Here is a 70,934-nt window from a genome sequence, read left to right as displayed (position 1 = left end):
GCTGTGTGGCTATTTATCCACCTTTGCATGGATAGCCCGCTGGCTCTCCTATCCACTCACAGTCCAGCAGAGAGATAATAAAAACACACAGGAATGTATCTTACATGTGTTTCCATTATTTTTTCTTTCACAGTGTCATTGCCAGAGGAATGTATATTTGAAAGTCTGTATACTGTATGCATGTGGTTAATTTACAGTGGACAACAGTCAATAACTCTTACATAAGCAGCTGTCTCCCTCTCTCATTCTTGGTAGCTTTTCCAGGATTACTGTTCCATTGTTGGGACAGATCCACAGCTATGCTAATTTAGAGCACTGTGTATTGTGTCCTTTATCTGTCGTTCCTGATCCTCTCTTCTGACTGTTTATTTTTAACTCCTCCTCTTACCAGCTCTCATATATGATATGTAGGTTCTGTGTTTTGTCAGGGATGGCCCAGTGTGCGGGACACCGTTGTTGGCTGAAAAGTTATCAAAAAGGAGCAGAGATAATATAGTCTGGATTTCTAGATATTTCTAGATATCTTAACCCAATTCAAGATATATTTGGAGATTTGTAAAATATGGAAAATTGCAGAATATCCCAAAAACCATGCTGACGATACATCAAATTTGCTAATGTCATGTTTTCTCCTTAAACCTTTCCCTTTTACAGGTTGAGCAGCTGACAGATGAACAGAAAAATGGTGCGTAAAACTATTCTCACAGAAAGCCTTCATATACAGTGCAAGTTGTCACTTTGAGCATGTCATCAAGTCAGCTTAAAATATGCTTTTAGATAGAGCTTTTACAGTTACAAATGCTGCTAGAAAAACCTATACAGTACCTATGCATCAACAGGGGTGCAACCATTAGTTGCACCTAGAGTTAAGACAAGTAACCTTTTATACTGATGACCAGGAATTCTTAACCATGTCCCACACCAAATGTGCTTCACTAGTTATTTTTGTGCGTGTACTGCTTTGCTGCTGCAGAGTTCAAGGCCGCCTTTGACATCTTCGTACAGGATGCAGAGGATGGCTGCATCAGCACCAAAGAGTTGGGGAAGGTAATGAGGATGTTAGGTCAGAACCCCACACCAGAGGAGCTGCAGGAGATGATTGACGAGGTGGATGAAGATGGTAAATCAAAACACTGCTGTGCTACAGAAAAAAAAAAAGCCCAAATAATTAGCTGTGGTTGATTCTCATTCCCACAGGTCAGCTGGCAAGTGTATCACAGGCACGTTTTTCAGACAAGCGTTGTTCAAGCCCTCTGAACTGAAAATGCTAGTCAGGGATCTTAAATACAACTAGATGTGTCAGGATGAATTAAAGGGAAATGCGTATCAGATGATTCGCATGTCATCTTGGATTTTCCATGTGATTTAATGATGAAATCTGAAAAGAGCATCTTGGTTTTGTTTGACGATAAAGCTGATAATTAAATTCTGCATTGTTAGACCATATACTGCAACTTGCGGGTGTGCCTGTTATAAATATGATGAATAAGATGATTTGAAAGTTAAAAAAAAAAAGCTTCAGTAACATATAATACACATTTGTAACTTAAATTAAGGTAGTATAACATAGCAATAATCCATTTGTTTACAGATTGTACTTTTAAGCTGATCGTCTGGTGCTTAAATAATGTGAAATTCCAGTTTAAGGATGTAATGAAGTGCATCGTGTGCACAGGGAGTGGCACGGTGGACTTTGACGAATTCTTAGTCATGATGGTGAGGTGCATGAAGGACGACAGCAAAGGGAAGTCAGAGGAAGAACTGGCAGAGCTGTTTCGAATGTTTGACAAGTAAGTTTCAAATTTAAACCTGTAGCTACTTTATTCTGCACTGAGAGCGGTTTATTAGCAGAAGTGTCATCACAAAAGAAATACTGTGCTCCACACTCACTGACAGACTTGGAAAAAAAAAATATCTCCCGCAAAAGGATGCTATCATCTGAACATTTCCACAGTCTAGTGAACAAATTGCTCTTCATCGTGTGGTTCCAGCAAAGTATGCTTCCCATGTGCAATTATGTGTACTGACAAAATGCCAAGTAGCTCTGCAGAGTACAGCATGTAGTTTGCTCCATAATCCTTTTTGACAGCTCCGAATATTTTAAACACCCACTCGGTGTAAGCCAGACACCTCGTCTGAGCATCAAAGAACAAACTTGCCATACTTTTTTTTTTCTCACAGTGGTGGTTCCCAGACACTTAAATTCCAGATATGATCACTCACACGCCAAATACAAGCTTGCTACCTCCCCCACTGCCAGCTGTAAAGCTTAATTAAAGTTTGTTATGTAAAAACAACATTTTATTCCTTTGATTCTGCAGGAACGCAGATGGTTATATTGACCTGGATGAGCTGAAAATGATGCTGGAATCTACAGGAGAGGCAATTACAGAGGATGACATCGAGGAACTGATGAAGGACGGGGACAAAAATAATGATGGAAAAATTGACTACGATGGTGAGGAGTTTGGACCAGTACTTGGTCCGATACTTTCTATAATCTTTATTATTCAAGACACACGTTCTCAGTGAGACATGTGCTTGATAAAGACATGTTGTGGTTTTATAGTGGTTTGTCTGAGGCTTAGCAATTTGTAACAATGACCTCCTTAATTTTACAGAGTTCTTGGAGTTCATGAAAGGGGTGGAGTAATCTGGTCAAAGAGAGAGTGATATTTTTGTATTTCTTTGCAACTCCTCCGCCATCTTGGAAAGCTGGAAGCCAAATTGGATGTAGTTCATAAAAACAATGGGACGACTTTGCAAGATTAGATCAAATATCATATTTCAAAGTTTCTGTATTTTTCTATCATGTCTCTTGCATTGTTGTAAATGCAGTTTGTGACAACTTTTGGTGCCCATGTATACTGAATTTTTGTAAATGCATCCAAAATACTTAAGTCTTTTTTGTTTTTTTTTTGTTTTTTTTTTACAGGGGCCAAATACTGCTCCCCATTTGGCTGCTTGAAATATTAATTCTGTATTTGTCTTCAGCTAAATTTTATCTCTAAAGTGCCCCACTGAGTTTACAAATCATTTTACTGAGAGGCTGATATTGTTTACCTGGGCAGAAAATGTGCAAAAAGCAGACCATATCCCTGAGTAAACACAGTTGTATAGCAATCTCTGCTAGACCAGTCATATTATTAGAACAATATACTGGAGCCAGGCTGCACTCATGTTATGATGTGCACAATGAATATATTTCTGTGTGTATAAAATGCCTTTAGGACCTTTTATTCCCCTATATTGCCCCAGGAACATCTGCAAGGTTGGCTTGAAATTTGCATTCATATAATAAAAAAGATGCATTTGTCAGTGTTTTCAATTTGTCAGTTTCTGAATAATTAATTCAGGCTCATCTTAATACTCACTTTAAGGACATGGCCTATATACTTGGGTCAGTGCTTTTGTTGTTTGTTGAGTTTTTCTAGTGTGCAAGACAGAGTTCTCCCAGTTATACTGGCGAACAAAGAACTGTTATTTATACTATTTAGCCTGACTGGTCTCCAGATTTTACAGGCTGATCACATGCTCGCCTCTCTGGCCTGCCCTGCTTTTAACAGATTAAAACAAAAACAACAACCCCCCCCCCCCCCCCCCCCCAAAAAAAAACAAACAAACAAACAAGGAGGACTGAAATTTTACTGTTGTCCTACCAAAATAAGAATCAATTTTGTGAGAGCCCGAGCTGTCTACTGTAAATTTTGAGTCATCTGTGACATTTTTACTCTGTAGTAGCTCGTGCCTGTGGTATGCAAACTATTCACATGGTCGCTTTGGAGGTATCTAGTTACACAGTCTATTGAGACAGGAGCTATTTATGTCTAATCATGTTAGTGCCCATGTTAGGGGATGTGCATTGACAGACACCAGTTGACAATCAGATGCCTCTGACCATAAAAGACTACAAAGAGGTAACTGATCTTTTTTAAATCCAGCTTTGATTCTGACATATGTATTGGTTCACTGAAATATTTGGATTATGAACATGATTTATTTTACATCAAGAAGCATTTATTTTTTCAGAATAATATTTGTTTGTAATTTTAGATTTCAGCTTCCGCCAGATTCAGTAGATCTCACCAAACAATCCTTAAAAAATGTCATTTCGTTGCTTCGTAAACCATCAGTTCCACACGAGCAGGATGCAGTTTTAGTAGCGCAGAAGTGTGTAGTTATCACTGTGGCCACTTGATGTCAGCAGGAAAACACATTCTTTATCTGTTTGTTTGGCTCAACTACAGCAAGCTGAAGATGAGAGATTTCATGGCACAGTTGCAGCCTTTCCAAAGTAAGATAATACCTTACAGTTGATGAAACACACAGACAAATACTTTTAGTTTTAAAATAAGGTTAGCATCCAGAGTTTGTGTTTTTAGTGGCTGACATTGCAAAGCAAAAAAAAACACCCAAAACAAACAGTATTCAAATAGCAGTAGGTTATTACAAGATCTGAAAAAATGTTTTATTGTGATTTGATACCAGCTGATAAATAAAATGTTCATTTCATCTATTTCCAATATGTATATATGCCATTTTGATAATTTTTTAAACTGTGTGTAAAACAGACCTTTTCTATCATTTTGCTTTTGGAAATGGGATCAAGTGCGTTTTGTGTGAGCATGTGACGTCAGTGGCCTGACTGATGACAGCATTCAAAGGCCCTCCTACCTCCCTCTGTCTCTTTCTGCATCCCTGGGGGTCCTGTTAACTCCATTATGCCCCCCATGGTTGTGTGAATACTTATCGGATTATAAACCCTAACAAGCAGCAAACCTCAACTGCCCTTCTAGATCAGTGTCAGCAGCCTGACAAAGATAGCACACCACATCAACTGAATAATCTACATTTATATACATTCCAGCTGCACTGACCAAAAAATACTGCATTAAAACTAAAGTGATGATCTCATGCGAAAAGATGTCACGTTAAAATTTGAGGTGCTAGTTTTTTATTGCACTGATTAGGCTGCTCTGCTGCCTGGGCTTTTCATATGCTTTAAACTGACGTTTGCAGCGTGGAACGAGATGAGTAGTGCGCTCTTTGCCATCAATGGGAGGCTGGGCAGCAGCAGAGCAGTGTGTGAATGAATCTGGGGTGTGGTGCACTATAGCAGTAAGTTGGGTGGAGAAGAGAAGCACTTACGTAAGACAGGCCTGATGATGACTCATGCCTGCTGTTATTAACACACACTGCAGTTATGAACCACCTTTGGTATTTTGGCCACATAAGCCGTCTCAGGACCTGTTTCCTCATTGGGTGAAATGTTCACACACACCTGTAACGATGGTTATTGAAAGTCATATAACTGACTTCATTCATTCATTCATAGAGAAAAAATGGGTTATTCCATTGGCTGAGAGTGAGTCAGGCAGACACAAAGCTTTATACAGTGAATTCTCAGAGAAACACATTGGTTTGCTGTTTTATTAATTTATGAATAATTTCTTCAAACCAACAGATCGCATAACAGTAAGGATACACCAGGAAACTGCATTACTAAGCTACAACAACACTGATGTTTTTATAACCCTTTTCCAGCTCAGTATGATCAAAATATGCAGATAATCCAGGGAAGAGCGAGGAATACCCAGAGCATAATTGTTAACCACACTTGCCATCTTCCTGAGATCCACACACGCAGACCTCGCTTGAAGCCAGCAGCCAATGGGGTTTAGACGATTCCTGTTTTTCTTGCTTGTCTACATCACATGGCCTTGGAACTTGTCCAGTGCCAAATGTTACAGATTAATCAATAAAAAAAAAAAAATCTGTTATTCACCATTCACGATAGCAGGAAATAAATTATTGTAAGCACCAAAGCTCCCTGACCCATTTCCACCTGTCATTCTTTTTTTTTTTTTTTTTTTTTAGGTCATGTGACAGTGACTTTTTTTGTTTTGGTGCATTAATAATCTGGCTGTGTAAAATGATGTGTTTATTGTAAATTATCATATTCTAAATAAATAGTCTTAAATGATGATGTCTGTATGAGAGCAAATGGTAGGTTGTTTTTGTTGCCATAAATACACAATGAGGAAGTGGAACACTTTAGACAAAGAGAGAGTGGAGGATGGAAGGACTGCAAATCAAACTGGAACAGACGGAATATTGTATCATGACGCTCCATCCCACTTCTGGTGCTGAGAACACTAAAGTACTGTTTCTGGACTGGCCAGCCATAATGGCCCATAGAACAGCAAGACTACAAGCCACAGAATGCTCAAATTCCACAATAACTATTCATGGAATCAAATGAATAACAGCTATTGTTTTGTTTTAATGCACCACTGGAGGGTTTATCTATTTTTACTACTTGGAACCATGTAGTAAAGCATGTAAAATGTTTGAAGAATACACACTGTACACTTAAGATATATAGCTGAACTACAATACTGAAATTCTCACCTTCAAGTTCTGCAATAATATATTGATTATCAGGAGTTATTCAAATTGTTGTTAATTTATTAGCATGTACACACCCATTCTAACTACTTTTAAGCAATTAACAGTGTATTTGACAAAAATAAGTACATAAAATAAGTTTAATAGCTTAATATACACTCACCAGCCGCTCCATTAGTTATACGTTGCTTGCACTGGGTTGGACATTTTGCCTTCAGATACTCCCTTCATTTCTCATGGCATCAATTTAACAAGGTGCTGGAAACCAGACTAAGATGATTTGAGCTTTGTGACATGGTGAGTTATCTTGCTGGAAGCACTGTGGTCATAAAGGGGTGGTTAGCAATAATATTCAGGTAGGATCAGCTGGTATTAAGGTGGCAAGAAAATATCCCCCACACAATTGCACCACCAGCAGCAGCCTGAACTGTTCATACAAGGCAGGATGGATTCATATTTTTATGTTGTTTAGGCCAAATTCTGACCCCACCGTCCAAATGTTGCAGCTGAAATTGAGAGTCATCAGACCAGGCAACATTTTCCAGTCTCCTGTTGTCCAGTTTTGGTGAAGCCGTATGAACTGTAGCCTCAGTTCCCCGTTCTTAGCTGAGAGGAGTGGCACTCAGTGTGTTCTGCTGCTGTAGCCCAGCTGCTTCAAGGTTCAAAGTGTTATGCTTTCAGAAATGCGGTTGCCTTCCTATCAGCTTGAAGCAATTTTGCCATTCTCCTCTGACTTCTGGCATCAACGAGGCATTTTCTCTCAGAGAATTTCTGCTCCCTGGATATTTTCTCTTTTTCAGCCCATTCTCTGTAAACCTTGGAGATGATTGTGTGGGAAAATCCCAGTAGATCAACAATTTCTGAAATACTCGGATCAGCCCATGTGGCATCATCGACCATGCCACATTCAAAGTCACTTAAATGATCAATGATTCCCATTTTGCTGCTCAGTTTGAACTTAAGCAGGTTGCCTTGACCATGTCTACTTGCCCACTGCACTAAGTTGCTTGTATGGGATTGGCTAATTAGATATTTAACAAACAGTGGAACAGGTATACCTAATGAAGTGGCCGGTGAGCGAAATATCTAAGAAAAAAAATACATGCAGTTTTTTTCATTTGCTTACACTGTTTTTTTATTTCGTGTGAGCATGTTTGTGTTTCTGGCACATAGCAGATATAGGCTCCTCTAGGCTTGGTGCTGGGCGGTTAGCATGCAGCTTTTTTTTTTTTATTTTGGGAAAACAGCTGACTGTTGCAGCTAAAGACAATTTAAGGAGACATGTGAGATTAAACCAAACAGGAAAACTGTGGGCAGGAAAAACTAAATGATTATTCAAAAGCTGTATAGTGTCTTCTCTTTCACATAATTAATTCAAGTCATTGTTAATTTTAAGATATTGATTAAAACTGCTTTAAGGCTGGTGCTTGAGAAATGTGCTTTGTTCCGTTTCACTGCAGTGCAAACAGTTACGTTTAGTTGAAGATGTTTCGTCAGGCCTTCTTTGTTGGTTTGTTTGTGGACGTGTTTTTAGTGACACAAGGAGATTCCTGCTTTTGGCACTATGGCATCAATATTTCAGGCACTAATGATGTAGAAGCACATCCCGCAGCACAGACATGCTCTTCACCTCACTCAGCAGTCCAGTACTATGAGCAACATATGGCCTTGTATGAATGGCATACCAGACAGCAAGACATTTCCAGCATGGCCTCCTGTGTAGTTCCTCAGCGGGAACAAATGACAGACTGATGACCTTTACTTTGTGTTGGGTCTAGCAGTGCACAGGGAATGTTCCCTTTCATTGACTTTGCCACAGATTAAACTGCAAACAACTATCACTCTGTTCTTGTGCTTGGTGAGTGCAGGCTACTGTACATTACCGGATGGTGAAATTGGCTATGAAATGAGAGACTTCTGGTATTAACAGATGGCTGCTTCGGTCTGCCACTCGGATTCCATGGGGCTCTGCTTTACACATGACCCAGTATTCTCTTTGCCAAATCTTACACTTCTCCTCCTCCTCAGATAGCATACATGTCTCTCAGAACAGACTGACGTGACTTAGAAAAGTTTTGAGTGACAACAAAGTTTACCAAAGCATATTTGTTTTGATTTTGTGGTTATGTTGTTAATATTTGCATTATGGTAACAGATCAAGTCTAGCTTTCTAATTCTTATTCCCCTATAAAATGTGAAAGTATAGGAAGCGTCAAAAAGGGCTTTACTGTGGCAGCAAAATGGGAATCATCGGTCATTCCAAGCTTCTGGGAATCAAATGGCAATCTCCCAAACAGGAAATTGGCATGATAGCGCATACCATTCCACTGTAGTTATACATGGCACCAGGAAATCATAGCTAATGGGTATTTCCATGTTTCAGTGCACTTATGAACTGACTACAAAGAATTCAACACTTCCACGCTCACCATGATTGGTAAAAAGCATAGTTGGTATTCTTATCATAAAATTTCATGTAAATGCTGAAAATATCACACAGCCTTTTAAATATAATAAAGACAGCGAGGCTCAGGGGACAGAGCAGAACTGCATCCATGTTGTCATCCCCTGCTCAGTGTCATGATGTCAGGGACAGCATTTGGCCAAATACTAAGATTAGGATTATTCTCCTTTGCCCTGAACATCTGCTGTACACAAACAGAATGAGACCAGCGGGAGTAAAAAAATCCCTGCACTAAAGATGGCAGTTATTCAGATAAGAATGGCTTTTACAGCAGGAGGGCCAAACACCCATTGGATGATGGTCACCCCTTTAGAAACGTTGGAATTGTTAAAACTCTTATTTTATGGAAATAATGCAAATACTCCTCTGGATACAATGTGAATACAATGAGTCTATTTTCAGTGAGGGTGAACTGAATAAATGAGCTAACCCTGTTATTGTGCATCAGAAGCAGAAGCAGCTGTGAAATTACTGTCAGTCGTGCAGTATGCTAAGTATGTTCTTATAACCGCAGCAGGTGTGAACCAGCTCTGGCTGGCTTTTGCTTAGCCCCAGCAGCACACACACACACACACACACACACACACACACACACACACACACACACACACACACACCATAAGCATGATCACAAACAGGCACATGCCCCTTCCCACCCCCACCCTGAGCTAAAATCCAGTCAGTCTCATGCACATCTGCTTCCCCAGCAGTGACTGCTGAGTAAGCGCTACATTAGCCTCTGCTTCCCCTCATGAATGATCATAACAGGACAGAAATACTCCACTTATCTGTCACAAAAAAAAGCCAAACAAACAAGAAACACCACTTTGGCAGGAAAAAAAAAATCACATACACAGGCATCCCTTTTCTGTGTACGGAAAAATCATTTTCCTCATCAAAGGTATCACTTAAAAAGTTCTGCCACACTTCACAAAGAGCTCTGTAATCTCACGAGTTTCTTAAACAAGCTCATAATGGGGGGAATACACCAGCTGTTTAGACCTCACACCCAGCTTGGCAGCAGAACACAAAGTGATTCATAATTACAGAATGCATAAAGACTATTTTTAAATCTCAGGTGAGGCATTCCACAAATAACAGGTGTCAAAAGTGCTGAAAGGTAGGTGCATGGGACTCTCGCATATGAGCGCCAACTGTACGTTAAGTCTAAAGATAAGAGTTTGAAGACACTAGTGTGCAACAGCAGTAAAATTGGGCATTTAAATCATTCTTCATCACATTTGTGCAGCACTGATATGCTGTGGGTGTACAGTGCCATTTACAGGTAAGTTCACTATGATTGATTGTTCTCACTCGATCATCCCCAGGCACTGTACACCAGTATTTCAAGCACTGCAGCAACCTATTGCCTTAGAGTGGGTGTTTTTTCAGATCTAATCATAGGATTAGCCTGCAGGTATGTGACTTGCCAGGTTCAGTCATGCTGGAAAACTCATCATTCAACAACTTTTATCATCACAACTGTGAGGTGTTGCTAGGCACGTCTCTTCATGCGCTGTACTGCTGCTTGGAAAGTTGTGAGGTTTTATCTCTGACCTGCCTCGACATTCTTGCTCACCTTTGTCTCAAAGCTGGAACTAAAAGAATTTGAATGCAGTATTTAATTCATTAAATCCCATAAAGTGACAGTTATTGGACAAGGAACTGCCGTAAAGATCAACTACAAAGCATTGCATCCCCCACTTTTTTATCTAGCTTTGGCTCGTGATATAATTTCTTCAGGAATTTATTGCACGATCTTTCTGTCATCTGGCAAAGAACATTTGAATAAATCTCCCTGACAAGGTAGAAACAATACCAACCCAACTGAGCATTCAGGGAGCTGTAAAACAGGTAAAACAAAGAAGTGCTTATCAATTCACAAACAAAATTTGTAAACATTTGTACTTTGTGCAGTCTAATTATTGTTTTAAGGGATAAGGGATAAAGTATATCCCCAAAAATGTTGTTTTGCATGGCATTATGAAATGGACTCAGGGTACTTTCTTTTAAAGATGACAATGAATATGGCAACACTTTCTGATAAACTTTGCTGTAATTGAATCCTTTCTAATTGGTAGCATGAGAAAAGTAAGATGCCAATAAAAAAAAGTGCTAATTTCCCGTCTCTAAACGGTAGCAAGAATGTTAAAGAGTTCTCATTTCCTCTTTTGTTAAGTGAACAGATTACATTAATTGCTTTGTAGGATATTGCTTTTTTTTCCAGTAAATATGTAAATCTTAATAAACAACAAAAAAAGACATTTCACTGGGAATAATACCCTTCAAAAGCTACTGTGTAACACTGTTATTAAATTTTTATCACTCCTCAAGTTGCAGAGGAGAGCTGTCAGAAGTCTTGTATCTGTGGTGGCGCGCACGCTGTGTCATCTTCCTCTTCCTTTAAGCGCTATTTGAGTGACTGGTGGGTGTGTCTGCACTGCGGTATTGACAGATCTGGCCCTGTCACTTGTCTTGTGTCAAGAAAGCCTGTGGGAGACCGGAAGTCAAGCTTCAGAGTGGACAGAAAACAGACATCTGGCTGCACTGGCAGCCTTGAGCCCGGAAAACACTGAGCAAGTACTTGCAACTCTTTTTGGCTCTCTTCGAGCCCTGTTTGGTACTGACTCGACCACGTAACCACCTTTGTTTCGAAAGTGTGTTATCGACTTCAGTAAAACGAAACCCAGAGTCTAAGCAAAGACAAACAAATGGTATTCAAGTAAAAATATACAATATATTTGAAGTATAAACTTGTACAGAAAGTCTTGGACATTTAGCTTTACACATACGTACTATACACAAGGGTTCAAGAAGGGTCATTTTCATATCTTTCTTGATTTAAAAAAAAAATGTCCCCGTGGCAAAGTCATTTTATATACATCTTTATAAACATACCAAACAAAACAGCCCTTGGGAGCACTTTAAGAGGCCATGATGAGATGCAGATGCCTTGTATAAAAATCCCTGAAAATGTCTCTCTGTGAGGTAAGAACACATTGGTCAAACTCATTTCCTTTTATGCCCTCTCATTCATCAGACTCATTCATTTGCTCTGAGATAGGCAATAGAGAACATAAAATCTCTCTCGAAACATTACTGTTCCACAGAAGTAGCTGCAGACTGAAGAATCAGACTTAAAAATAAGGTGGACGCCATAAACATTGTTCATAAATGCCATACTTACATATTTGTTCCTTTCAGTTCTAGTACAGGACTGTCCTATACATTATACCTCAACAAGGTAACTGAAGTATAGTTCAATTTCATGTTCAGGTATGGTCAAAGCCTCATCAACAACAGGCCACATGACCCAAAGGTTACAAAACAAGGTCCTTGACAGAACACAGCCACATGCAAATAATGCAGTTTTGAGCAACAAAATGTACAGGAGCATTTCTGAAGAATAACATATTCAAACTTTGATATTTTGCAAAAAATATCACAGTTAAAATATATATACACAGCGTAGGCTGCCAGATCTTACATGTAAAGTCTAATAATGTTTTACCACATATTAGTGAAGGTACTCTGAGTGAAAGCGCAAGAAGAAAATATTTCTCTGATGACTGCTAACAGCCAGCAGAAGAACAACTGGACATTAATTCAAGATGGGATCATTGCAGTGGCTTTTTTCCCCCCTCGGCTAAAGTACCCAACAAGCATCTCAGATCAGTCCACGGAAAACATTCTGATTGGCCAAAGACTTGTTTTAGACCAGGGATCCTCAAATCCAGGCCTCGAGGTCCGGTGTCCTGCAGCTTTTAGATGTATCCCTGATCCAACACACCTGAATCAAATGGCTGAATTACCTCCTCAGTATGCAGTGAAGTTCTCCAGAGTCCTGCTAATGACTTCTATATTTGACTCAGGTGTGTTGAAGCACAGACATCTAAAAGCTGCAGGACACCGGACACCTCGAGGCCTGGATTTGAGGATCCCTGTTTTAGACCATCAAGGCAATGTTCATAACTGATACAAATACAGAAACTTCCATTGCACAGCTGGTGAATAGCAAAATAACAGTCAAACAACAATGCTAGAGTTTACAGAAAAGTTATGAAATGTCCTGTTATTCTGGCTGTACATGACCGTACATTAATGCCATGTATGTCAGATACCAAATTTTATCCTTGTGTTAGATATTAAGGCATTCAGACCGGATCTAACAGAGTATTGTTTCTGCATATGTGGGTAGTTCCTTTTGGTGCAGAAATACTGTAACTGACGTACTGCTTGTGTCAGCCAGTTAGGCATCTGACAGGCTCAGAAAACCTCAGAGACACCTCAGGAAACCACAAAAAAGAAAAAAAAAAACAAAAAGCTGTACTATCACTCCTCATGTCGACTCTAGCTGAAAGACATTGTGATTGGTTGGTGTGGTGAAAAAGAGCTGCTCCTCGTTAGTAGAACGGTTATCACAGGGACTGTGCAGCCCCAGAGTCCTCTCAAAATCCAAGAGCTGACCCATGAAGTTGAAGTTTGGTGAAATGTTGGACTTCTTCCTCTTGACAAAGTCGTAAGCGTCATTCAGCGAGAGGTTGAGTCTCTGCATCAGGTAGGCCACAGTGACGGTGACTGAGCGGCTGATGCCGGCCAGGCAGTGGACCAGGATACCGCATTGCTTTGATCTAGCCTCATCTGTGAGAGAAAAGGTAGACTAAAGTCAGCAGAACTCTTTGGTTACCCACATCTGATCAAATCTAACACACTCTTGCAGTTTTCACATTTTAGTTATCAGCGTGTTCTGGCTCATAGTGGAGAGGAGCGTCCCTGATGGCAAAAGTCTGCTTTTAACAAGAAAACAGTATACTTAACGCCCTGTTAGTTGCAGACATTAGTAAACAACTGCAATTTAAATAACTCAACAAAGCTTGCAACCCTGTGATCAAACACAGCCCAGAGAGTGGAAACAACTCTTCCTTCCTCATTCTAGTTCAGGATACATAAACAGCACCGCAACCACCAAACAAAACAAGTGACAAGCTGTGTGGTTTCAGGTGCTGTGACAGAAACGCCAAATCAAAAGCAAAATTAAAACAACACTGTGGTGCTGTCAAAAACAAAAAAAATGAGGTGTCCCCTTTTGGGGCTGCTGTTCTGCATACATGTGATCCTGTTGTCTAACATCTGATAGCAGCCTCTCATCTCCCACCAAACTCCCACCTGTCCACCAAGCACTTTCAAGGAGTTGTAATAATAGCCAGTGAACAGCACAGGCATGATTGTTATTAATCATGCAGTTTGTTATTAATAAAAAAAAAAAAATGACAAAATAATTTGCTCAGCCAGTTGGATTTAATTTCATGAACAAAAAGCTGCCAAACCTACTTGGACTTACGACCTACTCTTCACAACACTCCTTCTGGCAAAGCAAATTAAACTTTGTGAAAAGCGTGCCTGCAACTTTTATATCCAACAAATCCAGTTATTGAGTTACTCACCTATAAATGATATTGCCTCTGGAAAGAACTGGGACAGGTTCTGACTCCAGTGGTCCGAAATGGGAATCTGTTTGTACCGGAAGTGTCCATCGTGCTCAAACATGTTGGGGAGATTGGGTGTAACGTTCAAGATGTACTTGATGTTGTACTGGCCCAGCACATCTAGGTTAGTGGAGTCTTTGGCACAGCCCAGATAAAGGTAGGGTAGGATTTGGACAGGGAAGGCAGGCTGATTGCTGGAGATGGGGCTCTCTTCAGACTCTGTGGCACTGGTGGGCTCGCGATCAGACTCTCCGTCGGAACAATCTGAGCTGATTCGGAGATTTCCAAAGCCCAAGACAGACACTGGCGGAGAGGAGCTGGGACAGGAGCTGTCCAAGAGAGTCTCACAGTGCTCTGGGTACTCTGTGTGGAACTTTACAAACCCACCTGGACGAGAGCCAAAACACAACCAATTCACACATACACATTCAAAGCATTTAAATTTTTTTTTTTAACTGGAACTTTATATAAATAGTCTATTTAAATCATATATCAATGACAAATATCTGCTGGGTGTTGATACTGGCAATACTGTAAAGACCCCCCAAAGAGGCCATTCATGAAATGCATGCCTGTTCCTGCTAGAGCAAAACATGGCGCAGCCATTTTGGAATTTTAATTGAGAATCTCAGTTTGTGTGACACACAAACTTCTTATCAAGCTTCAAATCGCAAACACAACACAGGATGAGCATCTAACATTTACGTTTGTATAACGCAATAACCATTTACAGTTTCGTTTTAAACCCCAGAAGCTGCAAAGGGAAAGTTAAAAACCTCACACCGTCAAAACTTCTGCTCCACTGAAAAATGATTTCTTCGCCAGCTTATAATGAAGCTGTGCTGCTACTGGGCCAAAGCTTTCTTAAAATTGGTCTTAAATGACGTTTTAGCGATTAAAACCGTAAAGCGACGTGAGGCGTTTTCTGTCCTTAAGAAATCCATTACGAGCACAGCATCTTTGCATGTACAGTTCACTGTTTATTGTTCGTTTGTTTTTAAAGGATAAAACATTTACCTTCCAGGTAATACGCTTTACAGCCGTCTTCCCACAGTTTTTGAAGAAGTAAACCCAAAACCGACGTCGGAGCCCCGCTGTCCTGCCAGTCCACGGAGCACTCATCGTACAGGAGGACCGTGTCCGTCTTGCACCGTCTTATGAACTTCTCCTTATCCTCGTGGTTGGGAATGATAGCCCGGATTGGTATGTTGCCCTTTTTGAACCTCCGGAGCATCAGTCCCGGAATGGCCAGGTTTATGGCGGTCTCTATGTGGGATGATTCATAAAGCTCATGTGAACGGCAGTCCAGCAGGAGGAGAGAAGTGCCTCCGGACTCTAACTCGAGTTGCAGCCATTCCACGCTTTTGCTCGGCGTCACATTAGACATATCGGACTCAATAGCATACTACTTGCAAATGTAAACACTAACTACATAGTCCATCAATTGACGAAAAACAAACAAACAAACAAAAAAACTCTATATTTCACCCGGAAAAAAAAAAAGACGCTAAATGTTGCCCCGCCAGTGCGTGGTGCTTCTGCTTGAGCGAAGAGATTTCCCCTTTTTCCTCTTCTCTATTTCCATCAGTCAGTGAGTCTGATCGGCCCCCAACAGAGAAAAGACTTAATGGAGACCTATTTGCAGTTTAATTTAAGAGACGCGCTTAAATATGAATATTTGATGGCCAATAGTCTCTTCATCAACTTCTACTGCTCCACACCGTCGCACGGGCATCCATGCGCATTCTCGTTTTACCATTCCGATGCATGCATGGGAGTTTTTTTGTTTTTTGTTTTTTTTAGTTGACAGTAGAGCGACTCAAGAGGGAGGAGTTTTATCCTTACGATTTAAAGTCACAGCGGAAATATAACAAAGTTTGGTGTGAATAGGTCTCAATGAAACGTTTTTTTTTTGTCAATCGCTGTATCATGACCACAACATTTCTTTGCAATTTTGTAACATTAAGGCACGTTTTAACTTATATGGGGGCTGTTATCACACAAGGCTCTTAATTTTAGTGATACTGGGTGATTTTTATTATTTTCTAAAGTATCCCTTTTATCCCCTTGCGGGTAACATGTAGAATAGTCATATTTGCACATTTGCACCTTGCAGAATAACTTAAACCTTTGAGGACGGAGCTACTTAGAATTGAGGTGGAACTGCATTGTTCCACATAATGCATTATTATTGTAACATTATCTCTTGGTCACAGCCACATTCCTCTGACCTATGTGGAATTTTCTGAGGGACCTTCATGGTACCCTTTTGAAACGGAGCTGGCACTATGCAGTACAGTGTAGTTTATTACACAGACCTTAGTGTGCAGTGCAGTATTTAAGATTAAAATCACACCCTTCAGGAAGCCAAACACAAATGAGATTAATCCAGATACTTTGAGCAGGTGATTCACATTGTCACAGGATATTTGTGTTATCTTTCATGATGATAATATTTATTATCAGATGGGACACACCCCTTAAACTGTTGTCCTTTTTCTTTCATTTTCATTTTATTTCTGAGGTGGAATTATTAAAGAATCATCCCCCCCTTTCCTTTAAAACCGATTTCCTTAAACAAATAGCGTGGGGACGGCAAAGGGAAATTCACAAGTGTGATGCTGTACTCTAGTGTCTCACAGTTTATCCAAGGCATCCCCATGGTTCATTACTGATGTGTATAATAATGGAGGCGAACTGGGAGAAATAAGAGAGGGGGAAAAGGAAGGGGGGAGGGGGGGGGTGAGAGCGTGAGTGATGCATGCAGTGGGAACACAGCCATGCAGCTCATCCGTCTGCACACGTGAGTGGGGGACACACAGATGTGCAGGGCATCTGGATTATTCCTCACAGAATGAGGAATAGAGCTAAACACGCTCACACTCGCACAAAAACGCTCTCAGCTACGAACTGATCAGACACACCACGGCATGCACCATATAGTGCCACGCTATACACTTTACCACCATTTCAGCACGTGCAGCCCACAGGCAACTTCCTCATCATTTTAAGGGTGTGAAAACCAACCAGCACACACACACACACACACACACCCACACACACACACACACACCCACACACACACAGAGAGACAGAGCCCGTAGCCCTTTGTGCCAACTTGGTTTTTGCTCCAGTTCAGCTATCTTACAGGAAGTGTAGAGAAGTTGGACCTGCCCTGAAACTTTCCAGTAAGGAACTGAACAGCCTGTATCTACAGCAACGGGAAAGGAAATAATGTGTGATAATGGGGTCAAACAATGAACAAAACCCAGAATGGCATATTTCAGCCAATAATACTATAATATGTATGCATAATGCAACAAATCAAACTCCACTAAATCAATTCAATATATAACAAATTATATAAATAAAACCAAATAAAATATATGCTCTGAGCTGGCAAGACTTGCATCATAGTAGTGGTATATTCCACTTCCACCAACATGGTTACATAACGTGCTCTAAACGTGAGCTCATGGTAATTCTGCCGGAGCAAAGGGGGGGAACGTCTCTGCTACAGAATCCCACGTCTTTCATGTCAAGTGCTGCTTTAAGGGCTTCCACGCAAACATGGTGGATACACAAACACACTCCTGTCAGTGAAATGAATTAAGAAATGGGAGATGAGGCAAGCGCTTCCTCTTCATTGATTTCTGTCTTCGCGTGGGAGTATGTTAATTTAGTTTGATCTAAACATGGTGATCACAGGCCGCAGGACAGGCGATGTATGAAGTCAAGACAATGTTAACAACATCATGATAACAAAAAGCTAAAAAAAAAAACAAAAAACAAAAACTATTTCTTACATTTATAGCAGATAAAACTCAATAGTTTATTTCATTTAATATCTAAAATCTCTGATTTCACAGTTGTGCTGCACTGAAAAATGCTGTGAGGTGCACGGAAGTATTTTTGTCAGATTTTAATACAACCAAAGTGATCTCACATGTTATCTAGATGGGGAAACACAATATCCTGTTTTCTGATGATACCCTCTAGTGGTTCATTACAAAAGCTGCTGCACCAGTTATGAGTCATCTGCAAAGGGAGGTGGTGTCTGATGTCACTGCCACACAGCTGCAAACAGGAGGCCCAGTGTGCCTCCATGTGGTGAAACCATGAATGTCACAAAGTGCATTTCATGAATGGAAAACCAGATGACCACAAATCTGCCCTTAAGCTGATTATGCATGAAGACTACTATACTAATGTACATCTCTACCTTCTTTTTTTAATGTTTCCGTTTAAAAATGAAAACAGAATATATATTTTAACAATAAAAAACAATATTGATTGTGCTATTTATTGCCTAATCTGTAAGACTAAATAGTACTCATCCTACAGGATGCTGAACCTAAGCCACAAGGCTGTAAGTTTAGATTTAGCAACAGAGATAAGTAATGTCACATTGCATAAAATGTTGTAACAAATATAGTATATCTCTGTCAGGAGTAAAGCATGTAATAAAATGCTTCATATATACAGTACAGCATATATGAGCAGAAAGTATCCTGGCTGTCATATACAGTAAATGTATTTTATGTATTTGTGGATGAGGCCACAAATACATAAAGACAAGATCTGATCTGAGCTCATGTAAGGTTACTAAATATCAGAGCACAGGATATTTCATCCCATTGGGGTTGATATATGTAACAATCCCAGCACCGGCACACAGCAGCCTTACTGTCCGGAAAAAAAAAGAAATGAAATTGTGAGGCTTTGGAAATATGGAACAAAGTGAAAGAACATTAGTAAGATACTGAACTTAAGCTGAAACAGAAGGTCAGCAGCAGTATAGGAAGGTGTTTTAGGAAACATAGTGGCCATCTTCAAAACAAAGTCACACCATGCACAATTTGGTGTTTTGGTTTGGCACAGCGGTTTATCTGTCATCAGTGGTCACTCAGACAGCATGATAGATACAGTAGGAAGTTGCCCTTTAAATACAGTATCCAAAAAGAAAATTTCTCAAAAAAAAAAAAATTGGCTCAAATTTTTTGGATTAAACTTAGCCAGAGAAGTTTAATATTGCTTGATCAGCTGCAAATTATTTTTCCTGATGAAAACACATTTGTGAGGATGAAATGGGGTCCAGCATGTTTGCATTGGGTCTGGCCAGGACCATATTGCCTGCATAGTGCTGACTCTAAGGTCTGCAATTTATACATGACTGAAAATGGTAGATGGAACTATGAGTAAAAGTTTGTAAACTCCAAGAATGAGAGAAGTTTTTTTTTAAAGAAAATTGAAAACCACGAGCCATTCACAGGTAGATTCATATAAGAGGACATGAGGCAAATCCAAAGGAACACTTCTAAAGTGATAGAGCAGCAAAATGATCCAACAAACAGCAACTGAATAGAATCATCTGAGAAAAATGGAAGAACATCTGTTCACATATTTGTTCACTGCTGTCATCCATTTCCCAGAATAATCAAATCAATCATAAAAAATATTAGAAAATGAAAAAATGGAATCCCACTAATGTAGGATAGACTAACTTTAATCAGGGTTCATACACATTTTCCAGGATCAAATTCAAGCGCGTTTTAAGCACTTTCAAGGTCAGTTTTTAAGATTTTCCAGCACATTATCACTGTGATGCATTTTTATACAAGTATACATAGTCAAAATTAGTTCACATTTTTTATTTACAATAAAAAAATGGTATTATGCCATAAGTCACTTAACAGAAAACTACTGATAGTTCAGGAAATTTTGTTCTCCAGATTGTGAGCAAATCCACTTTAAAACAGCTCTTATGTTGCTGCCACGGTGTAACTTGGTCTAGCACGGGGGTCGGCAAACTTTGATACGGAAAGAGCCATTTGAACCCGGTTTCCACGGAAAAGAAAACACTGAGAGCCGCAAATACTTGCGGAAGCCGGTAGCGGCTACCGCGAGTGACGCATATATTGAGAAACGAAAATAAATAAATAAAATGATTTAAAAAAAAAAAAAATTTCAAGATCACAATAATGTTCCAATTAGGGGTGTGCGATAAATATCGTCTACGATAATATCGTAATTGCCGTGTTAACGATGTGCGAGCTGCCGTTATTGAGTATGCTAATTAGGAAAAAAACAAACAAAAACAATCAAACGCCTCGGCTCCACGCGTCCACTACTTTATGCTTTAGTATAGGCTGCTGCGCGTGCGCATTAAGAGCGCCCGTAGTGTACGCTAGCATAGTTGCCTGAACAACATACCTAAAGCTGGAAATGAGTGAACACACTGCGCCAGGGGAGGAAATTCAGACATCACCAGCCTCGCAGTCTACCGCCTTAATTCCTAGGCGAGGAGGTGGTTTGCAGTTCGCAGACTTTGTAAGAAAGCGAACAGCTCGACAACTAACCTGTTCCATCATCAGTATGAGTAATATGAAAAGTTTCGGGAAACCGCCGTCCAAGACAAACCACGACTAGCAGAATAAAGAGGAAAATAATGAAAGGATGGATGTTAATATCCTTTAAATTAGAGGAGGTATGTTACAGTCACTGCGTCATAACCCAGCGACGTTCTCGGAGCTCACCTGTTTAGAGCCTCGGATAATACGCTGAAGCGGTCTTGCGAAAAAAGCGGGTTTCTGATCAGATGAAGGTGTTTTAGTTTCTGTTATTTATTTTGCTATGTAGGGGATTCCCCTGGACAGCCTCTTCGTTGATTTTTTATCCCCCCCCCCCCCCCATTCTGTGAAGTCTTCCATATTGAGCGACTGCTTTTGAAAAACTCGCCCAAGTTTTTCTATTTACATTTGTCATGCCCTGGACACTCTTGAAAAACAGATTTTAATCTCAGTGTGTTTTTCCTGGTTAAATAAAGGTTAAATAAAATAAAAAATAAGTTACATCAGTGTTTTTGAGACATTAAGTCTTATATTTTAGCAGCTTGCACTTCTTGTATGAAAACACTTTTAAATAATGCAAAATATCGTTTATTATCGTTATCGAAAATATTACAGAAAATATCGAGATATTATTTTTTGTCAATATCGCACACTCCTAGTTCCAATTTAGAACTACAATAAAAATAGAACTGACAAAAATATAATGTACTTCAATTGGATACTTATAATTTACTTCGGCGAGCCGCGGGCTGCCGACCCCTGGTCTAGCACAGTTAACCTCAACTAGCTATCAAAATGACAATCACGTTAGGCTACATAGGCTCCGCCCAAACGGTGAAAAGTCCGTTTTCCAGCCAACACTTATTAAAACTGCGACTCTCTGGGGGAGGGATGGGGTCACACACAGACTGACAGGTCACATATAAGGGCACTATAAGGGCAGGACTTATCATTTAATATTTTAATTAAACAAACAAGAAGTATACCCAGCTTTGCTGTATCCAGTGTGACTTTTAGCATTTAAAAATTGTTTTTAGCTAACCTTGTGTCAGTATTTAAAGTTTTGGCTCAGTAGTTAATTGAAAAACCACATTACATGTAAACATTTAACAACAAATTCATGTAAAAGCTGCAAACTCTGAGTTAAAATAAATACAAAAGAGTACATTAATGTTTTAACCACATACAGACCATATTACATGTAGTGATATATTTACTTAAAATAAATAGCTTAAATATTATGAGAATTTAGAGTTTTACATGATGTCAGGCCATGGTTGACATCATGTGACTGAGGCCTTTGAAGTAGGACTTCTCTCTCTCACTCATCAGCTCAAAGTGAAGAGGTTGCTGGCAGAAGTTACACTCTGCCGAGGAGTGCGGCCTCAGCACCAGACCCACTTCCTTCCACGTCTTCACCAGCCGGTCTGTGAAGACAAAGCAATGCAACAGGTGCAGATGCAACATCTTTGCTGGGAATTACAGATGTTAGATATCCTCAACAGTTTAAAGAGTGCACAGAGAAGCCTATTACCAGTGAGGTTTTCAAATCATTAGTTGTCTGATTATCCAAAGAAACTAAGTAATACAGTTCATCATCTTTGTGACTTAATGGCCATGCTAATTATTGAGCATAAATATCTAGTTTTCTGCATTTTTCAGTTCAATATAATAAGGAGAACTCAACAAAACAAGACAGGCAACTGAATTCTAAGTGGACGTACCAACAAAATAGTACATCATCTGGGGAGTGTGGTGTGGTGTGGGGGCAATGCGCAGCAGCTCCTCTCCTTTAGCCACAGTGGGGTAGTTGATTGCCTGAACGTAGATGTTGTGACGAGACATCATAATGTCACAGAGCGCAGTGTTCTTCTCTGCATTTCCAACCTGCCAAACACATATGTCAGAGTTGCATTTTAGCAGGTCTTAATGTGAATTTAGACTGTAAAACAAAATTCATTCTATAAGACTGATATACACACTTGCCGGCCACTTTATTAGGTGCAACTATTGAACTGCTTGTTAACACAAATATTTAATCACCCAATCCCAAAGCAGCAAGTCAATGCATTTTGGCATGCAGACGTGGTTGAAACGACTTACTGAGGTTCAAACCGAGCATCAGAATAGGGAGGAAAGGTGATTTAAGTGACTTTGAACATGGCATGGTTGTTGGTACCAGATGGCTTGGTCTGAGTATTTCAGAATCTGCTTATCTACTGGGATTTTCCTAAGCAACTATCTCTAGGGTTAACAGAGAATGGTCCGAAAAAGAGAAAATGTCAAGTAAGCGGCAGTTCTCTGGGTGAAAATGCCTTGTTAATGTCAGATGTCAGAGGAGAAGACTCTGCTTTGAGCTGATAGGAAGGGAACAGTAACTTAAATAATTAAAAAAAAAAACCCAAAACACTCATTAAAAGGTATACAGAAGAGGATCTCTGAATACACACCTCAAAGCTTGAAGGAGATGGGCTACAGCAGCAGAAGACCACAGTGGGTGACACTCCTGTCAGCTAAGAGCAGGAAACTGAGGCTACAATTTGCACAGGCTCACCAAAACTGGACAACAGAAGATTGGAAAACGGGTTGCCTGGTCTGGTGAGTCTCGATTTTTGCTTGCTGCATTCTGATGGTACGGTCAGAATTTGATGTCACCAACAGGGAAGCATAGATCCACCCTGCTTTGTATCAGTGGTTGAGGCTGCTGGTGGTGAAGTAATGGTGTGGGGCATGTTTTCTTGGCACACTTTGAGTCATTTAGCACCAACTGAGCATTGTTTAAATGTCGCAGGCTGCCTGAGCATTGTTGCTGACCATGTCCATAACTTCATGACCACAATGTGCTCATCCTCTGATGGCTGCTTTCAGCAGGATAACACATCATGTCACAAAGCACAAATCCTCTCCAACTGGATTCTTGAATATGACAATGAACATAACAAAATCTTTCAAGCAATGCAACAAATGTCCAAGCATCAAATGCCTGTGCCAGGACCAACTGTCCTGTAAGATAAAGATCCCCAGGGCAATTCCTGCAACAGCATAATTTAAATAAATGAATAATTAATTTTCTTACTTGGACAGGAATAATGTGGCTTGGGCAATGAACCACAGGAAGGCCAGAATCCATCAGCATCTGTTGAAGCAGCTTGACACTCCTCTGATGTTTCCTTCTGAGCACCTGGCCTTCCTCACTTTTCAGGATCTTAATGGATTCCCTTGCCCCTGCCAGCAGCATGGGGGGCAGAGAAGTGGTGAAGATGAAACCCGCAGCGTAGGAGCGCACTGTGTCCACCAGGGCACCGGTGCTGGCGATATAGCCACCAACACAGCCAAACGCCTTCCCTGGAAATGACATCCTTCATAAATCATATGTAGCAGTTGTTAGGAAATGTTTCCTCTCATTGGTGAGGTGTTTACTTACCAAGGGTACCAGAGATGATATCCATTTTTTTCATGACTTTATCTCTATCTCCAATCCCTCCTCCTCTGGGGCCATATAAACCCACAGCATGCACTTCATCCACAAAGGTAATAGCACCAAACTTGTGGGCAATATCACACATGTCTTCAAGTGGGCACACAGCTCCTGCAGAGAGCACAACATTGAAAATGAAAATACATTTTTATCCATACAAATCAAGGAAGGGTATTTGCTTTTTAATAGTTTGTATTCATTGTTCACCCCTGACATATATTGCATGTGCGATTTCATGCATCAGTTTACAGAGACAGCAATACAAAATTTGAGAAATCTTATAGATTCAGATTTTCAATTAACAGCTCACAACACATTTAAAAACAATAGCTGAAACCTTTTAAAAGCCCTGTTAAAAAAGACTTACGCACTAGCATGAGGGCTTACCATCCATTGAATGCACAGTCTCAAAGGCAACGATCTTTGGAGTGGAAGGGTCAGACTTCTCAAGTAACTCTTGTAGGTGGTTGATGTCATTGTGATGGAAGATAAACTTCTTAGCTTTGCTGTTTCTTATACCTTGAATCATTGAGGCGTGGTTGCTGGCGTCAGAGTAAATTTCACAACCTCACAAAATAAACAAAAGAAAGAAAAAGCTCTGTAACACATTTCAGTCGAAATAAGAAAACAGCTAACAATTCGAAGGCATGCAACGTTAGGTCACGTTGTTTAGTTATAGGCCTAATTTAAAGTACAGTACCTGGCAGCATCTTTGACAGAGTAAACAATGTAGAGTCATTGGCTACAAAGCAGGAAGTGAACAGCAGTGCTGCATCCTTGCCATGCAGGTCAGCTAGTTCATATTCAAGATCCACATGGAACTTGCTTGTTCCTGAAATATTTCGTGTGCCTCCTGCACCAGCACCATGCTTTCGTACAGCATCTCTTCAGAACAGAAACAGAGTTTACGATCCTGAAGCCAGATTTTTTTTAATCATATTCGGTCTGAATGAAAGTAACATGAGTTACAGGTGATGAGTGTGAATACTCACACAATAGCCTCAGTGACTTTGGGGTGACGGCTCATGCCAAGGTAGTCATTGCTGCACCACACAGATACATTCCTCTTTGCGTGAAAACACTCTGAGAAGCCATCTGCCATAGGGAACGAGGAGGCTGATCGGTTCACTGTATTAAAAACTCTGTATGAATGGTCTGTTTTTTTAATTTCAATCTTCTTTTCAAAAAATTTGTCATACTGAAAGGTGACAGCTGAAAGAGAATCATGGGAGAAGGGTTTTAAGCTTCAAATCAGTTTTATTCCCTCTGAAAATAACTGTTCATTAGAAGAATGAGCTTACATCCAGGCAGATTATCCTTCAGCAGGTGTGTCGCTTTGGAAGATATGGGTTTTTCTGGCGCCCCTGCATTGACCTCATTTGTCCTGACAAGTTCCATGACTGAAAAATCCACGTTCGTTTTTCCTATTCAAGTATAGCCCATGCAGCAATCTTCAAATTAATGCATGCCATTCCTTGTATATGCACTTGAAATGTCACTACACTGTGCTTGCTCAAAACAGTGACCTTTCACAGGTTATATAAGTAATTTTTATGGTATGAGTATAGGTTATATTTGTGACTGTTTACCTGTGCGGTAAGACTGAATCTCCTGAACATCCTCCTGCAGCTCCATTCTGGCCTCTTTAACTAGCCCAGTGTTTTTCTGCACCATCTCAGCAGCCAAGAAAGGGCATTTAGAGCCTGCAGCCTGAACAGCTGGGGGTGCAGAGTGGCCCTTCACTTTATGCTTTGGAGCTGAAGTAAAATTGTAAATTATAAGCAGCCACGCAGCTCTAACACTGAATCACTCTGTAATATATATTATATACATTAAAATGCTGGCCTTACAGCTTACCGTCATTCATTAGAGTGTCTTTACATGCAAAGGTTGAAGAGGACAGGGCTCTGGACAGAGGTCTAGAGGCCAGGTCCATCATCACTGGGCACTTTTGTGCATACCTCGCCAGTGATGACCCTCGAGCCAAGTGGAGGAAAACACTGGGCACAAAATTCAAGAAAGGGCAGCGCCAAATCACGGCATCCATATGAGGTAGTCTGAACCTGAATGGGGAGGAGAAAAGGGCAATATTAAAAGTTCTACTATTGTAAGAAGCAAGAGAGTAACCATCTGTTTTATATATATTCAATAAAGGTTAGATATAGGAATAGTACCTGCTCCTGGCTACTTTGAGTATTGCCAGATAATAAGTAAACACACATAACTTAAGTGGCTTATCAAAAACAAGCAAGTAACCCAAGTAATGGCACCTCAAGGTGAAAAAACTAATATTTAAAATATAACATTTAATAACAATATAACATTTAAAAATATTTTGTGCCAAAAATTCATAAAATTATTTACTTTTGTCCTCTTTTTACCTGAACACCTCCCACTCCACTTTGATGGAACAGATGAAAAAGGCCTTTCGAAACATGACTCACTCCACACTATCCTACAGCACTTCTCTCTGAGACCAGAGAGGATGTTATGTGAAAAGCCCAAGAGGCTGATTTCATTCTGTTGTCAGCTGTCCTTGACAAATGGAAAAAGGAAGGCCTCTCAAGGACCAGTCATGCTAATACAACAGTTTTGTCTTATCTAAGACAGAGACGAAAGCAGCTGTTCAGATGAATACAGTTACATATCTCTAACAGTCTGAGCTTCCCACAATACAGGGTCAGGGTCTGTATTTAAGCGGAAGAGAATGGATGGATGGGTCTGTATTTCATATTGTTAGACCCACAAAATCAAATATTATTATGAGTTATTTCTTTTTGCACTGTGCCCCCAGTTGGTGAATCCCCCCCCCCCCCCCCCCCCCTTTCCTTTCTTTCTAGTGAAAAGCCCATTTGAGATAACAGACATTAGCCAAGAATTTTTTTTTTTGAGGTGATCACAAATTGTAGATTGTGCACAAGATAAATTTAAATTAGATTTAAGGTGAAAACAGCTAATACAAACTTCAGATATCTCAACACCAGTTACTTTTATCTTACAAAAATCTCTTTTTACAAGTTAGTACAATTAAGTCTTTATAAAGGAGTTTCAGATTTTAAAGAAAAAAATCAGGATAGCGTTAGAAAAATATCAAAAATAACGGACAAGAAAATTAACTACTAGGTACCTATAAAAGTATCCTAGCTATCCCTTAACTCACCTGGTTTATCCTGTTGAATTACAATGCTACTCTTCCACGGTGAGGAAAATCCAGCCGGTGAAATTACAGGTTATGTAGTATGTTGCAAAAGCAAAGCCACGCCCTCTAACAGTCACTCAGCGAGTCCCAGCAGGGGGCAATGTACGTTCACTGACGTTTTTTAAAAGGAAAAAAACTCGCGGGACACAAATCACCTAGGCCACAATTACCTAAAAACCACAAAACATGCCATCAAAACAGATTCATATATTTTGCTATTTACATTTCTTAACGACAGTTTAAAATAAGTGATAATTCGGCTTACATATATACACATGGACATGTGTGCATTGCAGCCATGTTGGTAAAGGGAAGTCTTGTTTCTAGAGGTCTGTGCCTGCCAGGACAGGTCGTTATTTGTTATTAAGGGAATCATAAATTTTCTGCTGTTTGATTTAATGAAAAGAACAGATTTGTATTCATGCTGCAGGACACTTTGATGAATCAAATATGCGGGCTTTCATGAGAAAATAGCTGTGTATATTTACCTTTTGCAGATAACTTTTTTCCCTCTGTTCGCCAAATCTAAAACTTTACTTGTATTTTATTTTACCGCATTGCAAAATGTCTTTCATTGCATAACTCTGCTTAGATTTATGGAAATGAAGAACTACACTGAAAGTGAAACATTTTAAAAATGATACATGAAAAAAACGGAAAATAAACAGAAAAATTTAAATATTGTAAGATGAGTCCTCACCTGAAATGTTACTTCCTGTAACAAGGTACCACCTATGCTCATTCGGCTTGAGCGGGTCAAAAACACCGCTGGCGGTGACAAAGACCCAAGTCATAAGCTTGTGATCGCTCATGTTCAGGACTTTGTACTACCAGCAGGTGGAGCTATTGCCCTAGGCCTCCGCTTACATCTGTTGAACCAAACGCAGATTGCTTCTATTTTTTTTACTAGATTTCAGGGATGGATGAATGGAAACTTTTTACTCCCTGAATTTGTGTCACTTTTTTTGTGGTGGTGGGGGGATGTCACACCCCCAAAAAGCATTATCAATTTATCAGGATCAAGCTATCTAAATGTACACAAAGCTTATAAAATCTGTTAGATCTCTAGAAACCCTGATATCAAAGCAGTGTTTATGTGATGTTGACTAGTGACACTCTGCATTAGCCTGCAGTCTCTTATTCTGTTACATGTCAAAGTTTGAATGCAATACCTTTACTTGTGATGAAACATTTTTCAGTGTATTGTTTTCATAATTTTGACTCTGTGCCACTTTCAAATCAAACTAGACTTTCAGCTTTATTTCAATCCATTTTTATACACAGTCCCACATTTTAATTGATTTGGGCATTTAAGATGATCCCACTTCTTTGCCAACTCTTGGGTGGCTTTTGCAGAATGCTTTGAGTCATTATCTGTTTGCACTGTGAAGCTCTGACTGAATCTGAGCAGAGTATAGCCCTGTGCAGGGTCCTTCTCTGGAAAAGCCTAATCTGGCCTTCTTGAGTGTAACCAGTAGTTTGCACCTTGTTGTAAACCCTCTGTTTTTACGTTGATGATTGTAGACCTTGACAATGACACGCCTACGTCCTCGTGAGTGTTCTTGACTTGGCTGGATGTTATGAAGCTGTTTTCTTAACCAAGAAAGGATTCTGTATCAACCACCTTAGCTGTCTTCAGAGGCATTTCAGGGGTTTTGGTGTTGCTGAGCTAGCGAGTCCATTAATTTTTTTTTTTTTTTTAAATGTGCCAGATTATTGGCCATTCCCACATATTTTATGTTACTTAGCTATAGGTTTATTGTTTTTTCAGCTTAATGATTGCCTCCTTCACTTGCATCCACATCTCTTTGGATCTCATAGCTTACTAAGTTCTAGAGAACAGCTACCAAATGGAAGTTCAACACTTTGAATCAAGTCCAGATGTTTTATCTCCTTAATTTGCCATGGAGTAATGAGGGAACAGGCCTCACCTGGCCATGAAACTACATGTTAGTCAATTGTCCAATTACTCTGAAAACAGGAAACTATGTATTTAAAAAAATGGCTGTAATTCCTGAACAGTTAAAACAATACTTTTGTTAAATTAAACTGAACTGAAGCTGAAGGTCTGCACTTTAATCACATCTTGATGGTTTGAGTTAAAATTCACTGTGGTACAGAGGCAAAATTACAAAAATAAATAGGTCTGTGTTTTAGACAACGACACAACTGTATAAGCAGATGTTACTGCCCCGTCAGCAAGATGAGAACTAAATAGTTAAAAGCTCCACCCAATATCTTTATAATACATACTTTGCAAAAAATGCACCTGTGCGCTTCTTTTTCCCATTAATGTCTGTGATAATGATTGCCCAATGTCAAGCAAAGAGCTGTAACTTTATTTACGTCTTCTTTTATTGGTAAAGCTCATGACATCACCAGTTTTCAGTTTTAATGCACACCATCTACAACAGCTGGAAAGCAGATTATAGGGCAGCAGCATGGGTTGACTTGATTTGCTGTGCCTTTGTGAATGAACGTCTTCAGATATTGTACTACAATTACAAACCACCAAATTGTTTTGAACACACTTGTGGTTTGTGCATCAGAACGCAAAGACGTCAGTGGCTGTGAAGCCTGCAAAACCCTGCTGAAAACAAAAAAAGAAATCTTTTGTAGAACAGTGTGGTTTCACTTTGTAACTACAGACAAACATCTTGGGAATATCGGCAATGCCAATGAGGACAGAAAGTGCACTCATCAGTGGGATCATGGGGGTTTTAATGGCACTTCTGAAACAACCGTTTTCAGTATACATAAAGGTGAATAAATATGCACACATCACAAACTAACAAACTTAAATTAATACTTTCATTTGTCTAATAACATCCAAATAATAAAGTCAGGTATAATTTTCACTGAAGACCTCGCTTCAACTATCAAAGCAACTTGAGCAGTTCACTTGTTCTTCCACTAAGTGGCAGCATCGAGCTCACACCCAGCCTCCATAGCGGAGCTTATTGGGCAGGTAGATGTTTGTGAGGAAGTCGGGAGCTATGGCTGTCAGAGACTGTATTTCAGCTTTGACCTTAGACTGCTGCATCAGTTTCATCTACAAAAACAGCAAACACACAATTTTGGCATCAGAGAAGAAGCTGTGCAAACATGGACAAATCATTAGAAGCCTAACAGCCACTCAGCAACAGAAAATATCTGTTATTTACAACTAGGAAGCCACTAAGAAGCTCTCACAGACATTTCCTCTACTGTGTGTCACAAAATCAAAGTGTTCAGTGTGACAGGTCAGCTGTGTGACTACGGACAAAATTCACAACTTGTCCTTTTCATTAAAGTGCCATATTTGTTATTCAAAATCATACTGTAAAAGTTAAAAATCACATTCAAGTGTTTTTTTTTTGTTTTTTTTTTAATTTTACTACTACAACAGACCTGACAAAAAACATCTTACGGGGACAGATGAATGTATTGAGGGAGACAAGAGGAAATGTTTTGAGTTTTGTGGTCAAAGTGGCAGAATTTTGTTTGACCAAAGCCAGATCCGCTCTCTCTCTTGCCAAGCTCCAGTTTGCCCTGTCAAAGTTAAACTTGGCAAACCACCACCTAGGGTGCAACTCTACAATCTCCCAAGACACACAACAACTCATACTGTGCTTAACTGCTTCTGTTATGTTTCTGTAATTTTTTTGTCCTCGTTTTGTTGTCAGATGAGATAAACTCAGCTATACTTGCATAATCAGGCTCCCCACGTGCTCAGTGACCCTGCGGTTTCCCTTAAACATTTGGGCTCAGCAACACGTGGAGCATCTTGTGGGAACTGTAAGGTGCCATTACGTAAATCCTCATTTGGACAAACAGCTTTTTCCAGTCAGCCAATTGACATGTGGAATTCCTTAGCTGCAAAACTCAAACAGGATCCTGAATGGGATCATTTAATGCTGAAGCAGTTTTATATAAAAGAATCAGTCCTGCAGTCGTGAAGAATCTTCTGCTTCATTTCTTATTGTGCTTTATTGTACCAACGTTTATGACTTGGACTACTCTGTCTAGAGTTTTGTGTTTCTTAAATTTATGTATACTGTATAGTTTATTTCCTGTTAACTCTCACATATGTGTTGCTCAGTTTTCCACATTTTAAAGACCATTTTAGGGACGAGGATGGCAAATTAGCTTAGGCTATAAATGCTGTGGTGTGTGGCATGGTTCTTGTTACATTCTTGTGCCCATTCAAATAAACAATAAGCAAACTAAACCCAGAGATGGCAACTAACTGCACAGTTATTCTAATTGGGAGTGGAATGTTTTCAGACTTTGGACTGCTTCAACTTGCTTTTCCCACAAGTTGGCCACCTCATAGCTCCAGATTGCTCCAGTAAAAATTTGGCCTTTGTGATATTCTTGTTTCACTGTCATCAATTCTTTGTTTAGTAGCATCATTTTTTGAAGGTTTCATGTATTTGGCTTTTTTTGACAGGCAAGAAAACAAACAACCCAGAAATTACAAGTGCTTTAAAAAGAATAAAAATGTACTGGACCGCACACAAATCTAATTTCTTAATCCCTGGAATAGGAGAATGCTCCAAGACTAACTCACTTAGTCTACCCAAATATCTGTAAACGGTATCGTCCATCCTCCTACACACATTACAGGACAGCACTTTCCTCTTCGGCTTCCTCTTTCCATTCCTTTCACTCACCTCTTTCTGCCAGTCCGGCTGGCTGGTTAAGTACGGCCTTTCAAGGAGGCTGCTGAGTTTGCTTTCGTCTCTCTTGGTGAGTGGGATCAGAGCGTCCTCGGGAACCCTTAACCTAAAGAATAAAATCTGGATTGAAAAATCATTAAAAAATATAGCAAATATAAGAGATTTCAGTTGATGGACGCTATCCTTGCAGAATGTTTCTTTCCCTTAACAGACTCTCAGGAGGAGGTTATGTGTAGCTTCAGTCGGGTAAAAAAAGGAAAAACTGCACAGACTCCCATTTAATGTATGGCAGAAATTCTCTTTTGGCCTGAATTTGTTCAAGGGGTTGTGCACTTCAAACTTAATATGTTTTCCTATGGAGCTCCATGAAGGGGGAAAAAGTGATGGCAACAGCAACAGAAACCAAAACAAACAATCTAAACTTCCCCAGAATATAATCCCAATTAGAGGCAGGAGGAGGAAGTAGGAAGTAGCAAATGCTCAGTCCAAACCTCTGTAGGTCAGAGGGGAGGAGGCCTAGCCACATAACGCTGGGGACGGTCAGACTGTGGGCCTCAAAAGACATCGCCTGCGAATAAACAGACACATACACACCCAGTCACACATACACACACATACAAATACTTAAACAGAACACAAACACGCAGATAATCAGTACTTTACCTTCAACAGCACAGTGATGCACCAACATGTGTTTACAATAGAGTCAATAAAAACAAGAATCACATCATCAGAGGTCAAGTAAGATGTTTGCCACACGTTCGCTTAACACTTTCACTTCATAGCATAGCTGCTTACATTTTCTAACATGCATGACTGCTCCTTTTTATGTAAAAAAGAGCATAATTATACACTGCAAACAGGAGACACTAAACAGACTACACTGGATAATGTAGAGTACAGGAATAACGGGCATAGCAGGACTCACCACTGATCCATACTTGTAGATACACATGATCTCAATGCCTGGGAAAATCAGAGGGAGGGATAGAGACATGCTGCAATCACTGGCATACCAGAGCAATTATCCTCTGAGATGTGAGCTTAGAACAAAGTAAAGCATTACATATGTGTCTCGCCATGCAACAGCAAAAAAGCTTAGTGGTATGGAGAGCGATGGAAACTGAGCCGCCACCCCCCCCCGGACGACACCGCACCAACGGGAATAACAGCCAGACTAGGCACCATGACGTAGTGGACAGGTGCTAACTTTTGTGGGCTTAGTGAGGCATGCAACCCAGGTGTGTGTGTGTGTGTGTGTATATATGTGAAATGTTGTTAAATGTGCTGAAAAATGCAAAGTATGTCTGACAGCTAAATTATTCAAGCAGATCATTTATACCATGCGGATCAGCGTCCACTAGGGCAAAGATGGGGATGTGTAGCTCATCCCAAAGCTTTTTCACCATCAGCCTGCTGTTCACATCTGGCACACCTTTACCCTGATTCACACAAACACAATGGTTAAGTAAACAGATTACTTATACAGCTCTTTCTGAAAGAAGACAGCATTCGGAGCAAAAGCAGCGCTAGGACAAAGAAACACACTGTGATAATGATGCAAGGGGAGAGCTTTGTGCAGAAGTCATCGTCCAGCAGTCTCTGAAATGTTGCGTCCTTCTCAATAATCAAGACAAATTTTGCAGCTGATATAATATCTGAAAAAGGTCAAGGAAAACAGCTGCAATTACAGACTTACAGACATGTAGTATAAGATATGAAATTAGCTAGAAGTGGCAAAAATAATGTGCAGCTTCTTTGTAACACATTACAAAGGATACTTTTAATCCCACTGATGTTTGAAGAAACTGAAACAGCCTGAAAGGAAAAAGGTAAAAAAAAAAAAAGAAAAGAAAAAGAAAAAAAAAAGCATCATATTAATCAATCCTAGATAGAATAATGTGCAACACTTTGCTTTGGTAACGTAGGTCAGCTGAAATGTGTTTATGTGGAGTTTATGTGTGGCAATGGTTGCCTGTGCCTCTGAGTTGCTCCTCAGATGGACTAACAACCTGTCCAGGTTGCAGCCCATCTCTCAGTCAGAGACATATGACCTTAGCAGCAGAAGCGGCAGATAAGTGTCGACTTTCACTCTGTAGTGCACGTGGCAGGCTTGAGTCATTCCTAAATTAGATAATTTCCTGTAATGACTGGCTTTAAATACCTGCGTTTACTGTAATAAAAAACTTGAACCCAGTGAGGATGAGGTCGTAGAGAAGGATTTGCTAAATGAGTGTTAATGAAATGCAGTACTTTCCTGAGCTGCCACCAAAGTTTCTGACATTTCCACAGCTGTAACATCTGACTAAGCAAAATCTATTTTACATCTGTCCTTCCGGCAAGAGGGACCTCCTCTTTGTCCTACTTTAATGGAGGTTTTGATCCGTATCAGAGGTCTGTGATAACACTGGGCAATGTTTTTTTCCTCAGAGGACCATAGTGTCTTAGAAAATCTTTTTTAAAAAAGGCCACAAAATGCATGAATTTTATTTTTAAATTGCACAAAAGGACAAGACATGTGCTGGTAAAGTGCAAACTGCACTGCTAACACAACATCGACTCTTTGCAAGCATCTGCTAATGCAAAGCTAGCAAAGAGCCCAGAGAGATGTTAAAGGTGAGTGTATGCTGACCCCAACCAAGCTGGGATGAGCAGCTAAGTACGGCTAGAAACACTTAAAACACTAAAAGAAAGAGATTGTGTGTGTCCTCATATGAATGAAAATGTCTCACATACTAAAGTTGTGCATCATTTAGCTGAGACAAAATCTCTCAGCAAGAAATTATGGCATCTGAGGTTAAAATACACAGCAGGAAAGGACAGAGGTTTAGCCATCAGCCAAGAGTTGTAACATGCTGTAGTTAATCTCATTAAAATTTATTTGTGCATACAGTATAAGCTGAACTCCCACTGTTGGAACTGAGTTAAAATGCAGCTCAGATTTATTACAGATTCCCTAACATAATTCTGCCTTTTACTGATGTTTGAGGGGTTATTTAGATTTCACTTTTAGGAGCTACTTCTGGACCCTGGACTGTATTTTTACCATGTTTGGTCTATGGTCAGACTTGCAGTTATTTTCTTGGAGATCCAGCTATAAATAATGTACTGTTTCTGACATGACTGCTTCTTCAGCTGATATAGTTTGTTTTGGTGATGCTTACAGCTGAGCTGGAGTGGCAGTCAATCCTGGTGCCGTCCTCCTCCATGTAACACAGATCACCTGAAATCAATCCTTTGGATGTGGCCAACTAGTAAGAAAGTTACACTTAAGTTACGCAATTTAACACAAGCTCATAATATCACACACATGCAGGGCACACATTTTTTCCAACACTGGCTTTTTGAATTAAACTGTAATTTTATTTGTCTCTGATGAAACGACATGCATGTTTTCCACAGGTGCCTCCTGGGACATGAAGGAGAACAGAAATAAAATACCATCCTAAACCAACAAATCTCATCTGTGGGGAGCTGAACTAATATCCAAAGGAATTTTCTACAAACTTTGAAAATTAGAGGTTTGCATCTTCTCCCATACAATCACGAAAGCATGTAAACTGCATCGCACACTCACGTGGACACGCACACTCACGTGGACACGCACACTCACCACATGTAGTGATCTGCGAGGAACCTTTAGCATGCAGGAGATGTCATCTACTATACTATCAACAGCTTTCTGTGAACCAAAGAGCTGTGTGTTGTTGTAATAGATGTCTCTGTGGGGAAAAAAAAAAAAATTAGAAATTCAAGCATATCTGTATAAAAGAAAGGTGAATTTATGTTGGCTTTAATAAACTGTTGAATAATGATAAATGACCTTTTTGTAGCATATGAGTTGCTCTGGACAAGCCTGTAGATGACTGAGAGAATCTTGAGAATCTGGGCTACAAATAGAAACACGGTTAAAAAGAAAAAAAACTCACTAAACCTCAAACACCATACCAATATATCAGACATTTAACAGACTTCAAGAGGAGAAAATAAGGCATATTTTACATGTGGTAAAATGATCCCCGAAAGGCAACATGTTCTGTCTCTGCCAATTTGTCACCTAAAACTAAATCTGACTTTTACTGCCATTTGTGAAGTTTATGCACATGTTCACAATGGATAAAAATTAAATCCATATGCACCACAGAACTGTGAAGTTTGCATTTTTTTTTTAACTGAAAAGAATGTCAAGAACAGAGAAGCTGCATAATAAGCAAAAATGAAAAAAATATAACATTTCATCTTCTCACCAAATTTAGCGGCAGATGAAGGACAGTCACTCCTAATGGTGACGACAGACTGTCTTGAACTCATCTGAAGCCCGATGGTACTGTCAAAGCTTCAGTGGGGAAGAAAGACTTATGATTTCATGGGGAAAACAAAGTAATAAAAGGCCATTAAAAACATCTACAGACTGTGTGTGCTACATTTACAGTAAGAGCTTTCAAAAAAATCAGATCCCACCTGCAAATTATCTAAAATTCCCCACACCCTGAAGGCTATCTGCGAAAGAGCTTCTCTGGATCTCACCTTCCTCATTCATCTGTGAAACCTTTGGCACTGAATGTGTAGGACTGTCCCGTTTAAAATGGCTGAGCCAGAATGGGATTTAAGCTGCAGCCGGGTTTGATGTATACAAGATCAGACAGTTCTCTTTGTTCTGAGCATAAGGTCTCCACATCCTAGTCACATTAAAGCCCCTTTACAAATGCACTGCTTTTCAATTCCTTATCAGTCTATCATCTTTTTAGCAGCAGGAAGTTATTTCAGTTTTTCTCTGAATCAAAGTTGAAAGTTCTTATTTATTTCTACCACCTGGTTGCCCCTGTGGTCAGCTTAAAATAAACCCTTACACAAATTCAGACAGAGCAGCAGTCTGCTTTTGTTTTTCTTTAGGGTAATTAAAAATCAAATGATCTTGTGTGGTCTGTCCTTCCCACAAAAACTCTGCAGGTAAATACTTATTTCTTTTTGGCTTGTGCTCTCTTTGAAAGGTCATGTGGCTTAATGAATGATTACATGTGAGGAGGGAAACTTGCCACACTACAGCATGTTAAAATCAAAATACCTGACGTTGGCCCAGCTGGATCTGTTGGGCAGTGCCAGGACAGGAGCTTCATCTTTGGACAGACTGGTCACTACTCCTAGGATTATGCCTTCAATTCGGTTTAAAATTTCCTGGCTGGAAATAAAGATACAGAGAGGTTGACACTATATTACAGGTAAACATTTTTTCAAAAAGAAAAATAATTTCTGTGATTAATGTCAATGACTTATTGTAAAAATAGCCTGCCATTATGATTCTTCTTTTACTGGTAGGTAGTGATGTAGAATGTAAAAAAAATTAAACTGTTTCTGATTAGCTCACTGAAACAAATACCTGACAAATTAGATGTTACATCACACTGTTGGATCTTTCATTATGGGCACCCACTGTACCCATATTTTTTTTGTGAATTCACCAAATGCGATAAGAATTACTGCAATTTCTTGCCAGATTATTATGTTACTTTGACCAACTGTGTTAGTAAGAAATCTTTAGATGCTAAAAGTTCAATTTTCTGAATTAATCACTTATGTAGAACAATACATTTCAGCTATAATGTGAGCTGGATCTAAGAAAAGTATGTACTTATAGCTTACAGCTGGCTGACAAATTAAAGGATAAACCAACACAACATGTCTTTTAGAGCTCAGCAGGGTCAATATATCAACTGATATTAGCTATTTGCTGATATATTGGTTTCTGCATTTATTAGAGCTGATAAATGAAAATTTAAAAAGGTGAGACAGGAGAAACACCCTTCAACCCTGTTATGAGTGTTGATGTTACATAGTTTGCCCAACAGAGGGCACTCAGAAATGCCCCTGTTGGCAACAGGTGTTTGGAACAACATAATCACAACAACCAGCCTAAACGAGTAATCCAGGACTTGTTGAGACAATAAAACGAGATTAATTTTGCACTGTCATTTCTTAGTAAGGACTAATAAATAACTACACATAAATGTTAGGCAAATTTGTTTATGCTTTGTGTATCTGAAAGAAAAAACTAACAGATGGTATATTGGCTTTTTAAAATCACCAAATATCTGTATTGCTATTAGTCTTAAAAATCCTATATCACCAGGCTCTAGTATCTTATAAGAACAGTTTCAAAATGCTTTGGCATTGACTCCACAAGCCACTGAAACTCCACTCTTCAGTTTTTCCTCACATAAAGAACTAAGACACACACACACACACACACACAAAAAAAAAAAAAAAAAAAAAAAATCACATTCACCAGTTGCTCACTTCCTACCACTTATGACCCAATTTACGGATGTCTTTCTTGTGGATTTAGATGGAAATGTCACTTTAGTCACTGTTTCTACTGAAACACCAGCCTGTTGAGCAGTCTTTGTGGCTCAAGCTCCTGCCGCCTGTTGCCCAACAATAAACCCTCATTCAGAGTCATTTAGATCTTTTCCTATTGCCATTTTGGTATAAAATCAAAGTGGACTGGGCCTGCTCAGTGTTTTAATACATGCCACAGAGACTGACTGGATTTTAATTGCTTAATTGTACCATGCAGTGCATATGCTAACCTTCCATAAGAAAATAAGTCAGCATCTTCATCACCTTCCTAAAATAATGGCCTAAGTCATTTTTTGACAAAAATATATATTTTTTTGTGTGTAAATAACATTTTAAGTATTTGTTCAGTTTTTTTGTATTTTCTGAAAAATCTGAAGAAAAAAAAATTATTTAGGCCATTATTTTAGGAATAACCTTCCTAAAAGTTTATCAACACACACTCACCAGCCACTTTATTACAGTAGATACATGTCCCAGGTTTTGCCTTCAGAACTGCCTTAAAATGCTAGAAATACTGCTCAGCAATTTTGGTCCTTATTGATATAACAGTATAACACATTTGCTGCAGATCTGTCAGCTCAACATTCAAGATCTGAATCTCCCATTCCACCACATCCCTAAGGTGCTCTATTGGCTTGAGATCAGCAGCCTTTGAAGGCCATTTGAATACAGTGAACTCACTGTCATGTTGAAGAAACACTTTGTTACACCTTGCTTGTACTGGGTTGGACATTTTGCCTTCAGAAAGTGCCTTAATTTTTCATGGCATCAATTTAACAAGGTGCTGGAAACCAGACTGATATTATTTGAGTTTTGTGACATGGTGTGCTATCCTACTGGAAGCACCCACCAGAATATGGGCACACTGTGGGCATAAAGGTATGGACATGGTGAGCACCAATACTCAGGTAGGCTGTGGTGATTAAATAGTGCTCATTTGGTACTAAGCGGCCCACAGCATGCCAAGAAAATATCTCTCACACCATTACACCACCACTAGCCTGGGATAATAACAGGGCACAATGCCAGTCTTTGGTGAGTTGGTAAAGTATACAGCTAGCTAACTACTAACCACAATGCAGAGTTAAGTCTAGTTAAACTGCACTCTTGTGAGTAAATAAATCAACACGAGTTCAAATTTTAAATATAACTGTAATACCAATTGTAATAAATCGTCATTTGGCTGCTAGAAACACCCACACAGGATCTCAGTGAAAGCTATCAGTATACTGAGAATAAGCTAAGCTAACCTACTTTGACGCAACGGGAGCAGATCACTGTCAACTTACTGACTGATTTCCTCTTCAGCACGCTGCCAGTCTGCCATGACATCCACGTTGGCCAACAGTTCTGCACGGAGTTTTTCAATTTCAGAAAACTGTTCATCTACATGTAGTTCCATCGTGTTACCTCATTAACCACTTCATTTACCTACACGAAGTTCCCGCCTAAGGATTTTAGGGAAATCTCGCGTGATTTGTGCTATTTTGTTTTGATCATAAAGACCATTGAAACTGAAGCATCGGATTATTTTCAGAATATTTGCATCAATTATTGTAGATTGGATAATAATAATAATAATAATAATACATTTTTATCCCTTTTTTAAAAATGGCTGGTAAATAATTTTGTGATGGGACATCAACCATTGTTGGCCTATGAAGCAGGGCAACAGTATATTTTTTTAAATCAAGAGCCACTGCTTTAGACTAATATTCTCATTTACTGCAACACTTAATGAGATTCCTGACATCCTTTAGCAATTTTTCTTAGTTGAATTACCAGAAAGTTCTTGGAAACAGAGGGCAATTCACAGTGCATGAATTGCATTGCTACATAAATAAGGGTTCTGACTACTTTCTCTGTAAAGAGGCACAAACTGGGGCAATGCATGGGCATCACATGTAAATATCAGGTCAGCATGTTAAAAGTCAAGTAGGATGAATTATTAAAGATTATTAATATAAACATATAATATGAAACAAATATCTAACATTAAAAATGCATAGACTTATACAGGATACATTTTATAAAATATAATTTAAATTATTTAAATCATAATTAACTTCAGATTGATGTTCTTATAAATGTACACTACTGTGCAAAAGTCTTGAACCACCAATGAGTCTTGAGCAGTAGTTCTCCAGGCTTTCTAAAGAAATAATTCATTTTTCATTTGTTGCCATTTCTTTAGTTAAATTTGGGAAACATGCTGAAGATAACACGGTTTAACAGCCATAAAATAATATGTTGTTATTTTGGAATAACAAGGATATTCCCAAAGAGCTAGTAGACAAAAGCATGGCATATCTCAGCATGGTGTGCAGTGTGTCCTTAAAAAAATGGGCGGAAACTGGACAAGTGCAGGTCAAAAGAACAAGTAGCAGGCTTAAAAAAAGGAACAAAAAGCTGATGTATGCCAAATTACACAAGAACTATACTGAAAATCAGTGGCGGTGGCAATCTCCTTTAAATACCTGGGTCTCTCCACCTTTTGGTTTGAGAACTGAAGAGGCCTTTCGGATCAGAAGTGAAACATCTTCAAGAAAAAAAAAGAGCTCCAGTCACCTTGTTTCATGCTCCAGAGACTACTACCTGGATGACCAAGAACCTACACAGACAGTGGCAACAGATGTTATGGAGTGATGAATCCAAATTTGAAATTGTTGATTCAAATTATCATCAATATGTACAGAGGAGGTCAGGAGAGAAGTACAACAGTAAATGTCTACAGCCATCTGTAAAACATGGCGGAGGCTCTGTCATGGTTTTAAGGCTTTATTTTAGCCAGTGGTTTGGAGATTTTTTTCTAAATTAATTGAATTATAAATGCAGAAAAGTACAGACATGTTTTGATCCACCATGCAATACCATCTGGAAATTGTATGATACTCAACAGCTTCATTTTTTCAACATGACAATGACCCCAAACGCACTGCCAATGCAGTAAAAGCATATCTGGATAGAAAAGCACACAATGGAACACTGTCAGTCACAGTCTGGCGTCTGCAGAGCCCAGACCTCAATATTATTGAAGCAGTGTGGGATCATGTTGACAGAGAATAGAATAAAAGGCAGCCGACATCCAAAGAAAAGCTTCAGGAACTGTTCCTATTCCTGAATACTACAGAAATTATAAGATAGCTTGCCTAAGAAAGTTCAGTCTGTGGTACAGAATAATGATGGTCAGACCAAATATTGACTTTGAAGCTCCTTAGAACTGTACAAACTGTCTTTTTGCTTTATATACTGTGTTTCCATGCCTGTTTGCACATGTTTCAATTAATCATTGCACCTATTTCCCATTTTCCTACCAAAATATAAAGAAATGAGGGGTGGCTCAAGACTTTTGCACAGCACTGTATAAGCCTAAAACTTACTTCAAGAAGTTACCAGTCTTCCTCTTGAAGATAAAGGTCAGTGATCCAGCGTGTGGGGGCCAGTTAACACCTCAGTAGTGTAAAGTAGGAAGCATATGCTGGTAATCCTTAGAAAAATCCACATTAGCACCTTATGTGACATTCATAAGGCCATGTCTCTGAGCTTGCTGCTTCTTGTCCAGAGGTGTGACATCGATGTGTGTCGGTGTGTGTGTGCGGTTTCAGTAGGGTGGGTGCAAGTTTAACTGGCTGTGATTAGAGTCTGTGAGAAGCCAAATATATATTGTTTCTATTAGCCATGTGGAAGTGATTTTTAAATGTAATTTTGATGATGGCTGTGTGTGTAACAATAATACTGGCCAACATGTGTTTTAAGGCTCTTTTAAATGGTACAAATGTTGCTCATTCTTTTGTTAGGAGCTCAGTTTACTGTATCAGACAGTTATTGCCTAATTACAGCTGTTTTAAGCTACAAACATTAAAAAGACATTAAATAAATACGACACCCTGAGGAAATTGCATGTATTGCTTCATAAACAACCTTTCAGAACCTGTTTCTGTCTCTCGGTTGCATCGTGTTGCAGTCATGTCACTTCATTAAAGCAGAAAAATGTGCTTGGATTTTACAACTATTAGGTCATCAAGAGTCCCCACCTTTTGGAATTGCTGGCAGGCATGCTGAGTGTGTTTGGAGAAGCGCTGTGGTCTTTTTTTTCACAGTGTGAAGGCCTGCCCAGAGCGTGTGGGAGCCAGGATCTAAAGAGAAGGGTCTGTGCCCCTGACCTGACCCTGAATATTTTCTAATGTGCAGCTTTACCAAAGGTCCCCCTTTCTCCTGAGTGATTTTGACAAGCTGCTTCCATAGTAATGTCTCTTAATTTCTAAGTAATTGCTATCTCTTAGTACTGAGGAACAACCCCTCACCCAAACTGAAAAAATGTTAATATGTGGAAGACCACAGGTTACCGGGGTCCTTTTTCTTCTGTTCCAGAAAGCCTGAGACCCCCGCTGTTCCTTTGGCCCAAGAGAGATTTGTGTCGAGTGTGAGGCCCTAACCTGAGGAGACAGAGTGCAACGAGTCATGTGCTTGTCTCGGGATGAGTGTTTGTGCTGGGCAGGAGGGGGGAACATGGGGGAAGTAAGGGGCTGCAGGGTCAGAGGAAAGAAAGGAGGGGGCAGCCGCTGCAGGTGAGGGGGATTAGCTGCAGCTAGAGGCCCAAAGAAACTAAATACAGATCTGTCAACCTAATCCTCACAAATAGAAAACAGAACCACCCTCCCTTCACAATCCACATTCAGCTCATCCACCTCCTGCTCTTCTACCCCCACTCCACTCCACCCCACCTCTCCACCTCCCCTTCGCTTACTACCTCAGGCTCTCCTGCTCCTCTGTTTCTCATCAGCTTTTGGCCAGTCTGTCTATGCTGCCTACTCTCTAATGGCTCTTCAGACCAGCATCCCCTAAAGAGGGGCTGACTGATCACCCAGGGTCCTCTCTGATTGACAGACCAACATAGCCTTACGGAGTGATGAAAGCAAGAGTCAGAGGGGCAAGGCCTCTCACTACACAGACAGGAATCTTAATGGGACCTCTGTTGAGAACTGCTGAAACTGGGTGGACATTTATCAGGCCCACACACCTCAGTAATGGATGCCGATAAGTGTGTGGCTGGGTGAGGAAACAAGTGTCAAGCCTGGACTCTGTGCTGATGACACAAGTGACAGGGTGCCTGAGTGATAATATCCTATAAAGGATAAGCTCTACTAAGCTGGGCATTATAGAAAGCTTAACTAAAACAGTATCTCTGACTGTCAGCAACACCAACTATAACTGATGGGTCTGGCTGGACTGCTGAGAGCTATAAATTAGGTCCAAGCTACTCTGGTGATCCCAAGTGCGATATCAGCTTGCAGACAAACATGGCGTGACAGGACATACCAAGTTGAAAGAAAGTAGTGAGTGATGGAGTGGAGAACTGCAAGGTGCACTATTTCAAATAAGAAAATCACGTATTCCTCAGTGGAAAATATCTACAGATTTACTTGGAAATATGATGTTGTCATGAAGCTCAATTATCACACCTATACCAAACTAATAATATAAAGAATGACACAATGGTTCGATTGCAATTGCCAGTTCCAAATTGTAGGTAACATATTTGGTATCTTTTCATGATTATTATACCTGGCAAAAACTTTAGCTTTAGTTGTTGAACACTGAGTTTTGGTGCTTTGGTTCTTGAGCTTTACAATGTGAACTGTTTTGAAGCTGTTTCATATACCCACCCCCCTCTTTTCTTCTGCCTGTCTCACAGCTGTGTCTCATATGCTCATGAGGCCCCTGGAAGTGTGAGACACCAGAAGGGGAACATTTGCAATAGCTCAGCTCCACCTGGTTAGGCTGTTTTAACAGGCCGTTGGTTTGTGCAGTGCACACAGTAGGGCTACGCCAAAAACATAGATGAGGGAGGACAGGACCGACAGACACGGAGGGGGAAATGGGGAAAAAATGTGCCTCCACCCTCTTGTGTCCTGGCACCCCAATCCTACACTCCTTTATTTGAGGGTCAGTTTACTTTGAAAAAAGTTTTACTGTATCATCTGTTGGTCTGCTTGGTCAGACCTCCCTCCACTAAAGCTCATCTGCCTCCCTGCATCCACAGGTCTTCAAAGGACTGCTGCCTGCTGCTCTCTGAGGCAACACATGAAATAAATATTAATCTGACCTCTGACCGCATGCTTCAAGCTCCTAAACAGGATTAACCAAGCAGAAAGAAAGAGCATCGACTCTTGTCATAGCAGAAAAAAATAAATAAAAAGAGAAAACCATAATATTTTGAGATTAAAATGTTACCTGGGTGTGAAAGCAGTTCCAGGGATGTTTCACTGCACTGCTGTGTGGTCTTCTTTGGAGCTTTGTATCATGCTCCAACCTGTTGGAGTGTAGTGGGGAGGTGTTTATTTGCTCAGATCGCCTAAGATCATAGTGGGAAGAGCGCATGTGTGTGCAGTCAAAATGCTCCAGGCCAAATGCTGGGTTTTTAAAAGAGAAGAGCTTTTGAGTTTGCCGTTATGAGCTCTAATAGAATAACCCTTGTAATCATGGATGCACAGCTGTTCAACTCGCCAGAATTTTTTTCCCGAAAAGTTTTAGTCAGGTATACTGCTCTCAGAATTATGTCTACTCTTTTCAATAGCAAAACAGAAATAATCAGCATATGTTTTATTTGATTAATTTATTCGTTTAATTTACTGGCCCCAACAGAGTATCTCACTATTTGTCTGGCTTGAGGATCTTAGACAAAATATTCAATTTAGTGGGACATACTTGAGATAAATTGTGGCTATTCTTTTGGCAGTTTTTTGTATGTGTCATTGACAAGATATTCAAACACTGTTTGTTCTACTTTTCTACTAGTCCCCCTTGTCAAAGGCCCCTTAGTGCAGCTTACCCTGCCTGGCCTCAGCCTGTGCCCACTGTTTACTGGGACTGTCACCAGACTCATGGAGGCCGAAACAAAGGGGGGTCTGTTCTTGTTGTTCCGTCCAGGATTGTCAGCCCTTCTCTGGGCACAGACTGAACTGAGGGCTGGGGGTTGTTTGAAGCGCACTGGGAGCATCTGACCTCACCAACCTTACAGAAAGGGCATGAGAATGAGACAACGAGAGAGTCAAAAGAAAGTGAGAAAGAGAGGAAGATGTATAGCTATAACCCAGGACCTTTTAAGTCCTCTGTCAGAAACTGCTGTTATGTAAACACCTGTGGCCATTAGCTGATTCTATCTGAGGCACCGGATAGAAATGTTTATATGTTATATACTACTGAAAAGCAAGTTAAAAGCAAATAGAGTATTAGATATACAGAATGAGTAGTGGCAGGCTATGTAAGCTGTAATGCTTTGAGCCATGTTGAATTGTCACTGGAAAAAGAGGAGTGGAGCGCCTTTGAAGACAAGAACAACCACATTAAATGGGCAGGAAGGTGAGCTAAGACCCCAAGACATGCTCTGCCTCCTTTCCTCCCTTTCCTCTGTTTGCAATCATAACTTAAGCTGTCTGGCAGCCTCTCTTGCTGTGCCATTGAAGTCTAATTTTATTGTCATAAAAATCACCTGGCAAGCTGTAGCCTGAAAACATCTCAACTACAGACCCTTTGAAACTCCGCTCTCTCTGCAGCAAGTACTCTCTAGATAAAGCAGTCATTCCTGGACCATCTGAAGTCCCTCCGCCTGTGTCAGTGAGAGCAAAGCGCACATGAGGGTCAGGAGCATTCTATTAAAGTGTGGTGTTTAAGAGGTGCTGGTGCCAGGGGGGCAGATGGAGGAATGAAGCAGCTGCCGAACATCTGCACCCCTCCTTTGCAGTCTGGGCTCTGTGCACTGCTGCTTTTGTCACAAACTTCCTGCTCTAGCTCTGGGGATGGAAAGCTTGGATATCTTCAGAAATGCAGCATGAAATTGCAGCTGTGGGGCTGCAGTACAGCCTTTTTGACATCAAAAGATAACTCTCACAACCACATGACCCAAGGTATTCAGAGAGTGCACCTGCATGAGCCAATTAACCATTGTAGTGGCAGGATTGTAACTACGTGTTGCAACCTCTCCTACAGCATTGAAGCATTCACTCTCAAAGGCAAATAATTACTCTTTGCTTTGAAATTTGCTTTACATATGTACACTCACCATGAAAGGTTTATTGTCACTGTGAATTATCACAAGCATACAGGTACTAGGAAATGTGGAAAGAAATGACGAAATGTGATTTATAAATCCCGTCCTAATCCTTTTCTTATTTGCACATGTAGCCTCAAGCCGTTCTCCTACTGGCAACAAAGCCAAGCCAGCTCTGCTCAATAAAGCAATCACAACATTCTCTCTCTCTCTCTCTCTCTCTCACTCACTCACTCGCTCTCTCTCTCCTCCTCCTCCTCCTCTTAGCAAACAGCGCCTCCTCAAAATTTTGTTCTCGTCTCTCCTGGTGAAACCTGTCTGCTCGCAGCCTCCGCTCTGCAGTTTCATGCTGCACTACAGCTGGTAGCTTTTGATCACAGGTTGCGCATGAGGACCGAGGTCCACGCGTCCAGGAAAGCAGTCAATAATAGGACTTTGAAGTGAAGTTGATGTTTCACTCGGCAGCACTCCCCTCAACATGAGGGTCCGTAACTGATTTTGGATATTAAACCCAGTGTCTTTTGCTAAAAGTTTACTAACCACTTTTTTAGAGTTTCAGTGATCCGAACTGGGCGCAATTACGCACTGCGAGCATTATGGCACATATTTTGGATAAGCGTGCTCCCGCTTTGCTCTTAGTTTGGAGCTACTGCGTCCTGGCAGATACTGCCTTTACGAACTTTACGTTGGACAACGAGTTCCACTCCAGTTTCATCCACCGTCGGTTGAAGAGCCAGGAGCGCAGAGAGATGCAACGGGAGATCCTGTCGATCTTGGGGCTGCCGCACCGGCCGCGACCCCACCTCCATGGAAAACACAATGCTGCCCCGATGTTTATGCTGGACTTGTACAACGCCATGTCCACAGATGGAGACGAAGACAGATACTCTTATCCCTACAAGCCGGTCTTCACCACCCAGGGTCCACCGATAGCCAGCCTGCAAGATAACAACTTCTTAAACGATGCGGACATGGTCATGAGTTTTGTGAATTTAGGTAGGCTCTTCATTTTCTCAAGTCTCTCATTAAAATAAATTTTAAGACCAGCAATATAAGACCTTAGAAAAAATAAACATGTTAAAATATTCTCGATACAGTCATTGTTATGCACTTCGTAATAACAGAGTTCTTCTATTTTGTTAATAAAATGTAGTACTAGGAATGGCTGGTTAATTTATTAACTATCAAACATATAACAAGGACTTTGAAAAACAGATTTTTTTAAAGAACACATATGTTTGACTGGAAGTTTATATAGCTGATAAATGTCATATGCTAATTCACTTCCAAGGCCTTTTTAGTGAGAAGAATTGATACTTTTAATAATGCCTTCCGCTTGATGCGTCTTACTGCCTGTTTTTAGGATATCATTGCTTTAGTGAGATAATATGTAAGTGTCAAAGGTGGGAGAGCACAATCACTATGGTGGCATTTTATCTTCTTACAGTACTTCACCTTAAGGAGCAGCACAGGTATTTTTCTGATATTACACCTGTGTGCACACACAGGAGACCAGCACAATAACCACGTTTACATACTGCAGTTATCTAGCTAATACCAGGAGTGGCACATTCCAGTCTCCTTCTCTGTTAAACAGCTGTGCAACCAGTTAATGTTCAGGTGCTGTTCTGTGGATGATGGACCAGCCAGCAGCTAACATGTCAGCCATGTGTTATCTAAAGAATGAGTAAGTCAACAGCAGAATGAGTTCAAAGTGCGCCGGGTCCTCCCTTAATGCTAATCTGAAGACATCCCTCACACCACAAATAATGCCAGCCAGTGATGTTAGTTTAGTCATAGTATGATTTATTTAGATTCAGTTGCTCACAAAATGAGTAATAATGTTATAGGACACACTTCATATCAGTAAAATCATTTTGTTAAATATTGTTTCCTGGACCATTATGCTTATCTAATCAAAAACTCCTGGACTTTTTTTTTTTTTTATTGCTGTCAGCAACAGTCAGAGGTTGTTAAGTGTAAATAATCACAACATTAGCATATAGTATCACATTTAGGGATAGATAAAGGAACAATTTATAATTTAATTTGCTTAATAAATTATGTAGTCACAGCAACAGCTCCATTTATGTTCCAGATGAGTAGCTGTTACAATCTGGCACCAGACAGACAAAACAATAAATCAAATACTGAGAAAGCATAGGGGTGGTTACATTGTTTTTTTGGTTTTTTTTTTTTCCAACTTTCTCCAAGGAGTTAGACATTTTCATTCAGTCCTGGAAAGATCATTGTTGGAGTGTCTTGGCAAGAGAGAGGGAGGTGACACTGGCTCCTCCACTGCACTGTGTAATTACTGCGGGAGCTGCTGCATTGTGACTATTTTTGACAGGCTGCGACACAGATGGATCTGACCACAGAGACTCAAGACACAAGTCAAGGGCCTCGCAAAGTCAAGGGCCAAGACTGCAGTAATATGGCAAAGAAGAATGGAGCAGGGAGTGTTTGGGAAAGTGGCTATTGAGGCTGGCTGTTGTGTGATAAACTTTGTCCATATATTTTGCAAATGTCTTTACAAAAAAGCTTTACAAGATGGCAGCTGGGGAGATTTTTTTTTTTTTATTATTTAATATATTAACGGATTGTGGAAACAAAGTCACACTGCCCTCTTGAAATCTTGTGCCTAATGTAATCACTAATGGCATCCACTCAGGTTGAGTCTTCTTCACAGAACTTTTTTAGTGTTCTCTCAAGTGACACTTATTTGGATATAAATCGGGCATTCGTGATTGCATCTGCCACGTGTTACATCTATCAGTAGGGTCTGTTGTTAGGCTGGTTCCGTAGTCTCATGTGATACCATCAAATATTTGTCCAGGCAGCTTTATTCAAAACAGGAGAGATTCTACGCTGTTTCGTTACCCTCTATGAGAGAGAGGGAGAGGGAATTCACTGAGAAGAAAGTGATGGCTTTCAAATGGATTGACTATTTCCTCTTCAAATTCCTTCCTTTCCACATTGGCTCGTTGTGGTTTTTGTTTTCTTATTTAGGTTGTCTGAGAGCAAAATGAGTGTAGCTTTTATTTAAAAATTGTCCCACAAAACTCTGCATGTCTCCATAGCTACTGAGCCAAGGTACATTAGTCAGACTTTGTACCCTGGTTTCTGCTTCCCGAGAGGCCCGTTTTCACGCACTGTTTGCATTTAAATTTAAGGTTAAATATGGTAGGGATGGATCAGATTTTAGAAGTGCACTAGCCATCGAAATCAAAGATCCCTGTGTGTGGAGCCATCCAGTATATAAAACAGAGAGTAAATCTTCCTTACTGATTGCAGCTCAAGGGAGCTGATGCACTTTGTTGTCAGCTTGTCTGAGTATATACTGAGTCCAGTGTAGCCAGTGAGGGTGGGTGTGGGCTTTGGGACGGACCTCAGGCCAGGGAAGTCCTCTCTCTCTTAGTCACTTCAGTTTAAAAGCCCAGCTGTGTAAATGACTTACAGCATACGTTCAGAATGCATACTGCTACATGCAGCGCATGTCACCCAGGCACTGGGTGTGTGCCGCACATGCCATGATAACACGCCAGAAAGTTAATACACTCATACGGCTGTCATACTTAACTAATGAGAAATTTGAGCAGATACTTATAATTTAACCTGAAATACCCATTTGCACCTCCCCGACCACAGGAAAGGGCCATGACTTGCCTGTCTGCTATTTGCATCCTGGATGACGTAAAGAGTAGCAACATCGTCACTTGTGCTGTGTGTGTGTGTGTGTGTGTGTGTGCACGTGTGCGCGCGTGTGTATGTGCGTATGTGCGTATGTGCGTGTGTGTGAGAGAGAGGTGAGGGCATAGTCTTTTACTGCAAGATGTTATCATGAGGTGTGTTAGTCACAGCTTCCTTATTTTTCCTGTTCTCATGCAATCATGGATTAATGTATTCTTATGAGGCTGTGAGTCAATCAGAATGCTACACTAAGGCACTAATTTAGTGTAATATACATTTAGAAGATTTGTATTGTGATGATATGGTCTTGCCATGTTATTGCTCCACTTTAAGGACAAGACTAATTTTATCCTTTGTTTTTCTAATTGTCAGCAATATGTACTTCCTGAATTATACTTCCTGAATGTCCTGTGCCTATGGCACCCAGCTCCATGCCAGTTGAGTCCTGCTGAAGATGGCGATCAAGGTTACAAATTCAAATTTTCATTTTTTTAAGTTCTCAGTCATTTTCTAAAGTCATAGTTTTTAAACAACCACAGAGGTCTATGGCACAGACCAGAAAGTCTCATGACACTGGTTCTATAGCTCTACAGCTCTACAATACTTGTGTTAGTTGTGGCTGTGTTTGCAAAGTTGCCATCTTGTTGGTCTTTGATCAGATGCCAGGTCAGCAGGTGTCTAGCTAGACATTTCACCAGCACTGTAAAATTGGCAGTTTTGTCTTAGAATTTCTTTTCGTCGTGGTTATCTTGGTGGAAGATAAAGAACATAGTTCTGTGGAGCCACAATGTTACTTAGTTTCGTCTTGCTGTTGACAATAAAATTTATGGTTTGTATTTATTGAAATTGTGATTTTTTTTTGTGTGTGTTTAGCATTGATTGCCGCAAGCCTTTAATTACTACTTGAGGCCACAGAGGGCACTGTTACCATTTCTCAGTAGAAGTTACATAGTGTTGCTGTAACTCCTTTTTCTCTCTGCGTGTAGGTTCCTCCCTTTCTGTGATCACATTTTCCTTTTCCTCTACCTTTGCTTCCTCTCCCCTGCTGGTCCTGTGGATCTAAGACACTTCTGCGACACCTCAGGCTTCAGAGCGGCAGCGGACAGATCTGACGGCTTGCATTAGCCCAAGTGTCCGTTCGGCACCCTCACACCCCTCAGTCCTGCTTTGCACGCTTCCGCTACTCTGCAGGGGGGATCTCACCCCTGGCACCACTCTCACTTCTCCCATCTGACAGCTTAAGCTCCCTAGAGTTAACCACCACTATTTGTGCCTCCTTTACATCCCTATAGAGCTCATTAACTCTAATAACACACCTGATACCTAAAACTAGATATGCGTAGTCATTCACATAAGGGTCGGATGAACAGGACTGTAACACTGCATTAAATTATACAGACTTGACTGATGCCCCATAATGAGCTGTCCTTTTCTTTAGTTTTCGGTTGCTCCGACAGTGTTTTAAACACAGAACCAGGAACAAGTAAGTCATAGTTTCCGTATGCTAAAAGGAGATGGGTGATGAAAAGTGGAGTGCAAGGAAAGGGTAGCTTGCACAAGATGTTTATTCTATAAAGAGTAAAGAGAGTTTGATCTCTTGGGTACAGAGTGACTATCCACAGTAGGGCGATTACCACGTTAGGAAACATCCTGCCCACTGGCAGCTACTGATGACATCATGCCTGCATGATGTATTTATACTGCTGTAGGGCCTGACAGCACTGGCTCTCTGGGAAAGGGTCAGCAAAGTTTCATGCTATAACTTACTCACACTTCACGATCATTAACTTGCCACAGTGGGAGAGTGCGCACAGTCACAAACACGTGCATGTGAGTCTGTGCGCAAGAAGAAACAGTAACCACAGGAAGAAGAGTCTTTACATTTAAGACTTGTGGTCAAACCAGACTTCTCTGAGCTCTTTTGCTTGAAGGCCACTGAGAGGTTTGAGATTATACTAACAGCTGCTTTGCTGACCTCTTACTCTCACTCTCACTGCGGCCATCAACCATGTTTGCCCTCTGCACCCATAAACTATACTTCTGGGTTCTACCTCATGCTTCGCTGAGCATCATGAACCAGAGATTTATACTGAATACGCAACAATCTGGAACCAGCACTGATATGTCTTTCCTGGTACAGTCAGTCTCACTTACTTCTACTGGTATACAGCCATGCAGATGGTTTTGTTTTAAAGCAATAATTTGACTGTTCAGTGAATAGGCTTGATCACTTTCTAATGGAGTGCTGGGTAAAAAGATCAATAGCTGTCTGAGAAAAATGAACCAGCAGGGCAGCTGAGCTTGCCTGGCTCTTTGCATAGTACTGTCAAACTGCACTAATTACACTCTGATTATTTAATTAATGCAAAAAAAAAAAAAAAAAAAGAAGCATTTAAGCAACAATTTGCAGAAGTTTTATTTGCCAAACTATTTCTCAGCACTCCAGTAGGTTATTGTCTACTGTTAGCCCCTATCTGATATAACCCCTACTTAAAAGCCTAAAGCTGTCATTATTACTTTTCTATTTTTGGATGAATAAAACAACTGATGAACTTGCTGTAGGTGGGTTTGGATGTAGCCAGGCTACAGAGCTAAGTTAATAGGCTGAATTGTGTCAATTCTGTGTCATAGGAGTAATGCTGATCTACTCATTAAAATGTAGGTGAAACAATAAATGCATTTTTACAAAAACGGTCCCTTTAATTTGGGTTTGAATCGTCCATCTCTGAGTTTTCTGCTGCCACCCTAATTTATAATAGAGGGGAACTGTAATCTTTGTGTGGTGCTCAGTATATAGAATTAGAGTTAGAAAAACCTCTTCCATTCATTAATGTTACTTAAGGTAATACACACTGCCAGGCACAATAACTTCAGGTACAGTTTATTCATCAGTAAATAATTTTGCATCTTTTTCTGTTTTTTTGTATTTTATTTTGAGAACTACTCACTAACAAAGTAGTGGACCTGAAGAGCCTACTCTACAATGACAAATTGCATCATATTGAGTACTGGAACTTGCAGCTTGCATCCACTTGCTCCCTTGTCAAAGGCAATTGTATATTAGTGAAGGGCGACTTTGACAATAAAGCAATCGAATCCTGAATCTACAGCAATCTTTGTTCTGTGGATAAAGCAACTCAGAGAGCCATTCAGTTTCCCCCACTCACTCACTCACTCACTCACTCACTCACTCACTCACTCACTCACTCACTCACTCACTCACTCACTCACTCACTCACTCACTCACTCACTCACTCACTCACTCACTCACTCACTCACTCACTCACTCACTCTTCCCCTCATCCCCTTGTTTTTATGTTCTTTAATTTTGTGGCCACAGGAGCCACACCCTCCTCATCCAGCCAAGCCACCCCTTATTATAGACCTCAGGAAAACTCACATACAATATGCATGTTGGCAGAAGGAGAGACTTAAAATTTTCTCCTGCATCACAGTGTGGCATCTTATTCAAATGTGATGGGCACATTGACACCCTGATTTTATCAGCTTGTTGTTCATTTTGTGTAATCACATTCTTTCCTTCTTAAAATAAATAAAATAGCAGTGAGGAAACTGCATGCTTGCCTAAAGAAATAGAAACCTGTGACAGCCAGTTCATATTCCATGCTTCACAAGCACAGTATTTCATCACTTATCATAAAACCACTTGCGTACAGTTGTTGCTTGGCTTTTACAAGCTTTGATTTGGCTGTCGGAGCCCGGTGAGGAATCTGGTCAGTATTATGGACTTCCGCTAACGCAATCTTCCACTTGGAGAACTAACACACATTACACAATGCAGCTGGTGACTGGGCAGGGTGGGTGGCTCTAAAATTGTGTTTTACTATGCACAAAACACCCGTTGTGGCTCCAACATGAAAGTTCTCAAACACAAGATTTTCCCACAAGGAAAAAGAATAAGGAATGAAATGCATGACATCTATTTGTGATCCACCTTTCCCCTCTTTTCTTCTCACTTCATGCTTCTATTTTCATTTCAATCTTTCTCTCCCTCTCCCCTATCAGTGCCTCTGTACCATGCAAAGAGTACTGCATTTCTTTATTTTTTTGCATCAGCATTGGTCCCAGGATCTTTGACTGTGCTTTCGCCCCATCTGCCCTCTGAGCTTCTCTGCTTGGTACCTGCTGTCATGGAAGTGCAGGGGAGTCTTAGACTGCTGCTGGTCACTGATAAGGCAAGGCCAAAGCAACCCAGATGATAGAAAAGTAGGAAACTGGGTGGAAATATTTTTTTATTCTGTGAATCAGGTTTTCCCCTTTTTACATGCATTTTGGAGTTTTAGCCAAAAAGCAAATTGTGTCAGTTTGACAAAAGAAAGATGCAAGGAAAGAGAGTAAAATTATTAGAAACACTAAAATAAGTCCAGCATTCCTGGCAATGAAGGAGGTCCGTCTATCATTGAGGCAGAGCTAGAGCACCCGTCGCTTAGTACATCTGGGCTTTTTGACCACTCGCCACATCGTCCCACCCGCAGATTGTTTCATCATCTCTCTCAGCAAGTGCTTTAGCTTGGCCAAGTGCACAGAGGCTTTGTTATGTACATCCAGATGTCATTTTGGACTCATGGGTTCAACAGGTGAATTTTGGAGATAATAAATAGGGAAAAAAAACATAATCTTCCTTGATCTTTTCAGCTGTGTACTCTGTAAAGCTGCCTTAAGCTCATGAGAGGAGAGGAGAGATTCATTGTCTCCATCTCTTGTATTTATTTATACACTAGGCCTTGATGTAATACATCAAACTGTGGAGTGCATTAAGAGAAATTACCTGACAGGAAGGCAGGGCTATCTGTACTAGCTATTACATTCCTTTGCTTCTGCTCACTCCCTGTCCAGCAGAAGGCAATAAAACGTGCACTCAATAACACTAATTAGCTCCAGAAACATTCCTTCTGAGCAAAAAAGTGAGCATACGTTGCTCTCCACACTTGTACACATGAAAGTAGATAAATATGCGTGTGCTTTTTCATTTACTGGGAGTGTACACAGAAGCGATTACATAAATCTCGAGGAGGGAGAAAGATGTGCTACACTAACAGTGTCGAGGACAGGCTGCATGCAAAGAGGAAAGACTGGCTTCAATGCATACTTTGTAGGCCAGACTTTATTCTGACCTTCATGTGAGAAGCCTCCTTAAACACAGTTGGGGAAGAAGCTGTAATATAGACAGGCAGTGACAAACAAATTCAACAACTCAACAATAAATTTAAAAAAATCTCTCTTATTCTTTCTGGTGTGTTTAATAGGGAGAGAAGCAGGGAACAGAAAGCGAATGCTTTAGAGAATGTGTGTGTATGTGTGTGTGAGAGAGACAGAGAGAGAGAGAGGCAGATGGAGAGTGGAAAAACATACAAAAGAACTTGAGAAAGTGTTGAAATGTTTTATGTCTGGGAGCACAGGAGGCCTAAACCCCTGGAGGTGAGGGGCAGAGTAGGAGGTTGGAGGCTAAACACCACACAGCACCACTGGGACCATATGATAACGAGCTAATTAATACTAGGAGGCCGGTGGTGATAATCAATACTGTCAATTCAGAAGGGCAGGCAGGGAAATTTGGTGTCATATGACCCTGAGTGTAGAACAGGCTGAAAACTGGGCCAGACGTGATGGTGGAGGTTGAGTTAAGGGGACTTGTTGGACGCTGAAAAGATAAAACTTCTCTGCACAGCTGCTTTGGCCTGCAGACAGCGGGAAACATCTGTATTAACCTCAGCACCACAGGCAGCCCAATGTGAAGAGGAATGCAAGGAGCGATAGAGAGAAGGGTGGGGAGGGAATGAATGTGAGTTATGAGTGTATATTTAAAAAAAAGAGACACTGGAGTTTTTCACTTGCTATTACCTGAGTTGGCTGCTAGCTATAAAACTAGAGCTGCGTGTCTCTGGTGTGACTGTAGCGTGACACAACCGCTTCCGAGCGCCCGAGTGTGTGACACAGTGCTGACTGAAAGCCAGAGTCTTTTATATGTCTAAACTAATTTGCCAGTTAGTCATTCCTTCCCTCCTCTGCGCTCCATCTTGCTGCTGACACACAATCGAAGGATCAGGAACTGGTAGACAATTGTGTCAGCTCCTATGGGAGCAGACAGAGGGGCAAGAATGGTGCAGGTCCCAGTGGTGCCACATCTAGTCACCAAGGCAACACTGAAGATATGTACCTGTGAGTGCAAGTCTGCATGATACTTCTCCATCTCCGTGAAAAGAAAAAGATTTGTTCATTTTGTTCTGTTTAGTGAGATATACCACATCTGGTGCTGATTAGCAGCACTAGAACACTTAAAAAATAATAATGTTTTTCAGTTGCTTGGTATTTGTGCGCTTTGTAGATGTGTTTACTTTAAAACAGCATCGCTTGTGACTGTCCAGAATAAGCACTGACTACCATTATTGCTGTTGCACGTGTAGAGACCTATTGGGCTTGGACTTACTGGGTTTAGCCACAGAATAACCCAGCAGCAATTTATATATTAACATACAGGACAGACACACAGAAGGAAGTACAGCATATAAACATACACACTAGAGCTGCATAATACTGTTTGCCTCTTCAACATGATAATAACAAAAGAGGTCTGAGAGTGCATACTTCCATCAATTCCCTGGATCTGGATTAGTGTATAATACTTTCTTGAGAACAATAACAAAACAGTATTTCCCACATTTTCTTCATTTTCATATGTAGTATTTGTTGAAATATGACACACCATGTCCTATTTTGTAATGGTTAACACATTTGGATCTCTATCAACTCCAAAATGCAATCACTTCTAAATCTTTGGTGACATTTTCATGCAAATTAATTTAAAAATCTTTTAAATAATCCTGCTAACAAACAGACAATAAATAAAGAGACTAACGGAAACAACAAAGAACATCATGATGGCGGTAATACGGATAGTTTACAGTTTACGGTTAAGCAATTAAGTTGTTCTTTATACTACAAGTGTTGGTAGAGATTTATCCTACCCAGACTTTCCAAATCTTTACTCTGTCTCAACAACATTTTACAATCATATCATTATATGTTTATCAAATACAAGATCACATAAAGAGATTAAAAATAATAAACTGTTTTGCATTAACAGCCGAACTCTTTTTTTCTGTGTAGAAGAGTAAGTTTTATAAATTAATCTTTGATTTATTAATGGACAGATGTGGTTTATTGTTAAATATTTATGGCCAGTAAATCTCATAAAATGAACAAAACCCTCAATTAAATACTCATAGTAGGCCATACTATGTAATATTACTACCTCATTCAACAACATGAGCTTGACATCAGACAAGCAGCCTGATATTGTGCTAAGCCCAAACTAAAGACTTAAAGCAAACCAGAGATTTACTCTTGTCCACCCTGCTGCACACGACTCTTTTCCCTTCTTTAGAGACCTCTGTCAGCGTTCTTTTTGGTCTTCTTCTTCAAGCTGTCTGAAGACTCATACTTGGTGTGTGACATAGTGCCCTTAAGATTTAAGCTGCACACTTCTTGTGGAAAAACTGTGTCCAATCCACAAAAGTCACACAGTGCATTTGGGGCTAGAGTGGGAATGAAAGGGGAGTCATTCTCCTTGACACATGTTTATGTGCCAGTTACTTATTTTGTAATGGGTTTTTTAATGGTTACAAAAAAAGTTTAAGTAACAAGAGTTATTGAAGTGCAAACTAACAATAGTTGACGCTGTATTTGTTCTTTTAAAAGTAAGTGTGCCTTTAAAAAAACCATTTTTTTAAATGGATGTAATGACTTCAGCCCTAAGGTTTCACAAAGCAGTAATTTACTCAAATGTTAGTCTAACAGCAGTAAATTAGTAAGTAAGAGCGTTCGCTGGGGACTATTTCATTTTGATTTGTTTATGCAACCGGAAAGGTGTATGTGACATTAAAGCAGCGGCTTTGTTCATAGTACTGAAATACAGTAACATATTATCCATACTTTTTTTGGGAAACAAATAAATATCTTATAAGGGTCTTTGTCTATCCACAAAATACCTGTTTTAACATAACAGCATTGTAGATTTTATTTATTTTTTTGATAATTTTAAAAGTATGCCGAGAATTATTCATTTTACAGTTTATTGTTCTCTGGAAAGAGAACTGCGGTTTTGGCTTGATGAATATTTGAAAGATGCTAACACAGTGTTCATGAAGAACCTTCTGGTTGCCAGGTGCATGGTAAACTTGGAGGACTGAGGAGTCACTGTCCTTCTGATGTGTGCTGCTGTGCACGTGTGTGGCCTGCTCAAGTCAAACGATGTGGGATAACCATGCATCATCAGCATTTCTAGAAAAAGCAATCAGACGTCTTCATACCAAATGATAAAAGCAGCTCGCTGTATAAGAGTGTGTGTTTGTGCACTTGTGTGTGTTTGCCTCTTTGCATATGTGTGTTGTTGCATCTCTAATTATGGATTACAGAAACCCATAATGATTGTGTTACCGTACTGTGACGCACAAGACTGTTCACTTCACAGGCAATACTTTGTGATGCTTGTGCGTGTGCAATGGACTCTCTCTCTCTCTGTGTGTGTGTGTGTGTGTGTCCGGGTTAAAGGCTCCAACCGATTTGGATGTTGAATACTGAGAATGAAGGGCTCACATGGCATCAGAGGGTGTGTTCACCATGTTTGTGGTGTGTGTGTTTTTGCGACACAGGTGGGGTGAAGGCTACTCACTTCCTCCCAGAGGAACTCATAAATGTACTCACTTGACTTTAACTGTGCCTCTTCATCTGAGGACTGCCTCCTTTGCAGAGAATGAAAGAGAGAAAAAGGAAGAATTATAGCAGAGGCTTAAGCTGCACTCTGTAGGCTGCTTTATTTTTCACACAGATTATACAAATACATGCACTGCAGAGTGGACATTTGATGAGAGCGGGAAATATTTAGTGTGGGAGTTTTACAGCAGCAACATCCAGCTGTTCTCATAAGCAAAGATAAAGAGCTTTTACAGTAAAGGGGCGGGTGGCTGCTCAGGGGGGGGCTCAAGAACAGGTCTGGCTTTCTCCCCAGAGGGACTGCACCTGCACTGGGCTACAGGAGGAGGGAGAGGTCCCTGGAACAGTAGAAAAATAAGCAGGCTCTGAAAATGTGTGAGAAGGTACCAAAGTAAATTAATAACAAGAAGTAATTGTTTCCTGGATGAATAATAACATTAAAGTGGTAGTTGTTGCATTCCTCACAATAATAAGGACATGTCCTGTTGTGTGGGGTTGTGTCCTAGAAGATCATGGCAGAGCGGCACATGACACAGGATGATTAAAGGAATATGAAAGAAAATGTGTATTTCTTTTTCACAAGTTGCATTTATTTTACTTTTTCTTTTAATATATCAGTCACTTGTCTGTGTAGGTTCTCAGTCATCCAGGTCATAGTAGACTTACTGGACTTCTTTTTGTTTCTTGAAGACGTTTCACCTCGCATCCGAAAGGCTCGCATCTTCAGTTCTCAAACCAAATGGTGGAGAGACCCAGATATTTAGGTGCCGTTTACACTAGACCGTTTTCATTTTGAAACGGCGTCGTTTTGATGCGTTTCGCCCTTCTGTTTACATAACAGAGTGAAAACGATGTGTTTCGGAAACGGGGTCCAGAGTGGAGCGTTTCAGAAACGCACCAGCTTGCGTTCTCGTGTAAACACTTGAAACCGGGGTGATTTGAAAACGCTCGACTTGCACATGCGCACTATGGTTGCGACGGCCACAGTTTTTCGCGCATGCGCAAATTGATAAACAGTACTCGCGGATTCACGAGTGCTTCTTATGCTTTTCTTGTGTTTTTACCATCTTGTAATTCAGCGTTGTGTGCAGCAGCGATCCAACCTCATCGTCAGTCCACACAAAACCTCTCACATTGGCCGTTTTGTAAGTAATGACCAATTTGCCGCACTACCTACTGTATCACTCCACGCATGCGCGTCTTGCATAAATAAACTTTGCAAAGAGAAAATCAACGCCAACTTGTGGCCTGGCATGGGAACTACATCGTTTTCATCGTTTCACATGTCATCGTGTAAACGCGGATCGTTTCTGAAACGCTATCGTGTAAACGAAAGGCTGAAACGCCTCAAAACGACACCGTTTCCAGTGAAAACGGCTTCGTGTAAACGGCACCTTTAACCCCTGTGGGTGTAGTACCCTAGAGGTGGTTATGACCCTCTATTGATCATGTGCATAATCACATGTGCCAAGGTGTGAAAGGAGGGGTGGGTCATTACAATTGGTGGTTTCAGATGAAACCAATTTAGCGCCATTGTTTCATGTGACCTATTGAGGTCACCAGAACAAAGGTGTGAAACCATCTGAAATCATCTGAAACCACTGATTGCAATGACCCTCAGTCATTGTATCTTCCTAGGATTCTGTGAAGCTTTCAAATGAAGAAACCTGAGTTTATTTTCTGGTTGATTTTATTTATTTATTTATTTTTACAGCGTGTGTATGTCACGATGAGGGGCTGTGTGCGGAGGGAGAGGACCCAAGTGCAGGACATGCGCAGACGTAAACTAAAACTTGTTTATTTCCAGGAACTCAAATATTACACAACACAAACTCGAAATCTCCACCAGGGCAAAAATCAACTGGAAGCCTGGGAGAAACCAAAAACTAAAACACACAGCTAGGAGGGGAACACTGGGGGGAAACAATGACGACGACGCGACAACGAACAAAGGAAGACTCAGGGCTTAAATACACACAAGGGGATTAGGGCAAGTGGAAACGGGACGACAGGTGAACCAAATGAACCTAATGACAAAGGGGAAGCAAAACTAAACACAAAGCACAGGGAACACAAGACTGTCAAAATAAAACAGGAACTGACTAAACATAACAGACACAGACCTAATACTGAAAACTTGACAAAGAGAACATGCACAAAACAACAAGGGAAACTGAACATCATACTCAAACAACAACTATAAGAAACACTGAGAAACATAACCTAAAAAGTATAAGAAAGAAAGCTACACAAAAGAAACTCAAAATGCTGGGCCACCGGCCCAGGACCATGACAGTGTATGCAAAAAAGTTCACCTATAATGGTCACAAGCCAAAACCAACCCACCACTGTGCTATTATACAGTGTGTAGTACAGTCTGAGCCTGACGTGACCTGCAGGTGCAGTGGTGTAGGCTAGCTAGTAATTCAGGTTTGCTTTAGATTCAGTAAAATGCATGCATTGCCAAAACACAGTATAATGTTAGAATGTTTCACTTGTGGGTGGGAGCTCAATGAAGACTCTGACTGACTGAATAAGAAGCGATAATAAAGAAGTGGCGCTGCTCAGAAGCGCTGGTGTTGAATCATAAAGTGAAGTCTGAACAGCTGAATAGGTTTTCAAACCAGTCTGCCCATAGAAGGAGGACAATGGGAGCCTAAAGCTGTCCCTCAGTGAAGAGTAATTAGATCCTTTCTTACTCTGAATCATCTCACAGTGCTGCCTTTGTACATTGTACTTCAGCAATTGGGTTTAATGGAGACATAAATTAAATATCTATAGGTGACTGAGCAAGGGAATACCTGTGATCTACAAAACAATTTCTCAATTCAAAATGTTATGAAATAATGTCCTTAAAGGGGATCTGTTGAAGTCTATAAAAGCACATGTGACTCAAAATGAGCTGTGGGAGGTTTAGCTCACACAGGAGTCATCAGAAGAAAAACCTCATTTTACACACAACCCCATTTTATATATTGATAGGATGAATTTTATAACTATGGTGATTCATTGATGTTTCCTGTTGCTTGCCTCTTCCATTTAAATTAAACATAAGCAAGACAAAATCAAGCTGGCTCAATAATGTATATTTTCATTTTCTTACACATGTGAGTATATCTTATATATGTGTGTGTGTATATGCACACATACTTGTATGGGTGGGTGATCTGTCACTTGATAAAGACAAAGGTGGAGGGAGACCCAGGAGATGACGAGACAGAAGGCACTGACCCCTGGGATGTCCTGCTGGGACATAAGATGAGCAAGGTCAGGGAGGTATGGGAAGGGTTGGAAAAGCTGGGATGTGAGGATGAGAGAGAACAAGGGGTGGGGAAGGGGTACACCGAACATCAAGTTCCAACTCATGAGAACCAGATGAAGGGCAGACTGGATGACTCTCTGGGGCTATGAAGGGAAGAGAGGGGGAAGAAAAAGGCTCATAAAGCTGTCAGAGTCTGCCCGCATCTCTCTATCACGGCTCAGTGTGTGCCAGATGCATTGCTTTTAGTGCTAGTTCTCATGCATGTTTCAATCATAAGCCAACATGTGTATTATACGGCTATAGATGTGTTTAATTTGGGGCTGACCCAGAGTTTGACAAGCAATGTCATCTCCTCGCTAATAACTGAGGATGATGGACGGTTTAGGAAGAATGAATAGTAGAAAATCTGAGAGGAAAAGACATTTGTTGTCTTCCTCCTTTGCAAGCATATGTTTTGTTTCCCTGGAAGATGCAACTCAATACCACACGAAAAGCTTTTAAGTTTCATAAAAAGTCACATTAGCCCTTTGTGTCTGCCTGTAAAAATTTAGTATCTCTGCTAAAGGGGACGACGCAACATAACTCATGTGAATGAAAAACATTCTTTGAATACATACACCCTCTTTAAGGATACGTTTTTCTCTTTTTTTCTGTTTATTTTTTGCAGTGGAGCACGATAAAGAATTCCTACCAGTGCGGCGGCATCATCGAGAGTTCAAATTCGATCTATCACGAATTCCTGAGGGTGAGGCAGTCACTGCTGCTGAGTTCCGTATATATAAAGACTTCATCCATGAACGATATGATAATGAGACCTTCCGTATCAGCATCTACCAGGTGTTGGAGGAACACTCAGACAGGTGAGTTTGAGGCTATTGTTGTGTGTCAAAATAACTAGTTGCGGTCTCTGCAGTGAAATCCTGCTTAGTGGCGATTATTTATCTGAATTTCAGGTGTGGGACCACACCTCAAACACTAATGCTTCAGCTACATGTCGCTTTGTCCATGTTTTCTTGCCCCCACGCTTCCTCCCCTTTCTGAGAGCTCACCTCCCTCTTGTCTGGGAGCTGTCGCCAGTCCTCACTGAGGCTTTCCCTAAACCGCAGTCTCAGGCCCAGATCTTTGCTTACTCCATCCATCATTTTCTTTCATTAAACATTATCTAATCATAATTGAGGTGTGGTCCCTGTTAGTGGAAAAAAGAAAAAGCAAGATCAACTGACATTTAGCACCGTGCCACCATGATATTTACATTTTTTTGGTTTTGGTGAAATGTCTCAGCAAATATTGACTGGATGGACTTGGGAGTTTCCCTCAGGGTGAACCAAAATCAATAAGCTGAAATACATTTTTCATCTAGTGTCGCAAACAGGTGGTTTGGTTACCAAATACCTGCAGAGCTGAGCCATCATTTACAACTGTGCTCACATTCAATTACTTAATACTAGTGTGCAGACAGCCTAAACTAGAATGGCAAACCGGAGCGTGTCATCATGCTGATGTTAGCATTTAGTTCAAATCACTCCTTTTCCTAAGTACAGATGTTTAGTCTGAAATTATTTATCAGTTAATTTTGACTGATCTTCCTGTGGGGAAAGAAATACAAATAATATTAACAATTGCAGTTGAATGAAATTTAATCACCAATAATTTTATGTCATAGAGATGTGTGTTTGTGTTTGTGTGTGGGGATGGGGGTGGGGGTGGGGGGTGTCAATTGTGACATGTGAAGAAAACCTGTTGCTAACTGACTGTGTTTTGGGCTGATATTTTAACCAAGAAGGTGATTTCAAGCAGTCATCTTGATTCTGAAAATTTGTGACAGGGCTTTTTTGAAGATGTTTAAATTCATTAAAGATTAAACAGTTTATTTTGAAGACCTTGATACACATACCAGAAAGTATATACATATCTCTGAAATGGCCCGTATCCTGCTTTCCTTAACCCTTCCTAAAGGTTTCTGTTATCCAAAGGGAACAACACCATCATTTGTTCCTTTGCCAAAGACAGGCCCAGGTACATGAATGAACCAGAGCTCTGTGACACACTATCTGCCCAGTCAGAAAATAGGTCGGAATACATGAATGGCCACATGAAGAACAAAGGATTTTAGTCTACAATGATGAAAGGGCAGAAAAAGTCAGTGTACTGCTGGACAATAGGAGCAACTTGGATATGCACTGTTTCTCTCATTGCTTTTCGCACAGTTTTGTCCTCTCTCATAGCTGTACGTTTTGCTCCCTTTCTCTCTTTGGCTTTCTGGCTATCCCACAAAATTCTGGTCAGTGATGGACTGTGTGTAGTGTATGAAAGGACCCGTCGTTTATAAAGCCATTATTGTCAATTAAGAAAATGAAATGTTCCCCTGGGCCTCACCAGCTGGAGCCCTTCCTGCCTCCCTTCCTTTACTCTCAGTCTTGCTTCATCTATCTCTTTGGTTCACTCTGTCACAGTCCCGCTTTCCACTCAGCAGCTTTGCTTCAGTCACTTAGCTTTACACTCTGTCACATTGTTTCTACCTTTTATTAATAGGGTATGTCAACATCTAATTTTAAATGAGTTTTCTTGTCCCTTTCAGGGAGTCAGACCTATTTCTGCTGGACTCAAGAGTGATCTGGGCAGCGGAGGAGGGCTGGTTGGTGTTTGATGTGACAGCCACCAGTAACCACTGGGTCTTGAACCCTGGCAGAAATCTGGGTCTACAGCTGGCTCTGGAGAGCACAAATGGTCAGGGTAACGAATGTCAACACATAGACTGTCACCAAACTGTTTAATGACTTGGCCCATAAAGAGCAAAGACCTGTCCTGGTTTAAATCTGGCAGCTTTTTCCTTGTGCACTTGTGGATGGCTTCCAGTGCTCCTGCTACATTTGGATCGCTCCATGGAAGTCCTGTTCTGTTCACTCTGAATCTCAAACTTGCATAAAGATCTACCTCAGTCCTTGGCTATGACTGAGACACTAAACAGCAATCTAAGATTTTTTAGACACTCACAGGATATCATTCATTTGTTTCCCTGGGTCAGAATCTCAACTCAGTAAAGTTCTGGGGTAACTGAGGAAAAACATATGACACAAATAGTATGAACTGTGGCATGTGCCATCGTCCATCAGCACACAATGGATTGAAAAGGCCGAGTTCAGAAAGAGGAGTTGGCCTTCTTTTTTTTTTTTTTCTTTTTTTTAAATTTGAGTTCAAGGGTCACTGGTTTAACCCAGTTAAGGAGATTCAGCTTACATCACAGAAGTGGAAGCTTGTCAGTCGGGTTCTGACGTGTAGCAGGACCACTGGAAGCGGTCCAGAGGTGCACAAGGGATCAGTGCTCAAGTTCAAATCACAACAGCTTTTATGCAAAGTATGCAGAAGAACATACTCTGAATGTGCAGCATATCAAAGCAAATGGTACAACAGCAGAAGACAACACCAGGTGCCACTCCTATCATCTAAGAACAGGAAACTGAGGCTACAGTTCATAAAGGTTCACCAAAATTAGACAACAGAAGATGGAAAAATGTTGCCTGGTCCGATGAGTCTTGATGTCTGCTACAATATTTGGATGGTAGGGTCAAAATTTGGCCTAAACAACATGAAAGCATAGATCCAGCCTGCCTTGTATCAATGTGTTAGGCTGGTGGTGGTGATGTAATGGCATGTGGGATATTTTGTTGACACATTTTGGGCCCCTTACTAACAACCGAGCATCAGTTTGGCCGGTCTACTGAGTATTGTTGCTTACTATCCCCATCCCTTTATGACCACAATGTACCCATTTTCTGATGGCTACTTCCAGCAAACTGGTTTCTTGAACATGACAGTGAGTTTGCTGTACGCAGATGGCCTCCACAGCCACCAGATCTCAATCCATTAGAGCACCTTTGGGATGTGGGAAGATATGTATCACACTTGTACAGCCAACAAATCTTCTGTAACTATCTGTAACTATCTGTAAATCTGTAACTATCTGGTGCTGTCATGTCAATATGGACCTAAATCTCTGAGGAATGGTTCTAGCACCTTGTTGAATCAATGACACAAAGAATTAAGGCAGTCTGAAGGCAAACGGAGCGCCAACCCAGTACTTGGGTTGGCTGTAGCTCAGAAGTTAGAGCAAGTCATCTACTAAGTGGAAGGTTGGTGGTTCGATCCAGTCTGCATGCCAAAGTATCCTTGGGCAAGATAGTGAATTCCAAGTTGAATTGGAGTGTGAAAGTGTGTGAATGTTAGATAGAAGGGTGTGGGAAAAAGGGGTTTGTATGGATGGGTGAATGAGGCTTGTTGTATAAAGTGCATTGAGTGCTCAAGTAGAGTAGGAAAGCACTATGTAAGAACCAGTCCATTTACTACATGGTGAACCTTATAAAGTGGCATTGAATATATTGCATGTATACATAGTGGTATGTATTCAATTCATATCCAATTTCAGTGAAAGTACTTGCCAGTTACTACTGGGCGCACCTTAGAATGCATTCAGAATAAAGATTTATAAGACAAAGGAGTTTCAGCTATATTTAAGTGTAAACATTACAAAATAACAACCCTGAGTAAACTGCATGAATCATAGGACTGTGCAGATGATTATGGTTAGATGTTCAACACAAATGAAGGTCAGCATTGTATTACAACAGGCGTAAGCCTCCATCATCGCTGAAAAAGGTTACAATCAGATGATTTCTTCCTTGTGTGCGAAAAGATAAATCAAACCCTGCTTCTCATCATTCATCAGCAGTCATTCATCACCACTATCATCTGCCATACCCTCAGCATCATTAGCAGACATGCGGAAAGTGCAGTGTGTTAACCTAAGGATAACATCTCAGCAGGAGTTTGTCATCTTGAGTCTTAAATGTTTGTCAGCATGAAACTTTATCAACAAACAGTTAGCAGAGCTTGTTTGAGAACATCATCCATCAAAGGATGGCAGGATGTTACATGTTACTGTAGGTGCGGAAAACAGACACTGTGTAGCCTTCAAGGCGTTCAAGGGGTGTGCTGGTGAGGCCATATCTATGAGTGTGTGTTTGTGCACCAGGTATGAAGGGTTATGGGTGAGCATGTACAGACAGGCTCACGGGACGTCTCGTCGCCAGCAGAGACCAGAAGCCTTGATTTACCACTGAACAGCGATCAGATACACATTCTTCAGTGCAGGAACCAGATAGACACTGCTGGAGCGCATGTACATGTACACGCGCAAGCACAAACACACCCACGCAAACACAAGAGGAGAGGCTTTGATGTTCAGTGCTGCATTTGTTCTTGAGGTGGAGAAGGGAAAGGAATTCGGAGAAGAAAGTCTCAGCTGTAAAACCAAATGCAGTGAAAGTGGTTTCAGTATGAACAGGACCCCACATATGCAAAATGAATTCTAAACAAAGGCACACTAAGCAGGGACATATTTATTTGATTTCAGGAGTGCAGGCTTTCTCATTTATACATTGCCCTGTCTGAACAAAGCCAACACCTGTTATACTGTCCTCTCTGTCACCCCCTACAGGAGAGAGTATCAGTCCTCGTATGGCAGGCCTGATTGGTCGCAGTGGGCCTCAAAATAAACAGCCCTTCATGGTGGCCTTCTTCAAAGCCACTGAGGTGCACCTGCGAAGCATCCGCTCAGCCCCAGGGGGGGGCAAACAGCGTAACCCCAACCGTTCTAAAGGGGCAAAGAGCCAAGAGGCACTCAGAGTGGCCAATGTTGCAGGTAAACACAAAATGTGTTTGTGTTTTATAAACATTCAGCAATGATTTACTCTGGCATGTTGGGATAACCCCTGGATCTATTTGGTTTTTTTGTATCCTGTGGGAAGAATTCATGGAATGGGGCATAAATAACTGATACTCTACAGTTTCATAATAAAAGGCCCAACACATGCAGCATGCTCATTGAGGTGCACACACACACACGTACGTGGATGTGTTTAAATACAAAAGTACGGCCTTGGAATGGATGTGATTCCTGCGATGCATAGTTGAGGCCTTTGTTTTGGAGGTGTGAGAGGGCTGTGTTTATGTGAAGCACTGAAACATTAGACTGTAATGCCTGAGCTTCAAATATGCCTCTGCTGTCTTTGTTTATTTACACAAGCATTACAGAGTACTTGGGGCCAAGTTCCCTGCATGGAGGTAAGGCAGCACAGGCTTTTATGGCAGAACACATCTGCAGTGTGCTGTGGGGCAACCCGGGCCACGACACATGGACTAAATGGGCCTGTTTAGAACTTTGAATAGCAGTGTTCTTTAACTAGATGATGAGAACCAGTCGCTCATCATCATTTTCAATGTGAACTGCTTTCAGGAACTAATGTACCACAGAGCTCCAGAGGTCACCAGAAGAAGCGAGAGATACCATTTGATAGAAAACAGACTATTCTTTTCAACACATGGGCCGAGTAAAAAAGAAAAAAGACATGTTGAAATAAGTGAAAAAGGAGGGAGAATAAATAAAGTCTAGAGCTGTGAAAATGTGGCTCAGCTACTCTGTATGCACATCTGTTTCATCTACTGGAAACTCAAAGCCCAGCAGAGTGACCTCCATGCAGGATAGCTATTCATTTGAAACAATTAACCATGCCACTGCTCTATCTGGAGGTGGTTTCTTTTAGTCATCATATAAGTGTTGATGTTTTGTATGAGAACATCGGGCGTGTTTAGGTCTGCTCTTTCTCATTGCTGCCTAATTGAGGTCTGACAGTAGAAAATTGTTACTCATCTAGCTGAGAAGGATAAAAGCACTTGTGCTGAAATACAAACTCTCTCTGTTTTTCTTCCTGTTTTATAGAAAACAGCAGTACTGATCAGAAGCAGGCATGTAAGAAGCATGAGCTCTACGTCAGTTTCCGAGACTTGGGGTGGCAGGTACCGAAACCATTTTTCTTTTTTGGTCCCCAAAATTGCTTGGCCCAACAGAAGCCTAAATCAGACACTGCTGTTTGCCGCTCTTATCCCAGAATCCTGATGAATGGCACAGTGGAAGCCCAGAAATACTTGAGTCCAAAGGCTTACTTTCCAAATGCTATAGCCCAGGTGAAAAAAGCTTTCAGTCAATGAAGTTGCTGCTTTATTTGTGTATTCACAACACACAGTATAAGAATTCTTTGTCTCTCTTACTATATGACATGATGTGGCCACGTGCAGACCCTGGTGGACAGGGACAGAAAACAGATTAAACTCCTCTATGCCTTTAATACAAAAAAAATTTTAAAACAAACTTAACAAATGCAAACAGTACAGCCACAAAAACAGAGACCAAACCTGAATTTCTCCTCCACTCTCAGGACTGGATCATCGCTCCAGAAGGATATGCAGCATACTATTGCGAGGGAGAGTGTGCCTTCCCGTTGAACTCCTACATGAACGCCACAAACCATGCCATTGTGCAAACACTTGTGAGTAACCATAGAATGAGGGGAAAAAAATGCAGCAGTCATGTTAAGAGTCTAATCATCTCATCAAATGTCAAGACAATGTAGCCACTGTTGGAACAACTGTGTTTAATTATCCAGAAGGGCATCATTTTCAGCAGTATCCACGGAAATGCCTTTTTTTTTCTTTCTTTCTTTACATCTTATTTTCCTCCTCCTCTTCCCAGGTTCATTTCATTAACCCAGAGGCAGTTCCTAAACCTTGTTGTGCCCCCACGCAGCTCCACGCCATCTCTGTGCTCTACTTTGATGACAGCTCAAACGTCATTCTCAAGAAATACCGCAACATGGTTGTCAGAGCTTGTGGCTGCCACTAGACCATCACCATCCTTGCATGGACACATGTGTATGCACACACTCTTGGGAAAAAAAAAGGGCTTCCCCTTGCTGTAATTTGAGAGTTGGTTACAAAATACACTACATGCATTTTTTTTTTTTGAAGATTCTGTGCCATTTTCAAGTGAACAGATAAGCACACAGACAAACACACATACACACACTCCCACACTCACGTTTGTGCTTTCTACTGTGTATGCAAGACATTTAAAACAGTGATTGTAATGTATATTCATTCACACCCAACAATATTTTGTTTATTTCAGTAATTATTATAATTATTGTAGTTAATTCTTTGACTGAGCGAGGGACGATGAATCTGTATTTTTCTTCTATGTACAATACCATGTAAATATTTTGTTTTTTCAAACAAAGCAAGTGTATTTATTTTCTGAAATGTCACTTGGATTTGTGGGTTTCTTTTTTTTCCTGTGTGTAAAGCTGCCTACTTTCTTTGTCAGTGTGAAAGCACACAAACTCTGAAGAAATGAAAAGAAAGTTGACAGAAAACTACTTTTGACATTAGCAGTGATTTCAAACATGGCGCACCACACTCTGCCTCAGAAACACTTTTTTTTTTTTGCAACAACAATCAGCTGAGCTGCCAGAGAGACGGGGGAAGAGACTGGGATCTTTGTACGAAGCATCTTGTTCTGTGTGCTCGACATTTTCAGGTTTATATTTTTCTGCTGTAATACAATCTGTCATATTTAAATGGTCTATTTATTGAGAGCCGGCTAAGTAACCGTGTGCTCCAGTGTCTCGACTATGTTTTACTGCTGAACTGGCACAACAATAAACGGGAGAAAAGCAACCGAGCCACTTTGAGATTTATTGTTTGATCTGGATGAAGAGCAGACCTGTATCCAAGTTTGAAGAGGACACACGCTGGTACTGAACTTTCTTACATTTTCCTGCACAAATATTTGCTTGGATTGTAGCCTCATCCTTCACCTGCTGACCTGAGATCTGTAGCAAAGTTTTCCACATTCAAAAGCAAAGTAAAAAGGTCTCAGGCTTAGTTAGTGTGTGTGTGTGTTTT

The 70,934-nt window shown here is 40.5% G+C and overlaps 5 protein-coding genes across 6 annotated transcripts in view; 2 read left to right on the top strand and 3 right to left on the bottom strand.

Annotated features, from left to right (window-relative positions):
• tnnc1a (troponin C type 1a (slow)) overlaps window positions 1–3,318 on the top strand; it is a 4,056-nt gene extending 738 nt beyond the window's left edge. Inside the window, exons 2-6 of the mRNA XM_030733718.1 lie at window positions 655–685; window positions 974–1,120; window positions 1,676–1,790; window positions 2,322–2,458; window positions 2,622–3,318. Coding sequence (XP_030589578.1) covers window positions 655–685; window positions 974–1,120; window positions 1,676–1,790; window positions 2,322–2,458; window positions 2,622–2,653 — 462 coding nt within the window. The 3' untranslated portion in view covers window positions 2,654–3,318. The remainder of the gene's footprint in view (window positions 1–654; window positions 686–973; window positions 1,121–1,675; window positions 1,791–2,321; window positions 2,459–2,621) is intronic.
• A 9,436-nt stretch (window positions 3,319–12,754) lies between these two features.
• Window positions 12,755–16,109, bottom strand: LOC115782504 (dual specificity protein phosphatase 7-like). Its single transcript, XM_030732691.1, has 3 exons — window positions 15,376–16,109; window positions 14,317–14,745; window positions 12,755–13,513 (listed from the first exon to the last, which is right to left on the bottom strand). The coding sequence occupies exons 1-3, from the start codon at window positions 15,743–15,745 to the stop codon at window positions 13,212–13,214; spliced, it is 1,101 nt and encodes a 366-aa protein (XP_030588551.1). The 5' UTR covers window positions 15,746–16,109; the 3' UTR covers window positions 12,755–13,211.
• A 5,865-nt stretch (window positions 16,110–21,974) lies between these two features.
• On the bottom strand, window positions 21,975–26,623 carry LOC115783381 (5-aminolevulinate synthase, nonspecific, mitochondrial-like). Its single transcript, XM_030734184.1, has 11 exons — window positions 26,568–26,623; window positions 26,044–26,249; window positions 25,776–25,943; window positions 25,488–25,610; window positions 25,179–25,398; window positions 24,887–25,071; window positions 24,574–24,753; window positions 24,133–24,297; window positions 23,785–24,053; window positions 22,433–22,595; window positions 21,975–22,135 (listed from the first exon to the last, which is right to left on the bottom strand). The coding sequence occupies exons 1-11, from the start codon at window positions 26,621–26,623 to the stop codon at window positions 21,975–21,977; spliced, it is 1,896 nt and encodes a 631-aa protein (XP_030590044.1).
• A 3,251-nt stretch (window positions 26,624–29,874) lies between these two features.
• spo11 (SPO11 initiator of meiotic double stranded breaks) lies at window positions 29,875–39,845 on the bottom strand. Of its 2 annotated transcripts, XM_030734120.1 has the most exons (13): window positions 39,693–39,845; window positions 37,112–37,225; window positions 36,294–36,382; window positions 35,870–35,936; window positions 35,660–35,768; window positions 35,211–35,297; window positions 33,828–33,864; window positions 33,595–33,704; window positions 33,389–33,488; window positions 32,975–33,012; window positions 32,538–32,614; window positions 32,041–32,152; window positions 29,875–30,437 (listed from the first exon to the last, which is right to left on the bottom strand). In XM_030734120.1, the coding sequence occupies exons 1-13, from the start codon at window positions 39,803–39,805 to the stop codon at window positions 30,318–30,320; spliced, it is 1,173 nt and encodes a 390-aa protein (XP_030589980.1). In that variant the 5' UTR covers window positions 39,806–39,845; the 3' UTR covers window positions 29,875–30,317. The 2 variants fall into 2 exon arrangements, with proteins under 2 accessions (XP_030589980.1, XP_030589981.1); XM_030734121.1 differs by lacking the exons at window positions 33,595–33,704; window positions 33,828–33,864.
• A 6,917-nt stretch (window positions 39,846–46,762) lies between these two features.
• bmp7b (bone morphogenetic protein 7b) lies at window positions 46,763–70,693 on the top strand. The gene is made up of 7 exons (XM_030733363.1): window positions 46,763–47,449; window positions 62,806–62,998; window positions 64,717–64,865; window positions 67,633–67,836; window positions 68,914–68,990; window positions 69,410–69,520; window positions 69,724–70,693. Exons 1-7 carry the CDS (start codon window positions 47,050–47,052, stop codon window positions 69,871–69,873), a joined length of 1,284 nt encoding a protein of 427 aa, XP_030589223.1. The 5' UTR covers window positions 46,763–47,049; the 3' UTR covers window positions 69,874–70,693.
• The last annotated feature ends 241 nt before the right edge of the window (window positions 70,694–70,934 follow it).

Source organism: Archocentrus centrarchus, chromosome 7 (genome assembly GCF_007364275.1).
Source record: "Archocentrus centrarchus isolate MPI-CPG fArcCen1 chromosome 7, fArcCen1, whole genome shotgun sequence".
Classification (NCBI taxonomy): Eukaryota; Metazoa; Chordata; class Actinopteri; order Cichliformes; family Cichlidae; genus Archocentrus; species Archocentrus centrarchus.
Note: the sequence above shows the minus strand (reverse complement) of the source record. Positions and strands in the feature narration are given on the sequence as shown.

Coding starts and splice junctions, on each gene's coding strand:
- LOC115783381 (XM_030734184.1), bottom strand. CDS start 26,623: ATGTTTCGAAAGGCCTTTTTCATCTGTTCCATCAAAGTGGAGTGGGAG. Junction 25,611..25,775: donor GATTCAGTCTTACCGCACAG/GTAAACAGTCAC, acceptor ATACTTGAATAG/GAAAAACGAACGTGGATTTT. Junction 22,596..23,784: donor GCCACATTATTCCTGTCCAA/GTAAGAAAATTA, acceptor TGTGTTTGGCAG/GTTGGAAATGCAGAGAAGAA.
- bmp7b (XM_030733363.1), top strand. CDS start 47,050: ATGGCACATATTTTGGATAAGCGTGCTCCCGCTTTGCTCTTAGTTTGG. Junction 47,450..62,805: donor CATGAGTTTTGTGAATTTAG/GTAGGCTCTTCA, acceptor TATTTTTTGCAG/TGGAGCACGATAAAGAATTC. Junction 69,521..69,723: donor ATGCCATTGTGCAAACACTT/GTGAGTAACCAT, acceptor TCCTCTTCCCAG/GTTCATTTCATTAACCCAGA.
- spo11 (XM_030734120.1), bottom strand. CDS start 39,805: ATGGAACTACATGTAGATGAACAGTTTTCTGAAATTGAAAAACTCCGT. Junction 35,769..35,869: donor AACTCATATGCTACAAAAAG/GTCATTTATCAT, acceptor TTTTCCCCACAG/AGACATCTATTACAACAACA. Junction 32,615..32,974: donor TCTACAAGTATGGATCAGTG/GTGAGTCCTGCT, acceptor GTTTATTCGCAG/GCGATGTCTTTTGAGGCCCA.
- LOC115782504 (XM_030732691.1), bottom strand. CDS start 15,745: ATGTCTAATGTGACGCCGAGCAAAAGCGTGGAATGGCTGCAACTCGAG. Junction 14,746..15,375: donor TAAAGCGTATTACCTGGAAG/GTAAATGTTTTA, acceptor GCTCTCGTCCAG/GTGGGTTTGTAAAGTTCCAC. Junction 13,514..14,316: donor AGAGGCAATATCATTTATAG/GTGAGTAACTCA, acceptor TTTCTCTCACAG/ATGAGGCTAGATCAAAGCAA.